The 61,053-nt window shown below is 46.6% G+C and overlaps 1 protein-coding gene across 10 annotated transcripts; it reads right to left on the reverse strand.

Moving 5' to 3' along the window:
- Positions 1 to 5,055: 5,055 nt before the first annotated feature.
- FAM156B (family with sequence similarity 156 member B) lies at positions 5,056 to 43,739 on the reverse strand. Of its 10 annotated transcripts, XR_009214292.1 has the most exons (6): positions 35,826 to 37,906; positions 35,003 to 35,095; positions 28,959 to 29,130; positions 26,525 to 28,639; positions 22,536 to 22,573; positions 5,056 to 7,043 (listed from the first exon to the last, which is right to left on the reverse strand). XR_009214292.1 is itself a non-coding variant. In XM_058441399.1 (5 exons), exons 4-5 carry the CDS (start codon positions 28,971 to 28,973, stop codon positions 27,881 to 27,883), a joined length of 774 nt encoding a protein of 257 aa, XP_058297382.1. In that variant the 5' UTR covers positions 28,974 to 29,130; positions 35,003 to 35,095; positions 35,826 to 35,899; positions 43,721 to 43,739; the 3' UTR covers positions 21,450 to 27,880. The 10 variants fall into 10 exon arrangements, 6 of the variants coding, with proteins under 6 accessions (XP_058297382.1, XP_032612864.1, XP_032612863.1 ...); XR_009214290.1 differs by having other exon boundaries at positions 22,536 to 28,639; XR_009214289.1 differs by lacking the exon at positions 5,056 to 7,043 and having other exon boundaries at positions 21,450 to 26,676; positions 26,910 to 28,639.
- Between the last annotated feature and the right edge of the window lie 17,314 nt (positions 43,740 to 61,053).

A 61,053-nucleotide genomic window follows, 5' to 3' on the forward strand; every position in this document is an offset into this window, starting at 1 on the left:
AGCTGGGCATGGTGGCGGGTGCCTGTAGTCCCAGCTATGCATGAGGCTGAGGCAAGAGAATCGCTTGAACCTGGGAGGCGGAGGTTGCAGTGAGCCGAGATCGCGCCACTGCACACCAGCCTGGGTGACAGAGCGAGACTCCGTCTCAAAGAAAAAAAAAGCCTGGCTTGGTAGAAGGAGAATGGCCTGGGGACTGACACGGGTCTCGAACGTGGAGCGGCCGGGGCAGTCGCGTCCCTCAGCCGTCAGCTCCCGACAGTAGGGAAGGAAACAGGAGCCGACCTCCCCGGGCGCCGAAGCGCAGGCCCAGAGCCCGTCAATCCTAGGCCAGCCCCGCCCTCCGGTCTGCGTTTTTCCGGCGGCGCAGGAACTTTCTGCGCGGATGCTGTGGTTGCGAGGGCGTGACAAGTGGGGATTACCGACGCCGCAAGGAGTTCCTGCTCGGCTGCTGTGGTTGCGGGGAGGGGACTAGCGCGGTTGCTGTGGTTGCGAGGGCGTGACTGGGAGGGGGTTCCGGCGCCGCAGGAACTTCGGGCGCGGTTGCTGTGATTGCGAGGGCGGGATTAGGAGAAGCTTTTGTGCAGGGGTGGGTCCCTTTTCCTCGTTCGCCGGAGCCATTGCAGCCTGTACCCTTCCCTTTCCGGGGTCGTAGTTCTCCTCCCGCTAGCCAGGCCCGAGGCCGAAAAGCAGAGAAGATGGAATTTCCTCTGCAGTTGGAGGCGTTCGGTTTTTGTGGCCGGCAGGTGGCAATGTTGCGCCATGGAGCTGCCCTGCTCGCCTCCCGCCCCGCCCTTCGCGAGCGAAAAAACGTCTCCAAACCTTTTCCGAGATTTTGTTTTCAATCGGCCTGTCTCCGGAGGTGCCCGTTCCTTTAGCAACCCTTGTGTGGTGAATGTCTCGTCCTTTTTTTTTTTTTTCGCCCAGGCTGGAGTGCAGTGGCGCGATCTCCGCTGACTGCAAGCTCCGCCTCCCCGGGTTCACGCCATTCTCCTGTCTCAGCCTCCCGAATAGCTGGGACTACAGGCGTCGGCGACCGCGTCCGGCTAATTTTTTGTGTTTTTAGTAGAGATGGGGTTTCGCTGTGTTAGCCAGGATGGTCTCGATCTCCTGACCTCGTAATCCCCCCGCCTCGGCCTCCCAAAGTGCTGGGATTACAGGCGTGAGCCACCGGGCCGGGCCTGGTATCATCCTTCTTTTCCCCCCACCGTCCTGGCGCCTGTGGATCTTCATCAATGTATTTTTTTTTTTTTGAGACAGAGTCTCGCTTTGTTGCCCAGGTTTGGGTGCAGTGTTGCGAGGTTCACTGCAACCTCCGCCTCCTGGGTTCAAGCGATTCTCCTGCCTCAGCCTCTTGAGTAGCTGAAATTACAGGCAGGCGCCACCACACCCGGCTAATTTTTGTATTTTTAAAAAGTACAGACGAGGTTTCACCATGTTGGCCAGGCCAGTCTCGAACTCCTGACCTCAGGTGATCCGCCCGCCTCAGCCTCCCAAAGTGCTGGGATTACAAGCGTGAGCCACCGCACCTGGCCCATCAATGTATTCTTTCATTAGGGACTGTGTTCAGCCTCACTGGAGAACACTGGGAGGCGAGATAACGCAGAATAAAGAAAACGAATCTTAGCCACCGTCCCATCACGCAGCGGTGACCATTCATTATGCTTTGTGATATTTCCTTAAGAAGGTTTTTCATCCATAAAGGTGCATTTTCCTCATACTGAGATTCCTAATTCCGTCACGACTTCAACATCCTTCTTTTTAAACTCGGTTTCACATTTTTGAAAAATTCTTTTTGTAACTTTCATGGTTTTGATTGAAATAATAATGCAAACGTTTTCTGGAACGTTGAAAGTTCCTGTAAAACTTGAGTGCACAATTCATTAACTCTATCCAAAGACAGCTGTCACTGTGTTATGAGGTCAGGAGCTGTGGTATGTGTGTTTTCCAGTCTTTTGTCCTCAGCACCTGGAAAACTACTTAGAATTTACTAGGTGCCTAATAAACATTGTGAATTAAACTGATATTTACATTTCCAGTCAATTTTCCTTATATATGTAGAGTTAATCTTTTCATAGCCCTGGATTATAATATAGCACCGGTTTTCTACATGATTTTTTCGTTTCACATTTTGTAGTGAGCATTTGCCTTTGTCGTTAACATTTCTTAAATGTTTGTCTTGCATTGGTCAGGTCAATTCACTTACAGAAGATAATTTTACTTGTTTATGATATTTAGGAAAGAATTCAGGGCTTTGCATGTAAAACACTCTCCTTAATTCCATACAAATCTCACTGAAGCCATCCAGCGCAGTGGCTCACGCCTGTAATCCCAGCACTTTGGGAGGCCAAGGCGGGCAGATCACCTGAGGTCGGGAGTTTGAGACCAGCCTAACTAACATGTTGAAACCCCGTCTCTACTAAAAATACAAAATTAGCTGGGCATGGAGGTGCACGACTGTAATCCCAGCTACTCGGGAGGCTGAGGCAGGAGAATCGCTTGAACCCAGGAGGTGGAGGTTGCAGTGAGCCAAGATCACACCACTGCACTCCTGCCTGGGCAAGAGTGAGACTCCGTCTCCAAAAATAATAATCTCACTGAAGCTTAATTAAGTTGTAGCCTAGAATTGCCTTGATAGAAACGGATCTTTTATTCTGTGTTTTAATCAGCTTTCAATATATTGGCTGTCTTCCACAGGACACTGCCCTAGATCAAGTCAATTCATAGAAGTGAGATTCTGGATGGCATGCTAAGGTTATCTGGCCCAGTGGTAAGAAGCAACAGTCAGTTTAGCTTGCTGCATTGATATAGTCATGTAATGACGTACTGGGGGCATAAAGAAAAATGCACTAAATATGAACTTAGGGGCCTAATTCCCAACATGTGATTGGAGTCAGGGCCACCATCACTTGACTGGAAGCACCATATGTGAGCCAAGGCTCATCTGACTGCAGTGGTCTTTCTCCATGTCTAGCTAATACTTGTGAAGCTGCTTTAGGCATGCCTCAAATAACTGAAAAAAATCACATACTTCTTTCCAAAAAGGGGGAGGGGGCTCACTGTAAACAGTACTGTACACAAATAATCGGAGTTAATTTATGCAGACAGCTTCTTTACCATAAAGCTGCGGTTTGATTTGGACAAGAAGTTCTTCACTAATATTCACTTCCTCTCACAGGGCCTCAGGCAGGGCCTTGGGCCAGGCCTCAAGAGAAGTTCCTTTCTATTAATAGTTCCTGCCCTGCCAGCCTTACCTACTTGACTGAGTCACTTTGCTTCTCTGGGCTTGCAGCAGCATCCAGGGAGGGGTGTGGTGAGAGTGCCCCTGTTCCCAGCACAACAGCTCCTCTTTTTTCTCTTATGCATTGGATTTTTTTTTCAAGAAACGTGCTTTTAACAAAAACTGAAATCCACTGGTCTACATGATTTCTAAGATTTCCTCTGTGCTTAGTCACCCACACATGAAAGGAAGGAAGATTGGACAGAAATGAAGTTATGAAAATGAGTAAGTACAGCCATCCATAGGAGTAGCAGCCACTACCAAGCAATCGCTCTGCTTAGGTCTCCAGCACTGTCAAGTTACTCTACTGGCCCTTGGCTTAATCAAAAGACTATTTGAAGATAAACTTTTATCTTTTGTTAAAGCTAATATATTTTTGCTGCCTCATTCAATAGATTAGCCTGTTTCCTAACTAAATAGTTATATAAGGGCTGGGCACGGTGGCTCACGCCTGTAATCCTGGCAATTTGGGAGGCCGAGGCAGGTGGATCACATGGTCAGGAGTTCAAGACCAGCCTGGCCAAGATGGTGAAACCCCGTCTCAACTAAAACTACAAATAATTAGCCAGGCGCCGTGGCAGGCACCTGTAATCCCAGCTACTTGGGAGGCTGAGGCAGGAGAATCGCTTGAACTCGGGCGGCAGAGGTTGCAGTGAACCAAGATCGCACCACTGCACTCCAGCCTGGGTGACAGACACTCTGTCTCAAAATAATAACAATAATAGGCATATAAGAGCATAGACTGTAGCATCACTGAAAACCAAACCCTATAGAAATTTGAGTCCTTTTTTTCAATTTAGTGAGTTTTTCTATATCTTTTCCAAATAGCAAAACACAGTTTTTCCTATATTTGTTTCCCAGTGGCATCTTAGGTTGTATTATTTTGGCACAGACACCCTTCGTTTGTATTTTAAAGATGTAGGGACCCCGTCTCTACAAAAAAGTTTTTTAAAATTAGCCAGATGTGGTTCCAGCTACTCAGGGGGCTGAAGTGGGAGGATTGCTTGAGCCCAGTAGTTTAAGGCTACAGTGAGCTGTGATCACACCATGGCACTCCAGCTTGGGCAACAGAGTGAGACCTTGTCTCGAAAAAAAAGATGTAAAGAAAGTCTTTACTCTCCCTAAAATTATGATTCCAGAGACTGTATTCTTATCTATTTCAAATCATGTGGATAAGATTTATTGAGCATATACTATGTGTTGGGTACTATACTGAGTCCTTTACATGTACTATTAGTCTCATTGATCATAGAAACCTTTGGAGTTTGTTATTGGTTACTATAATTATTCCTGTTTAACAGATGAGAAAACTGCTACTTAAAGAGACATCAGTGCTCAGGTGTGTGATGCTAAAGATGTTTGTATAATGTGAACCCTATGATGACTCAAGGGACAGATTTCCTCATTTTTTTTTTTTTTTTTTTTTTTGACGGAGTCTTACTCCGTCATCCAGGCTGGAGTGCAGTGGGGCGATCTCAGCTTACTGCAACCTCCGCCTCCTGGGTTCAAGCATTTCTCCTGCCTCAACCTCCCGAGTACTGGGTACAGGCGCACGCTACCACGCCCAGCTAATCTTTTGTATTTTAGTAGAGATGGGGGACATGAGCCACTGCACCTGGCCTTTTTTTTTTTTTTTTTTTTTTTTGGATACAGGGTCTCTATCACCCAGGCTGGAGTGCAGTGGTGCAGTAATGGTTCACTGCAGCCTCGACCTCCTGAGCTCAAGAGATCCTCCCACCTCAGCCTCCCAAGTAGCTGGAATCATACCTGGCTTTTTTTTTTTTTTTGAGATGGAGTCTCACTCTGTCAGCAGGCTGCAGTGCAGTGACACGATCTCGGCTCACTGCAATCTCCGCCTCCCGGGTTCAAGGGATTCTACTCCGTCAGCCTCCCGAGTAGCTAGGATTACAGGTGCGTGCCACCACACCCAGCTCATTTTTTCGTATTTTTAGTAGAGACAGGTTTTCACCATATTGGCCAGGATAGTCTCGATCTCCTAACCTTGTGATCCACCTGCCTCAGCCTCCCAAAGTGCTGGGATTACAGGCAAGAGCCACTGCGCCTGGCCATACCTGGCTAATTTTTAAAAATTAAAAACAAATCCCAGCACTTTGGGAGGCCAAGGTGGGAGGATCACTTGAGGTCAGGAGTTCGAGACCAGCTGGGCCAACATGGTGAAACCCCATATCTACTAAAAATACAAAAGTTGGCCAGGCATGGTGGCACGTGCCTGTAGTCCCAGCTACTCTGGAGGCTGAGGCACGAGAATTGCTTGAACCCAGGAGGCAGAGGTTGCAGTGAGCCGAGATTGCACCACTGCACTCCAGCCTGGGCAACAGAGTGAGACCCTATCTCAAAATAAATAATTTTTCCAGTCCCTCCTCTTAGACAAGATGAACTCCTTTCATTGCCAGCATATTCTTTTTTGGAGAGAAAACAAAATTATAAGGATATATCATATTCAGGAATTGAGCCAAGAAGGCCTCCATAATGGATCTGAGGAGCAGTTTGTTATTTGGTCTTCTGTTCCTTAGTCGTAGCATAGATCATCCATTTGATGGGAGAGTGCTGCTGGTCTTAACTAGATGTGATTGGATAGACTTCATGAGGAGTATTCCTATGAGAATAAAAAGACAAATTATCACTATATCTTGGAAAAGCAGTGCATCCCCAGGACTATATCCCTGTTGGGAATATTCAAGGGAAAAGGTCATATTCTCAGCCACCCAATGATAACCCAGAGGTCCCAGAGATCAGGACTAGGTGGCAATTCATCAAAAAGACATCAGAAAGGTGTTGGGGGATATATGTACAGCAGTCGTCATTGACAACTGCACAAACGCATCCATCTCCTAGATCTGCCCGGATGATGGCTAATGCCAGTTGATGATGGACAACAGCCTCTGGAGTTCTTGCATTTCTTGAGTGATTGTGTTAATATTTTTCGTGACATCACTGGTGACTTGGTTGGCTTCATGAATGAGAGCATGGAAAACTCGGGCATTGGGTTGAGCTTCTTCAGTAACCCACAGAGCTGGTTTGCCAGAAAAGCCCGCAACCTGAGACCTGTCTCTGTTGGGGGCGAACACATCTAAAACCATTCCAAGTCTTTTAGCTTCTTCAGACAGTTCCTGTTCATCTCCTGGAGAGAATGGCTGTTTTGCAGAGGGATGTTCTCACTCCTGACAATGGATTGTTCTGTCCAGGAGTGAGAGTTTTACTCTACTTCTAAAAAGGTGATAAGTTGTCAAAACTCTATCCAAATGTTAATTAGAAAGGGAGAAAGAGATGGGTAAGATAACACAACTATCCAATTGGCTGGTTAAAAAAAAAAAAGGCAGTGAACCCACAACAAAGTATGAATCGCTTGGGTATTCTCCGGGGGGGAAAAAAAACAATTGTCACAATTTATCATGTAACTTTCCTAGGTGCGGCTGGTGTTGGGGCTAAACCCAAGATACCCACTGCCTTCATTTGGGCTAATAACCTGGCCGGTTTCCTTTGCAGTAGCTTAGGCTCACAAATTTATGATTACAAACAAACACTTCCTTTGGATAAAAACAAGTTCATCTCCTTTGGTGCGTATCCTGGGTAGGGTGTGTTCATTTTGGAGAGTTGTCAGAGGTCCAGTTTGTATGGGAATGTGCCTCAAATGGCAGCCGTACTGGTGGAGAGATTTCTTCCAGGGTAGGAAATGGAGGAGTTGTAAAATACAATTGACAGGAAAAGGTGAGCAGAGCCAATAGGTGACATTAACTTCATAAGCCTGAGCAAGAAAATGAGAAAGATTTGAGGTATTGAGTAAGGGCAGAGGAGAAAGGGAGCAGGAAATGGGGAGAACAAGGAGAGGAAACAAATAGCAGAGTGAGGATACAAGTTGGTAGCGATAGTATAATTTTTGGCTAACAGGAAACACCTTCCAAAGTTTCTTAATTATAATTTCAGTAAAATGAGTAAGTAGAGATTCCCCAGATAGGAAGTACAAATTCTAATGTTCTTAAAAGTCATAGTAAGAGCTGTTGCCTTAGAGCAAGGGAATTAAGGAAATTAAATGTGTTGTGATGCAGGGAGTTGTATAAAGTCCATCTGTAAATCTTCAAAAGGTCCCTCGAGCTGTGGTTCCTGTCCATGTCCTACATTTACAGTTTGTCCAGGATTATAAAGTGTTGCAGGTGGAACATACCCTGGGGACATCATCTGCTACTCAAATAAAATTCCCCACCAGTGTTGGCCCAGAGTAGTTTTCAAGTTTGTTTACTGTGATGGATCATAGCCTACACATTTTTCATCAAGCTCCAATTCAGACTGGAGAGGCCAAACAGTCTTGGTATCTCCATTGCCCATCTGATAGGAGGGAACATTGGGTTTCTTCCAATATCTTATTTTACTGTGGTAAAATATACATAACATAAAATTTACTGTTTTAACCATTTTTAAGTATACAGTTCAGTTCCATTGAATACATTCATATTGTTCTGCAGGCACCACCACCATCCATCTCCAGAACTCTTTTCATCTTGCAAAACTGAAACTGTGTCCCCACTGAACCATAGCTCCATATTCCCCTCTCCTTCCAGCCCCTGGCAACTACCATTCTACTCCCTGTCTCTATGAATATGACTACTATAAATACCTCATATAAGTGAAATTATATAATGTTTGTCTTTATGACTGTCTTATTTCACTTAGTATGTCTTCAAGGTTTTTTAATGTTGTAGCATGTGTCAGAATGCCATTCCTTTTTTAAGGCTGAATAATACTCCACTGTATTTATATACCACATTTTGTGTATCTGTTCATCTGTTAATGGACACTTGGGTTGCTTCCACATTTTGGCTATTGAGAATAATGCTGCTATGAAAATGGGTGTACAAATATCTGGTCATGTCCCTGACTGCAGTTCTTTTGGGTATATACCAAGAAGTGGGATTGCTGGATTATATGGTAATTCTATGTTTAATTTTTTGAGGTACTGCCATTCTCCCTTATCTCTTTTATAGAATCAAATGCTTGTGACTGCAGTTTTCCCAAGGTTTCATAAAAGTGGTCTGGAGGCTCTTCAAGGAGAACTACAAACCACTGCTGAAGGAAATAAGAGAGGACACAAATGGAAAAACATTCCATGCTCATGGATAGGAAGAATCAATATCATGAAAATGGCCTTACGGCCCAAAGTAATTTATAGATTCAGTGCTATCCTCATCAAGCTACCACTGACTTTCTTCACAGAATTGGAAAAAAACTACTTTCAACTTCATATGGAATCAAAACAGAGCCCGCATAGCCAAGACAATCCTGGGCAAGAAGAACAAAGCTGGAGGCATCACGCTACCTGACTTGAAACTTTACTACAAGGCTACAGTAACCAAAACAGCATGGTACTGATACCAGAACAGAGATATAGACCAATGGAACAGAACGGAGGCCTCAGAAATAATACCACACATCTACCACCTCTGATCTTTGACAAACCTGACACGCACAAGCAATAGGGAAAACATTCCCTGTTTAATAAATGATGTTGGGAAAACTGGCTAGCCATATGCAGAAAACTGAAACTGGACCCCTTCCTTACACCTTATACAAAAATTAACACAAGATAGATCAAAGACTTGAACGTAAGACCTAGGACCATAAAAATCCTAGAAGAAAATCTGGGCAATACCATTTAGGATGTAGGCATGGGCAAAGACTTCATGTCTAAAACATCAAAAGCAATGGCAACAGAAGCCAAAATTGACAAATGGGATCTAATTAAACTAAAGAGCTTCTGCACAGCAAAAGAAACCACCATCAGAGTGAACAGGCAACCTACAGAATGGGACAAAATTTCTGCAATCTACCCATCTGACAAAGGGCTAATATCCAGAATCTACAAAGAACTTAAATTTACAAGAAAAAAATAACCCCATAAAAAAATGGGCAAAGGGTATGAGCTGATACTTCTCAAAAGAAGACATTTATGCAGCCAACAGACATGAAAAAATGCTCCTCATCACTGGTCATTAGAGAAATGCAAATCAAAACCACAATGAGGATACCATCTCACACCAGTTAGAATAGCGATCATTAAAAAGTCAGGAAACAACAGATGCTGGAGAGGATGTGGAGAAACAGGAACGCTTTTACACTGTTGGTGGGAGTGTAAATTAGTTCAACCATTGTGGAAGACAGTGTGGCGATTCTTCAAGGATCTAGAGCTAGAAATACCATTTGACCCAGCAATCCCATTACTGGGCATATACCTGAAGGATTATAAATCATTCTACTATAAAGACACGTGCACACATGTTTATTGCGGCACTATACACAATAGCAAAGACTTGGAACAACCCAAATGTCCATCAATGATAGTCTTGATTAAGAAAACGTGGCTCATATACACCATGGAATACTATGCAGCCATCAAAAGGATGAGTTTGTGTCCTTTGCAGGGACATGGATGAAGCTGGAAACCATCATTCTCAGCAAACTATCACAAGATCAGAAAACCAAACACCGCATATTCTCACTCATAAGTGGGAGCTGAAGAATGAGAACACATGGACACAGGGAGGGGAACATCACACACCAGGGCCTGTGGGGGGTGGGGGGATAGAGGAGGGATAACTTTAGGAGAAATACCTAATGTAGGTGATGAGTTCATGGGTGCAGCAAACCACCATGGCATGTGTATACCAATGTAACAAACCTGCACGTTCTGCACATATAACCCAGAACTTAAATTATAATAAATAAATAAGTGGTCTGGAGGAACCAAACCGTCATTAGTTTGCTGAATATGAATGAGAGCGAATTGTTTAGCATACCAGTCAAGCACCTTCCTTTTGTTTCACAGGTTTATTTCCTAGTAGGAGCTTTGACTACACTTACAGCCAATTCCTGGAGCAAGGTTTCTAGTAAAGCTCGACCTTGCTCACCATGTTTAATATAAGTACCAGCAGCAGGTAGGAAACCCTGTTGTTTCCGTAGAATACCAAAATTATAAACCACAATATCGGCACACATGCTTGTCTAGCTGTGTTGTATTTGTAGAGGCCCTTGTGTTTCCCTTAGGTGAAGTTGAGGGCCATAAGACTGTGCGTGCAGTTTTCTCCTCATTTATCATACTTTCTTCAAAATACTGAGCTAAGTGTTGTAACTCGTGGATGGGTATGACCTGCCCACCTATTTTCTGCTTCTGAACAGCGGCTGATATTTCAGGCTTAGGGCCATTAACAAAAAAGGTGAACTCCCTTGTATCAGCATTAATGCCCAACCTCTAGCATTCCTGATGGTAGTATCTAATTGGTCTCTATAGTTAGAGACAGATTCATCCTACCTTTGTCAACAGGATTGGATTGTTCTCTAGTAATTGTAAGGGGGTTAACTTCAGGGATAGCCTTTAAAAGACACTGTCCTATTTCTGGGGCTTTTGCATATGCAGAGCAGGTGTTATTTCTAGGAGCATTACCTAAATCCTCATTTATGGTGGCCTTGTCAAACCAGGCTCAGGGATCTGGTCTTACTAAAAGGTGTGCTAAATGATGTAGGTCAAGGAACTCAGGGTGGCCAGGTGCAGTGGCTCACGCCTGTAATCCCAGCATTTTGGGAGGCCGAGGCAGGTGGATCACCTGAGGTCAGGAATTCGAGACCAGCCTGGCCAACATAGTAAAATCCTGTCTCTACTAAAAATACAAAAATTAGCTGGGCGTGATGGTGGGCGCCTGTAATCCCAGGTACTCGGGAGGCTGAGGCAGGAGAATTGCTTGAACCCAGGAGGCAGAGGTTGTGGTGAGCCAAGATTGCGCCATTGCACTCCAGCCTGGGCAACAAGAGCAAAACTCCATAAATAATAATAATCAGAGATAGTGAAAAATATATATGTACAAAAATATTCTTTACATTTTATGGAGGGAATATCTTTGAGGAATGTATCAATATGCTTTCCTCCTACACATTTCCTTGCATGAATTTCCCTAGTGATTAGTAGAGTGCATTTTCTACCAGAAGGCAAAAATGGGAAATGAAAGAACACATAGCAGCTATAACTAAATTTCAAGACTAGATTTTACTACATGCGCTCTAAAAAAAATCTGACTTAAAAATCTGGTTGGGCGCCGTGGCTCATGCCTGTAATCCTAACACTTCAGGAGGTTGAGGCAGGTGGATCGTTTGATGCCAGGAGTTCAAGACCAGCCTGGCCAACGTTGTGAAACCCTGTCTCTACTAAAAAGACAAAAATCAGCCAGGCGTGGTGGCCCACGCCTGTAATCCCAGCTACTCAGGAGGGTAAGGCACAAGAATCGCTTGAACCTGGGAGGCAGAGGTGCAGTGAGCCGAGATCGTGCCACTGCACTCCAGCCTGGGAGACAGAGTGAGACTCCGTCTCGAAAAAAAAAGAAAAAAAAAATCTGTACCTACTACACACGTAATAGAAAATATTGGACACAACAACAGTAGTATGACATCTACAACTGCCAGGACCCAAACCAAGAACCTGTTGGGCTGTTTATGATGACCACCACACCCTGAAGCAGATGCTGTTACCACCCTTAATCTACACTTGTGGAAACAGGCACACAGAGGTGGAGTCAGTTGTCCCCGGTCTGTCAGACTCTATATTACACACTGGCTTGCAGAATGCTTTCCTGCCCCCAGTATAAGAATAAAAGACACACTGGGGAAGTGTGTAAAAGAGCCAGCAAAACATTTTTTAAAAATCATGGCAGTCACTGCTCACAGAAATAGTGCAAAATGGAAAGAAAAAACCATGTAGGAAATTGTTCAAAGAGTAGGATCTAAGTATTCTGAAATGATACTTTTTTTTTTTTTGAGACAAGGTCACTGTTCTGTCGCCCAGGTTGGAGTACAGTGGTGCAATCAAGGCTCACTGCAGCCTTGACCTCCTGGGCTCAGGGGACCCTCCCACTTCAGCTCCCTGTAGCTCCCAAAAGCTGGGACTATAGGTACACACCACCACAGCCTGCCAATTTTATTGTTTATGTTTTGTAGAGATAGGATCTCACTATGTTGCCCAGGCTGGCCTCCAACTTGATCCTGGGATCAAGCAATCCTCCTGCCTTGGCCTCCCAAAGTGCTGGGATTACAGGCCTGAGCCACGACGCCTGGCCTATTTTTTTTTAAAAAATCACCTGGAAGAAATTAGGCACTTGTATTTGTATTCAACAAATGTCTATATTGACAAGACAAAGCTAGGCACTGTTCTGGTAATGTGCTGAAAATACATTGGTGAGCAAAAACAAAGCAAAACAAATATAGTTCCTGTCCTTATAATGATCACTTTCCGATATTAACCTTTGAAATAGGGATTCAGGGGTTATTTCTGTTGTCCAGCTTAATTGTTAAAATTTTTTTTTGCTCTTCTATACTACATATTGTATTAGCAAAAGACATGAATAAAAAATTTTCAAGTCTTTTTGAAATAATTTGTGGGACACCTTAATGCTAAATAGAATAGTTTAAAAATTTTTGAAATAAATGATGCAAACATCAATCTCAGTATGTTTAAAATGTACCTTTATAGATGAAAACCCGCTAAGGAAATAAAAAAATATGATTAGTGATGATGGCATGTTGATGGAACTGTGGATAGTTTTCTTCACTATATTTTATCTCTCAGTGCTATGAAAAGATTGTTTCTACACGTATAAAGAAAAATGACGGGAAATATAAGTATTTTATTTCACAATGTTTATTAGGCACCCAGTAAATTCTAAGTGCCCTTGCAGGTACTGAGGACAAAAGACTGAAACACACACACACAGACCACAGCTCCTGCCCTCATAAAAGAACATGGTGACAGCTGTCTTTGGATCACGAGTTAATGAATTGTGCACTGGAGTTTTACAGGAACACTGAACATTCCAGAAAACGTTTGCATTATTTCAATCAAAACGACGAAAATCACAAAAACCATTTTTCAAAAATGTGAAACCGAGTTTTAAAATAAGGATGTTGAAGTCGTGACGCAAGTAGGAATGTCAGTATGTGGAAAATGCACCTTTATGGATGAAAAACCCTCTAAGGAAGAAATTTCACAAAGCATAATGGATGGCCACCGCTGAGTGATAGGACAGTGGCTAAGATTTGTTTTCTTTATTCTGCGTTATCTCGCCTCGCATGTTCTCCAGCAAGGCTGAACGCCCTACCTAATGAAAGAATACAATGATGAAGGCCCACGGATTCCAGGACGACGTGGGGGAAAGACCATTCAGAGCAGCAGAATAAGAGTTACGAAGGGACGCCCGCAGGTCCGCGGGAGACAGGCCGATTTGAAAAGCAAAAAGGCTTTGTCCACCAGTGCTGAGTTTCAGCGAGGGAACCCCCAGAAGGCGGCAACTCAGGCTCCAGGACCAGCCGGTTCACACGCCAGGGAAGGAGAAAAAAAAAAAAGAAAAAGCCTCTTCCCTCGGAAAAGGATGGGCAGCGTTTTTTCACTCGCGAAGGGCGGGGGGGAAGGCGAACAGGGCAGCTCCATGGCGCAACATTGCCACCTGCCGGCCACAGAAACCGAACGCCACCAACCGCAAAGGAAATTCCATTTTCTCCGCTGCTTCTCGGCACCAAGCCCGGAGAGCTCCACTGGGGTAGGAAAGGAGAACGACTAACAGAGAACGGACTGGAACGGGCCGCAATGACTCCGGCGAACAAGGAAGAGGGACTCACCCCTGCACAAAACCCTCCCCTAGTCCCGCCCTCGCAACCATAGCAACTGTGCAGCAAGTTCCTGCGGCGCCAGACACACCCACGAGTCCCGCCCTCGGAACCACAGCATCCGCGCAGAAAGTTCCTGCGCCGCCGGAAAAACGCAACCGGAGGGCGGGGCTGGCCTAGGATTGACGGGCTCTGGGCCTGCGCTTCGGCGCCCGGGGAGGTCGGCTCCTGTTTCCTTCCCTACTGTCGGGAGCTGACGGCTGAGGGACGCGACTGCCCCGGCCGCTCCACGTTCGAGACCCGTGTCAGTCCCCAGGCCATTCTCCTTCTACCAAGCCAGGCTTTTTTTTTCTTTGAGACGGAGTCTCGCTCTGTCACCCAGGCTGGTGTGCAGTGGCGCGATCTCGGCTCACTGCAACCTCCGCCTCCCAGGTTCAAGCGATTCTCTTGCCTCAGCCTCATGCATAGCTGGGACTACAGGCACCCGCCACCATGCCCAGCTAATTTTTGTATCTTTAGTAGAGGCGGGGTTTCACCATATTGGCCAGGCTGGTGTCGAACTCCTAACCTTGTGACCCCACGCATCGGCCTCCCAAAGTGCCCAGGCCAGCCTTTGCACACACTTCTCACGTGACACACCCCCTATACCCCCGCATTCCTTACTCTATAAATCCTCTCTGGCGACCCCCGCCCCCCCCCCCCCCCCCCCCGCCGGGGCTGACCAGGCCACCGCCAGAACCCCTATGTCCTCAGGGGTCTCCTCCTGCCCACCTAAGTCTCTTCTGCCAGCGGTCATGCCCTGGGCCTCAAGAAAGACCGCACCCCTCTACGATGTGTAGGAATGCACGGGCCCCATGCCTGTCTGAGCAACTGAGCGCTGCTGAGAAAAACCTTAGCAAGTCTTTCTCCATGACCAAGAGAGATTGCTTCTCACTTTCACTGTCATCCTATATCCATTGCTAACATACTCCCCAAGTATGCTAGGAACCCTCTTCCATTTCAGTGGCCTACCCTAAGGATTCATCGAGAAGACAGTAGCAATCCACTGGGAACTCTTAGAGCTTCCCAAGCCCGGTCTACCCGTGCCTGCCCTGGCATTCTCTGCCGCCCTTCTGCATACAGTGCTCCTAACTGAAGCCAGCTCCTCACCTCAGCTCAGGATCCCATACCTCCCACCTTCTCAGGGGCTTTGCTCCTGCAATGATCCCTCCTCTCTTCAAAGTCATCAACTGCCCCCTCTACGTTGGAGCATTCCACAAGCAAAGGAGGAAAAACCCACCCTCTCCCCACATGTCCTTCAGCAGCTGCTGGCACAGAATGTGCTGCCCTTCAACAAAAACTGCCTGGAGTTCTGAGGCCACGGCCTCCTCAACTCGCTTCAATAGGGCTTTTGTCCCTAATCTGTATTTTGGGGTGGCTGAGGTGGGAGGATCTCTTGAAACCAGGATTTTGAGGCTGCAATGAGCTACGATCGTGCCACTATAGTCCAGCCTTGGTGACGGAATGAAAGGGTGTCTCAAAAAAAAAAAAAAAAAAAAAGAGAGAGAGAGAGAGAAACAAGAGGGAAAAATCTCCCCTTCTTCTTAAAAGTAAGAAGCAGTAAACCTTTGGCTTACTGCTTTTTCCCTAGGCGTCCTTTCCTGGCTCTGGACACATTTTTCTGAATCCAAGCTCCATGGCTCAGGCCCTTGGAAACATATTCTGCTGTTGTTCTGAACCAAGTACAAATTCCCAACTGTGACCTTCTTGACCTGGATATAATAGGGCAAGTCTGAGGTGAACATGAAAGACAAGCCAAAGAAAGTGTCCTGTTCTGGTCACAGGGGGTAGGAGGTCCCCAGAGGCAGCGACAGAGTCAGACATCTCAGAGGAGGAAGGTGTGACAAGGGAGTGGAGAGACGCTTCGAGTAAAAGAGGGTTTTACCTCATGCAAATTTGGAGCTCGTTTTGCAGAATGGCCCAGAAGTCTCTTTGGGCAGAGGGATGTCTGGAGTTGAGGAATTTCACTTTGTAGAGCTGATCTTGGTTCCTGCTGTTTTGGGAGACCTCAGCGCTCTACATTCTCTGAGAGGGGAATGTGGAAGTGGCTGATTCAAAACCCAGCGGTGCTACCATGAAGCAAGCATAAGCCAGATAGGAGCTAGGGCTGAGGCTGTGGAGGCTGTGGAGTGGACAGCACTGGTCAGGGGTCGGGGAGAGCATGAGGCCCAGACTCACAAAGGTCTGCAGATGCCAGCACAGGTGGGCTGAGGTCCTGATCAAGATGGGAGAGACAAGAATGCAAGTTACGCCAGCCTCACACATGGGTGAGCAGGGCAGCATCGCCAGCAGGACCTGGGGACAAGAGTGAGCCTTCCCTCAGAAACCACCGAGGACACTGCAGTCAACATACAATGTCATAGGCCCCCTTCCCACATCACCATGGGGACTCAAAAGCCATATATGCCCCTTCCCCATCTTAGACAAGAGTAGGGAGGTGGGGTGGCAATCCAAGAGACTCATCATTTTCGCCAAGACAGATTGAGCATTTATACAAATGGACCGGTTACATAACGGCATCAGATGACACCAGATTAGACGAAAATCCAGTGCGTTTGTTTCCCCTTACTATCCAGTCCAGAGGGTGGACAAGCAAGACAAACGTCAGATCAGTCAGAGAGAATAAATAAGCCAGCGTGCTTGTGGGGTGTGAGGGGCTTGAGTGAGTTTGTGCTCTCTGCATACCATTCCCTGCGACTCCTCCTCTGCACACCGTCTTATCAGTCCACAGTAGCAAGGGAATGGGACGTACTTGTCTTCCCTACTGTAACCCAGGACAATTTTAACCCCTCATAAGCAGACTCCCAAAACAGGACACAGAAAGAGCAGAGAATCTGACAGACACACAGAATAGAGAAGCTGTCGTTCCCCTCCCCATGCAAGGCCAGGCTCTACTGTCCTTTATTAAGACAGACCCCATTTCCCAGGGCCTGAGCCATGGAGCTTGGAGTCAAACAATGTGTCCAGAGCCAGGAAAGGACGCCTAGAGAAAAAGCAGTAAGCCAAAGATTCTTATAAAAAGAAGGGTTTTTTTTTCCCTTCTTTCCTTTCTCTTTTTTTCTGTCACCCAGGATGGAGTATAGTAGCATGATTGTAGCTCACTGCAGCCTCAAACTCCTGGGCTCAAGAGATCCTCCCACCTCAACCACCCCAGTAGCTGGGAGTACAATCTTGCACGACCACAGCCAGCTGACGTTCTTATTCTTTGTAGAGACGAGGTCTCATTATGTTGCCCAGGCTGGTCTCAAACTCCTGGGCTCAAGCATCCTCCGGCCTCAGCCTCCCAAATGATTGGGATTACAGGTGTGTACCAGTGTGCATGGCTGCCACCTCTTCTTTAATCATCTGAGGTGATATTAACTCCCCATAAATAGACCCTCCCCAAACAGAGCACAGAAAGAGGAGAAAACCAGACACACACAGAGAGTGGAGCAGCCAATGAGAGTGTCACTGAGGTGAGCAGGGCCTCCTTGAGGGCCGTCATTGACATCTCCAGCCATGCCGGGCTCCAGTGTTCTTTATTAAGACAGACCCCACTTCCCAGGGCCTGAGCCCTGGAGGGTGGGGTGAAAAAATGCTTCTACAGCCAGAGAATGACGCCTGGAGGAAATGCAGCAAGCCAAAATTTCTTATTAAAAGAAGGAGGGCTTTTTTCCTTCTTATTTCTTTCAAATGTACATAATGCCAGTTTCCTCCCAAGAGTTGACAGGTACAGGGGAGAACTTCAGTGGCTCCTGACAGACCCAAGAATTGTCTCCCATCGTTGTATCCTGGCAGAAACTCATTCTCCAAGGCAGAACCTCCTCATTTCTCACAAGACGCCACGCGCTCTAGTGCACTGGCATGGCCCTTTGGGCAGGTCTTGCTTCTCCACCCCGGGGCGAGTCAGCTGTCTTGGGCCCCTTTGAGTGTTTTCATTTAATAATAGAACTCGGTTACTAATAGAAGCAGCCGCCACAGTTAGGCAGCAAAAACAAAATTGGTAATAGCACTCTTACTTCACATGGAGCTGTAAGATTTAGAAAACATTTATATACGCATTGCCTGATTCGGTTTTGTTTTTTTGATATAAGATCTTGCTCTGTCACCCAGGCTGGAGTGCAGTGGTGCAAACATAGATCACTACAGCCTTGAACTCGGCTCAAGCCATCCTCCCACCTCAGCCTCTCGAGTACCTGGAACTCCGAGGCCACGCCACCACTTCCAGATCCCGATTGGGCTCTTGACGCTGAGAAAATCATGACTTCTACAGCACTTCTTCACGCCCCAGCAGCGCTCTGAGGCCGAAGAGTCTGGCAAATGCACACCAGGAACCAGACCCAGAGAGGCTCCCGGGGCCCTTGTGTCTCATCCTGGGATCTCTAAAGGGGTCAATTTGGAGGAAGGGCGTGCTTCTCCTCTTGTCACATTCATGCCCCATGTGGTCCCCTTTTCTTATAGGGGGTACCACCCAGGTAGACAACCCCCCCACCGCCCAAAGAGAGTTTAAGGAGCTTTGCAATGACGGGTTTCCTTGACAAAGACCTTCAGTTCCCGATGGCACCTGGGCTGTGGCCAGGTAGTGATGGCCGGAATCTTTCTTGCATTGCAGCCTGCTCCTTCACTGGGGAACATACCTCACCATTATTTATGGCGGCCTGGTACAGGTGGCTCGCTGCAAGATATCTGAACCTCCAGACTCGGGGCTCTCCTTGCATTTGCAAAGAATACCGGAACACGGGGCCCCTCGCAGTTCCCATGGAGAACTCCCAGGGGAGTTCTGTTGTGTCACCCTGTGGCTAAGTCTCTCTGATCCTCCCTTGAAGGGCCCAAAAGCACAGCCTCCTCACCACGAGGGATAACACTTTGAGGCCACTCTCACGATACGGCTTAGGTTTACAGAGGCTGGAAATCCATCCTGGCCAGGGCCACAGACACGAACAACCTCTTCTGGCTTCTGATGGCTCCTCGTGCTTCTATGGTCCCAAGCAAAGAAACCTCCTCACACCAGGCATTCGGTGTGAATCTCCAGACCAAGTGCCCCCATGTACCCAGCCCCTTCCATCACGCCAACTCCAAGCCCCGTAGGTCCACCACTCTCATCACAAGACTGCTCTGTGCTCCCCCAGCGGGACTCCCCCTCCCTCTGATGCCACTTTTCACATATTCCCAACTCCTGCCCGCCCAACTGCACACTCTACCGACTTAAGTACTCTTGCAATCTCTGTGGACACCATCCACTTAGGCCGTTTTCATGGAAGATGAGGTATCTCACGGGCCACATCACCACGGGTAATGGCGATAAGAGGAAGGAGAGTGGTGGTAGAAGCCTTCCTGCAACCCCACCGCTGCTTTGAAACCACTGCTCCTCTATCCTCAACTTCAGAGAAACACCACGAGGCTCATATCCCTCTGTCTGCCTGGGCCATCTATTACCGGGCCTCGAGATTGTCACGGATTTCTGGCACCTGCACCTCACAATTTTCCTCTCATGTGTTTGAGGAGGAGAAGATAACACACCCTGACAAGTCCTCAGCCCTCTGCTTCTCCTAGCCCGGGTCTCTGAACCCTTTCAAGCCAAGCTTCTTGAACCCATAGACTACGGCAGCAGAGTTACCAGTTACCTCTTCTCGCTTCCTCCTCAGTGAGCCCCACAGCCACGCAACGTTCCCCAGCTGAAATCTCCAACTAGTTCTGCAATGCCAAATCAAAGTACCCAATGCTGTCCTGGCCACAGTTCACGTTCCTTTTTCCAATACACTCTGTTCCTCAGCATCTGTGAAGCCACCCCTGGCTTTCCTCCTACCCCGAGGCCATTACTTCTGAGTCTCCTCGTTGGTCTTTTTACTTTGATCATCTCAGAAATGTTATTTCCTGGCTTGCGACCTTTTCCCTGGACAATCCTCATTCTGTAGGTGACCCTGGGTGCCCACATGGCCACCCAGACTTGGTTCCGTCCTTCTCCGCTTGTGTGCTGATGGATTCCTGCATCACGAACTCCACCAGGAAAATCCCAGCTGAGCCCCAGAGCCCCCACAGGGCATGGTTTAAGGAGCATGTCCACTCAGATATCCCACAAGCCCAACAAATCAGCAGGTGACCCCCAACTGTGTCCCTTGTCTCATGGGTTGGCACCGCCATCCACTCAGTTCCTGAACCCCAGAACCTAGGAATACTGCCAGGTTGGCTGCAGATCACCCCGTGACTCTGCTGCCAGGCTCTGGAAAAAGCCAACCATGACCTCCACATTGCCACAGATGAGCAAAGAGTCTCCCGTGAAGGCTTTGTATTGGCAGAGACTCTCTACAGGCATCCGAGTGGAGGCCCAGACCCTGGCTTGGGTGGTCCCCACAGGGAAGGCCAAAGAGCAGACCTGGGCCCTGTAATGTATCTCAGAGACCGAAATGCTCATCTCCTCCGAGAACTCAACAGATAACCTCCAAATCCCTAAATCGGGACATAGCCGTAGGAGCCCATCATTTAGAGACACAGAGGTTAATATTCAGAAGAAACAGCTGAAGAAAAAAAAGAGAAGTATGCGGAGGTGGGTCTCCACAGGTGCACATGAAACAAGGGACTGCTGAATTGTATTTTTCATCGTACATTTCCTAGTCCTATATGGCCCTTTAAGCAGAAGGATTCATCTGATATCACTAATTATAATAACATGTGAAAAATGCATCTCAACACAATAAGTAAGCCTGGGAGCTGATTCATCCACATCAGCTAATACAAATCTGAGCCATCTCTAGATTCAAGGAATGACTGTGCAATGTCTCATGAACGTATCTATGCAGTGTTTTACTCACCTTGAAAATAAGTACCATATGATCCAGTAACCTCACTTCTGGGTATTTATAGTCCAGATACTCCCCATGTTCTTTGCAGCACTATTCATAATAACCAAGATATAAAAACAACCTAAGTGTTCACTGATGGATGAATAAAGAAAATGTGGTATATAAATACAATGGAATATTATTCAGCCTTAAAAAGAAGGAAATTCTGACATTTGTGACAACATGGATGGACCTTGAGAACATTATGCTAAGTGAATATGCCAGACACATACTGTGCGACCTCACTTATATGTGGAATCTAAAATAGTTAAACTTATATAAACAGAGAGTAGAATGGCGGTTGCCAGGGTCTGGTTGGGGCAGGGAGTGGAGGGTTGATGGTCAAAGTTGCAAAGTTTCAGTTATGCAAGATAAAGAAGTTCTAGAGATCTACTATATAGCATAATGCCTATAGCTAAAAACACTGTATTGTATACTTCAAATTTACTAAAAGAGTAGATCTTTGGCTAAGTGTTCTTATCACACACACACACACACACACACACACTAATAATAATAATAATAATAGTAGTAGTAGTAGTAGTAGTAGTAGTAGTAGTAGTAGTAGTAGTATAGTAGTAGTAGTAGTAGTAGTAGTAGTAGTAGTAGTAGTAGTAGTAATAGTAATAAAAAAAGAGGGTGTGTGGAAAGTTAAAAAAAAAAAAAAGAAGAAAATAACTCGAGCATAGGAGACCCTCACCAGAAACAACAATAAATTTCACTGGCAAATGCGGCATGTTAACGTGAACATTTTGATTTCAGGAATATAGAGGAAGGCGAGCACAGTGTCAGCTGTAAAACACACACTCACATTACTTTGAATGTTTTTGACCTTTCCTTAGCCCAGGAAATCTATTAGCCCTAGAAACTGCCAGCATAGCAGGGAGCAAAGACATCCTGCTTTCCCTTTGGCGAGGGACCTTGTGTTTCAGATATGCTTTACTTCCTATGAGGATGGTTCCGTTTCTGCAGCTGCCACCTCGTCTTTCGTAAGAGGAGTTATAAAATGATACTCATGCTGGGGCCACATTCCAGACCTGCTAAGTCAGACTCTCTGGGGATGGGGTCCGGCATCTGCTCTTGGACAAATGCTCCACGAGAGACCTGATGCACAGCTGACATTGAGAGACATAAGCACACACTCCCTTTCACCTGCCCTGATTTTTAAATATAACCTTGGACTTTATAGCCTTGTTTGTAGTTAATGAATTGGAAAAAAAAAAGTAGGGGTTGCCTTCTCTTTCAAGAGCATCTTTTGACATATTTATTCTACAGCCACGTCTAGAGCAATTTCAAGGACTTAGGAGGGTGGTTATGCCACAGCTTTCCCTTTCCGACCTGATGCTCGGCAGGCCCAGGAGAGGGAGAAGAGCCTTGCAGGTGGAAAGGGGTCGAGAGTTCTGTTGTCTTGGTAACCGTGCTGCCACTCATCCCATTGGGGTGCTCAGCTCCGGCAGGGGCCCTGTGGGTGAGACACTCCCCCCGCCCCGCCCCGCCACTCTGGCTGTCTTCCTGTGCTCAGAGGTTGAAGCTAAGGGCTGAGGTTGGTTACCAGGGAAACTGAAGCCAGGTCCTTGAGACTGGTGAACAGAAAAACCGGCAGTGGAATTCAGGATGTAGCATGGATTACGGCAGCCAGCCCACAGACAGAGGATTGACAGTCACTAGTGCATGCACCCACAGGGTGCCTGCGCAGGAACGCGCGCACACCGCACACAGACACACACGTAGACATGTGCACTCACCAGCACTCCCTCTGCCCAGGTGTGCACAGTCTATCTGGCTGGAGCATCAAGTGCACGTGGAGGAGCCAGGCGACCAGGCAGGACATGTAGGCAGGATGTGGAACAGGGAAAGAGAGGGGATGTTGCTTACTGTTGTAGAAAAAATGACTGCATACCCTTTCCTCCATGACTTACGGTCACATTTGCACTACATTTTTTAAATGGCTTTACTAAGGCATAATTTGCTTGCCACAAACTTCACGTACCTAAAGGGAATAACACAGTGAGTTTTAGTAAATTTACACAGTTTTGCAGCCCTCACCACTATCCAGTTTCAGAATACTTCCATCACCCCAGAAAGATCGCTGGTACCCACTAGCAGCAGTCAATCCCCATTACTTTACCTCCAGGCCCGCCCAGGCAACTAGTAAGCTCCTTTCTCTCTCTTTAGAGCTGCCTCTCTGGGCATTTCCTATAAACTGACTTGTGCAATAAGTGGTCTTCTGTGTCTGACATCTGTCAATTAGCATAATGTCTTGGAGGCTCAAACGTGCATCAGTAGTGTGTTCTTTGTCATGGCTTAGTAACATTCGGCTGTACGGATATACCACTTCTTTATCCCTTTACTGATCGGTAGACATGTGGCTTGTTTCCACCCTGGGGCCTTCCTGCAAAATGCTGCAGTGAACATCTGAGCACATGTCTTTGTGTAGACATGATTTTATCACTAATGGGTGTCAGATATTGTCAAATACTTTTCTCTGTCTATGAGGATGATGATATAGTTCCTGTCCTCTATTATATTAACGGGGTGGATTACCTTAAGCGAAATTTGAATGTTAAGCCAATCTTGCATTCCTAGAATAAATGTCACTTGGTCATGTTGCATAACCCACTGTATGTGTCGCTGGATTGGGGTTTGTTAATATTTTGTTGGGGATTTTTGCACGCATATTCATGATGGATATTGGTTTATGGTATTCTTCTGCTGTCTCTGGCACTGTTACTATTATTTTATTATTGTTTTTGACACAAGTCTTGCTCTGTCACCCAGGCTGGAGTGCAGTGGTGCGATCTGGGCTCACTGCAACCTCTGCCTCCCAGGTTCATGCAATTCTCCTGCCTCCACCTCCCGAGTAGCTGGGAATACAGGTGCCCACCAGTATACTCGGCTAATTTTTGTATTTTTAGTAGAGTTGGGGTTTCACCATGTTGGCCAGGCTGGTCACAAACTCCTGACCTCAGGTGGTCCGCCCACCTCAGACTCCCAACGTGTTGGGATTACAGGCGTGAGCCACCACGCCCAGCCTCTATCTGCCTTTGGTAGCAGGGTAACACAATTTTCAAAGGATAAGTTGGGAAATGTTCCCTCCTCTATAGTCTGAAAGAATCTGTGAAGGGTTGGCATTATGTATTTTGTAAATGTTGGATAGACTTCACCAGTGAGGCAGTGGAGCCTAGACTGTCCCTAGTGGGAAGATTTTTAATGTAGTCTTTCTATTTCCTTACATTCTCCGGGTCTACTCAGATGTCCCATGTGATCACTGCATTTGTACCTTTCTCTGTCCCAATCCTCTCTTGCCTGCTGGTGCCTTTGGTTTGGTCTCTACTCTAAAATGTCACATGCTGGACACCTGTGGACATCACAGGACTGCAGATCCTAGTCTGTAACTTGGGATAGTATGGTGTCTCAGACACGACCCCCAAGTCCCATCCACCCCCCATACACAGGTACGGAGACAAAGACCTGGAGGTGAGGATGTGGAGGGTGTGCCGAGTGCCTCAGTTACCTCCACCCACCCATTTTCCATGCCTGTTCCTGGAGACCCTGTGGCATTGTGCATCTGTGACCTCCCTGAGCAAGCCCCTGATGTCTGCTGTTTCCAGCTCAGATCCTTCTCACTCCTTTCATCTCCTGAGACTGGGACCACATGGGATCAACCACCTGTTCTCTGACACAACGATGCGTATCTGCTAGCGTTTCAATATTTGTGTTCCCTCCAAAACTCACAGTGAAATTAATCCCCACTGCAACAGTGTTGGGAGGTGTGGAATAACAGCAGGTGTTTAGGCCATCACGGCAGAGCCCCCGTGAGTGAATGAATGCTGCTATGAAAAGAGCTTGCAGAAGTGGGTTTGCTCTCTCTTTTCCTCTTCTGCTGTGTGAGGACATAACATTCTCCCCGGCTTGTCCTTCCACCTTTTGCCACGTGAGGAAATACCAAGAAGACTCTCGCCAGATACCAGATACTGGTACCTTCGTTTTGGACTTCCCAGCATCCAGGGTCACGAGAAATAAATTTGTTTCCATTACAAATTGCCAGCTGTCTTGGTCCATTTTGCTTTGCTATAACGGAATACCTGAGACTCAGTAATTTCTAAAGAAAATTGGAGGCCAGGTACGGTGGCTCATGCCTGTTAATCCCAGCATTCTGGGAGGCCAAGGTAGGAGGATCACCTTCAGGCCTGAAGTTTGAGATCTGCCTGGGCAACACGGCCAGACACTATCTCTACAAAACATTTAAAAATTAGCCTGGCATGGCAGTACATCCTTGAGCTACTTGGGAGGCTCAGGTGGGAGGATCCCACCTGAGTTCAAGGCTGTAGTGAGCCATGATCGTGTCACTCCACTCTCGTCGGCAACAGAGCATCACCCTGTCTCTTAAAAAAAAATTAAAATAAATAAATCTTTTAAAAAGAAAAAGTTGGTTTATCTGGCTCACGATTCTGGTGGCTGAAACATTCATTTTTGGGCAATTGCATCTGGTGAGGGCCTCGGGCTGCTTCAACTCATGGTGCAAAGAGGAAGGGGAGCCGGCATGTGCAACGACATCACATGGAAAGAAGGAAGGGAGAGAGAATCCAGGGAGGCCAGAATCCTGTGAACAATCCACTCTCCTGCGAACTAATCCATACCTGTGAGAGTAAGAACTCAGCCCAGCAGGATGGCATCACAGGACACTGACTCATTCATGAGGGATCCCCACCACGACCCAAACACCTCCCACTAGGACCCACCTCCCAACACTGCAGCACTGAGGATTCAACTTCAACCTGACTCTTGGTGGGAATAAACACACCGTATCCAATCCAGAGCACCCAGCCTGTTGTATTTCACGATATAGTGGAAGGACACAGACTAAGATGGGGTCGGATCTCTCTCCCTGATGAATCGCTCAATCCCCCGGAGCAGGGCTACCTCTGCAACTCCTCTTCACCTCCCCACCACGACAGTCGACGTAGCCCAGGAGGGAGAGAGGCAAGGTGAGAAAATGGAAACCCAGATGATTGCTGAAATGATGACTGTCACTGGCAGCACGGACCTGGTGTGCTTGCTGGCCTGACCGAGAAGGTCCGCAGAGAGCATTTGAGTGGTTGGGGAGTGAGACAAAGGCATGCATCTCTGGCCACCACTTTAGGACCTGCACAAACTCTCCGCAAGGTGGGGATGATTGTACCTGGCCCATGGCACTGTGTGGAGGATTCAGCAATGGATCTCACCAAGACTTGGTGCTACCAGCTATGAAATGAGCACCAAAGCCCGGCTCTAGGCACTTCACCCACAGCCTTCACAGAGGTGAACTGCTGAAGGGGGGCCAGCTCCGATCCCAGCCTGCCTAGGTTCGGGTGCTAGTTCTACCTCTTACTGCCCGTGCCACCGTGGGCTAGTTCCCTAACTTCTCTGGTGTTCTGCTTTCGAAATTCATAAAGCGGAACTGAAAATGTTGCTAGAGGATGGGTGTGTGGGAGTGGAGGAAGGCAGCTGACATATGGAAATGGGGAAAATACCATCAGAAGAACCCTAGGAAACAGCAGCCAAAGGGCAACGCCTCGAACCCCTTTGAAACCCGAACCCCTGTGAAACCCTCCCGGATTCACTGGTCTCCATTTAGGCCTTTGTGTTTCAAGAAGGAATAGCCCTCCTTTTTTTTCCCTTCTCCCCTGGAGCTAGGTCAGTTCAACTGTCGACTCTCTCATGAGATCTCAGCATCAGAATCTAAGACACTTACCTGTTTTCAAGCCACTTCTGTCGGCAGGAGATGCGTAGACTTTTGCAGCAAGACAGCTCTGGGGACTACCTAAAACAGACTGACACAAAGCAGAATTTGTTTTCGGTTCAGAGGAGTCACACGGGTACTGGCTGGGTTCACATCTCAGGATTCTGCAGAGGTTTAAAAAAAAAAAAGGTAGATTTAGTCATTTGTGCCTCCTGAAATTAAAAGACACACGTGTCTAAATCCCAATAAAATGTTGGAAGAACCCAAGGATGCTCTGGTTCTCACAAAGCAGGTGCAAACTGCTGCTCAGGTTCACCCACCCGGGCCCACCACACAACAAGCAATGGCGCCGCAGCCCCTAAGCCAGGGCACCAGCACCAACACGCAGGGCTCTCACCGTGGGCGGCAGACTCTGCTTCCACGTCTCCTGTGCACAGGAAGCCTCTCTTCGAAGCCACGGCCCTGCCTCGCTGATCTGGATGCTGGTCCCGCTGCAGGGCTCAAACAGTGACTGGGCTGTGTTCTCTGGTGCCCTCCCTCCCCCGTTCCCAGTCTCCACAGCGTAGAGCTTCCCTCAATAAACCCGGATCCCCTGCTGGGAGAGTTCAAGGTAGCCAGCTCAGATCTATTGAGAAACAAACCAATACTGAGGAACAAACCTGAATTCTACACCCATTTTCCATTCCTACATCTATTTATTTGGTATTGATGATAAGGAACCCCGTCAAAAATTCCTGTAAGGGAGAATACTACTCGACTGTTAGGGGTATTGCAACATTTACATACATGTAGCTTATCACATACATAAACATTTACGCAAATAGTACAGCGGTGAACCACCAAGTTCTCATTCCACATTCCTTTCCCACACTGTGTTTAGCTGCCCATTCTTGAAACTGGATCTCAGGGCAGCACATTGCATTTCAACAGGCCTAGTGCTGCTTCTCAGAGGCAGTCAACCCAATGGTGCAAAAGCACGGGACAGCGACAAGGCATTCACACTACACAGACATGTGATCTCTTACTGACAGCAGGAAGGGAAGAGAGATGGAGATCCCGGGTGGGAAAGCGACAACATGCATCACAGGAGCCATGTGAGATGCGGCAAGGACCGCTGGTACGCAGCGTCCCTTGCCAAGGAATGTCTCACAGCCATCTGAGAATGACAGGCACGAAAGATGAGGACCTTCCTCGGGTCGGTCAAGCATCATGCTGGGAGGATTCCCACGTGTCCCGGTACACAGGTCCTGGCACTCATCCGACCACAGCTTGCTGTTTGGTCCCCAAAATGGGCCCACACCCAGGCGCTGCCAACACGGCGGCTCCGTCTGAGTCCCTTTGGGTCTCCATCCCATGTGGGTGCACGTCTCAGTTTTCCTCTAACCACTGCTTGAGCAGCCTCTGAAACATTATTTTGCTCTCCTGCTGCCTCTCTCGCTGGCGCTTCTCCTCTGTCTCCTGTGGTTGGAGTGCCGCTTCAGGCAGAGGCCCGGGCTGGTTGGTGCCTAGGCTGAGAGTCAAGCCACTGAGGCCCTGCACCAGTGTCTCCCAGGAGGAGGGATGTGGGGCCCTGTTACTCTCCCCAGGGATCCCAGAAAGATTCGGCCTGTGGCTCTGGCAGTATCGACATTCACATCGGAATCGATTCTGACTTCTGTCACCTAACGGGGAGATTCTGGCTTCCCTCCCAACAGCATAGGGGGCCATGTGATCGCGGTGTCTCCTCCTCACATGTCGCAGGAATGCTTTCTTCCTCTGAAGGAACTCCAGCCTCTCCCACCGCCGCTCTTCCAGAGTCTTCTCCTCTCTGTACCGCTGGCGGAGCAGCCCCTCTGGGAGAGGCACGGCCTGGCTGGGGCCAGGACCGGGGCTCAGGTTACTGAGGCCCATCATCGGCTGTTCTGAGTACGAAGGCTGAGAGGGCGCTGGACCTTCCTGGGAAGTCTCTGCAGCTGTCATCAGGGAAGATTTGGAAGGCGATGCTGGATTCCGTTTCTGGAGTGGATCCATGGAGGTCTGGTCCCAGCTGGAAGCTCCGCCAGGCCCTCGGGTCCAGAAAAGGAGATGAAGCTGGAGGTTCTCAGACACCAAGAAGGTAGCGAGGAATGTGTGCGGGCAGAACCCAGACTGCAACGCAAGGTGATAAGAAAACACAGGATTATTCATCTTACTCGACCTCTCTGTCCCTCCACTTCCTGTGTGTAGAACGGGCATTACAGAGAGACCCTGTCCTAGGCTTCTTCTGAGGATGACGTGAGATCATACATCTCGCCAGCTTAGAATATTAATGCCATCTAATAAAGGATTTAGAAATGATACCAATTAATGCATCCACGTGACACGGGGTGCAAAAGGATGTGATGCAGTTCGACGATGTCAATTCCCTGCTGACATTTTCCAACCCCTTCCCAAGCATCATTTGTAGAATAATCAATGTGTGACTCACAGGTGCTCTGCCCATGAGCGTTCATTTTCATCCATTCACAAGGGAGACTTTTACTCGACTGTAAGCGCTTGCATCATGGGGACACACCCTTTTGTATGTTCGCCTTCCCGACCACTGGGTTTGCATCTAGTCGAAAAGGCTGCTCATGCCTATGGAAATCGTTTCCAAATTCCTAGTGTGGATAAGAATTTATTTTGCTAAACAACAGAATTATGCATAAACCCCCAGGAGACTTCAAACAGAAAAACACATAGATGAATTCAATTAATCCAGAAAAAAAAAAAAAAAAAAGCTGGTTCTTTGAAGTGATCAATGAAATTGATACACCCGTGGCAGGACTGGCTGGGAAAAAAGAGGGCAAAGAAACAAGTTACCGATATCAGGAATGCAAGAAGAGATTTCACTCCAGACCCAGAAAACATAAAAGGGTCAATATGGTAAGAATACATGCAACTCTACAGATTCACATTCCACAGGTCAGAGGAAATGTAGCACATACTTGAAAACCACAAGCTACGGAAACTCCCACAGGATGGGTTTCAAACACTGAACTGTGTGCACAGTCCTATATGTTTTAAAGAAGTTGAATTCACAGGCAAACACATTTGCAAAAAGATCTCTGGGCCAAGACAGTTTCACTGGCCAAGTCTACCAAACATTTAATGAAGAAATATCACCAACTTACACAACTTCTTCTAAGAAACAAAGCAGAGGGAATGCGCCCCACTGATTTTATGAGGCCAGCACCGCAGGGATACCAAGAAAAGGACAGACCAGTATTCTTCCCTAATACAGGCACCAAAGTATTCAACAAAACCTAGCAGTTTGAATTGAGCAATATGTGAGAAGAATAATAAGCCACGATCAAGTGGGTTTTATAGCGGGAATGCAAGGGTTGTTCTTCCCACACCTGAAAATCAATCAGTGTAACCCACAGATTGAGAGATCAGATGAAGAACAAAAATGACAGGATCACATCAAACTATGCAGAAAAACCATTTGGTAAGATTCAAAGTCCACTGGTGATATAAAAGCTCTAGCACACTAGGAACACAAGACAACTTCCTCAACCTGAAAAAGGGCGTGCACAGTCAAACCTACAACTAACAAGCTACTTAATGGTCAACGACTGGATGCTTTCTGCCTAAGGACGCGAAACAGGCAAGGACGTCCACTCTCACCACAGCTATTCAACATCGCGCTGAGGCCTAGTCAGTGCTATAATGCCTGAAGAGTCATGGCACACACCGGAGAAAGCAAGAAACCAAAGTACTCCTTTTCATAGGTCCTGTGATCGTCTACATGAAACAACCAATGTATCTCCCCCAGACTCTCAGAGCTAATAATAACTTAGTGCTCATTAATGAGAGCTTAGCAGCGATACAGGAGAGAAACTCAACACAGGGAAAACAATCCTATGAGTAACTGGAAACCTAAATTTAAGAAATAATACTGTTTTACAAAAGCTGCAAACACAATGAAATGCTTGTGTATAAAGCTAAAATACGTGGACGGGGTCTGTATGCCCAAAACTATTAAACGGTAATGAAAAAAATCAAAGAAGATTTAGGTAAATGGAGAGAAACAATGTGTTCCCATATTTAAAGACCCAAAAATGTTAAAAGTCCATTGTCCCCAACTTGATCTGTAGAATGAATGCAGTGCCTGCCAATGAGAATCCTTGAGGGACATTTGCATGCATCAACAAGCAGATTCTACAATTCACGTGGAATATCTGATGTTTCAAAAAAAGCAGAAGGGATTTTAGAGAGATGATATTATCAGATTTTCAGATTTGCTCTAAAGCTGTAATAATCGAGATTGCTGGCTTACAGGGGTAGACGAGTAGATCCATGGAATAAAATAGAGACCATGAATCCATCCATAGGAATGTGTCCAATGAGTTTTGACATGGGTGTGAGAGGGAATCCAATGGAGAAGGGATAAGCTTTTCAGTACATGAGGTGGCCTATCCTTATGCAAAAAGATGCACCTCAACCTCAACCTTTACACACAATTAAGGAAAAAGGGTTCAGAGACCTACACGCCAAAGTTCAATACTAAGACTTTTGGTAGAAACCGTAGGAGGACATCTTTGTGAGGGGAGGCTAGGACATGACCTGAGATGCATGATCCGTGGAAAGGAAAGACGGATGAATAGGAATTTGGCAAAATTTAAAACTCTGGCTCTGGTCGGGCGTGGTGGCTCCTGCCTGTAATCCCAACACTTCGGGAGGCCAAGGCGGGCAGATCACTAGAGTTCAGTTGTTCAAGACCAGCCTGGCCAACATGGTGAAACCCTGTCTCTACCAAAAAATACAAAAATTAGCTGGCATGGTGGCACATGCCTGTAGTCCCCAGCTACTGGGGAGGCTGAGGCAGGAGAATTGCTCGACTCAGGAGGCAGAGGCTGCAGTGAGCTGGGATCGAGCCACTGCCCTCCAGCGACATAGCGAGCCCCTGTCTCTAAATAAATAAACACAACAGAACAGAATACAATACAATACAACACAACAAACACAACACAACACAACTTTGGCTGTGTAAGAGCCAGTGTGTTCAGAGAATGAAAATCAAAGCTGCACCACTAGGAGGAAATGTTTGAGAATCACCGACCTGACAGATCTTATATCCAAAATACATGGCGCATTTTCAAAACTCCACAATAAGAAAATCAACACCCCAAATAGAAAATGGGGGAAGGACTTGAATGGGAGCGCAAGAAACCATATTTAACACCATTCAGCATTAGGGGAATGCAAATTAACACCATGGAGACTGGCAAGGCCAAGGGAGGAGAACATGTTGGGCGACTGGAACTCTCACACTTTGCAGCTGGGAGGGCGAAATAGCACAGCAACTTTGAGAAGCAGTTTGGCAGTTTCTTGTAAGTCAAACAGATGTTTACCATAGGACCCAGCCATCCCACTCCTGGGTATCTACCCTAGAGAAATGAAAACTTAGGTTCACAAAAAAGCCCGCACTGAATTGTAAAAGCAGCTCGATGCGAAACTGCCCCACACTGGACAGAGGAAAATGAACACCTGTGGTCTTCCACACAGTGAAACTGCCTTCGTGAAAAAACAACAGCCTATGACAGAGGCATCTGACACTCATCCGAGATGTTCATCGGGCCAAAAGAAGGAAGCCCGCCTCACAAGGCCACAAACTGTATGGTGTCATTGACATAACACTCTCCCCAAGACAAAACTAGAGGGAAGGAAACAGATCACTTTACACCAGGGATGATGGATGAAGAAGGGGTAACCGCAATGGGGCAGTTCCAGGGAGTGTCCTGGGGTGATGGGACTGTTCTGGATCCCAACTGTGGTGGTGGTGACAAGAATGTATGCCCGTGTCAAAGCTCACAGAACTGTACTCCTGAGGGAAAAAAAGTCAATCTTGCTGTAGGTTAAGTGAAAAAACCCAATGGCATATTTTGCAATAAGAATATCTCTCTGTATTGTTTTGACAAATACATCTTGGATGAATGCAACCAAAAATTGACATTAAATGCTAAATGGAAACTTTAGATCAGCCTCCCAGGCTCTATTCTTTTGACAAACGTGGAAACCAAGAATTCACTAGTTTTCTTCAGAGGATACTGGTCCTTTGAATGTTTATTCACCAAATCGTGGCTATCAGCACACACTGGGGCAAGAAAGACAGAACCGTATCAGGAACAGTTTGAATATGTACTGAACACAAACATATATAAACACACACACACATCCCAGAAAGAGTTCTTAACTTTTCAGAAATTGCAATCTATCTTTCCTACGAGTTAGTTCCCTGACATCCTTTGGGCCACCACTATCTGACACAAACAGTTATGTGTGAAACGTTTGGAAAATGATCTTAACCCAATTATCTCCCAGCCAATTCTCATGTGTCACAAGGACTCTCTCAGGATCTATTTCTACATGTAGAAAGCCAATTCTCAGAGAGAGAAAAGACCTTACAACCCCCACCCCCCCACGTTTCTTTTGTTGTTTTGTTTGTTTGTTGTTTGAGGCAGGGACTCGCTCTGTTACCCAGTCTGGTGTGCAGTGGCAAAATCTTGGCTCACTGAAACCTCTGCTTCCTGGGCTCAAGGGATCCTCCAGCCTCGGACGCCTGAGCAGCTTGCACTACAGGCGTGAGCCACCATGCCCGGCTAAGTTTTGTATTTTTTGTAGAGACGGGATTTCGCCATGTTGCCTAGGCTGGTCTGGAACTCCTGAGCTCCACATGATCTGCATGCCTCAGCCTCCCAGAGTGCTGGGATTATAGGCGTGAGCCACTGTTCCCAGCCACAAACGCTTTTATGAGAAGAAATGTGAGCCGGGTGTGGTGGCTCATGCCTGCAATCCCAGCACTTTGGGACGCCGAGGCAGGCAGATCACCTGAGGTCAGGGGTTTGAGACCAGCCTGGCCAACATGTCAAAACGCCATCTCTACTGAAAATACAAAAAAATTAGCTGGGTGTGGTGGCGGGCACCTGTAATCCCAGGTAATAGAGAGGTTGAGGCAGGAGAATCACTTGAACCCAGGAGGCGGAGGTTGCAGTAAGCCGAGATTGCACCACTGCACTCCAGTCTGCGCAACGGAGCAAGACTCTGTCAAAAAAAAAAAAAAAAAAGAAAAAGAAAAAGAAAAAGAAAAAGAAAAAGAAAAAAAAGAAATAGTAAGATTCTGGAGACATCAACTGACAACCGGCCCAACCGGCCCGCATAGTCATCGCTGTCTTTTCTCTCTTTTTCCCTCCAGCAATTTTGTGAAATGAAACATTTTACCATCCTGTGTGTAGGTTCATCCAGAGATTCTCAAACCACACCCATGGAGTTGCTCATGATCCCTGACAGAGGCATTAAGGACAGTGAGGCCTAGAGAAGTCCGTTGTGTGTGCGGAGGGGAGAAGCTGCAGCAATACATGGGACTTCCCTTCCTTCATCATCTCACCAATGTCATTTCTTCAACAGGCACTTGCCCCCAGGTAAAAGACCTTGTATCAAAAATCTCTGCATGAAACACCACAGCCTCAAGTTTCCTGCATCATGTCATGCAGCTACTGAAGAGAGAGAAGGACTACTGGAGACAGGGAACCCAGACAGTTTACCGGTCAGACCTTCAGCATGAGAGGTGATGTCTCTGGGCACCAATACCTCACTGTGATGGTTTTATCGGTCAACTCGGCCAGGCTTGGTGCCTGGTCCCTTTTGGTCAAATGCTACTCTAGTTGTTGCTGGGAAGGTATCTGTGGACATGATTAACATTTACAGTCACGCTGGGCACAGTGACTCACGCCTGTAATCCCTGCTTCGGGAGGCTGAGGCGGGTGGATCACTTGAGGTCAGCAGTTCCAGACCAGCCTGGCCACCGGGGTGAAACCCCATCTCTACTAAAAATAAAAATTAGCCGGGTATAGTGATGGGTGCCTGTAGTTTGGAACTGCCATGGCCCTTGGCAAGACTTTCACCTCTCATTCACCCTGCGTGACTCAGCTGAGATAGCACTTCTCCCAGGAAGCCTTCTCCAAGCTCCTAAAACGCCCTGTATTTCCCCTGTCCCAGCCCCAATCCCACTCGGCTGTCAACAGATGGTTATTTCTCTGTCAACCCACTAGCCCAGGAGCTGACAGAGGCCAGGGACTTTGTCTTGTTCACCCATCACAGAGCCTTGAGTGAGCCCAGTGGACATTCACAAGTATCTATCAAATGAAACAAGAAGGATGTGGGGCCCGTGATAAACATCTCACTGAGTATGTCAAGTCAACCCTGCAGAATCCATATTTTCCCATGTTGCAAAGGCAGAAATTCCTGCATGGAGAGGTCAAGTAACTTCCCTCAGATCACACAACCACTCAGGGACAGAATTCCCTCCCAGGTCTCCCTGACTGCAGATGAACACACCCTTGGTGGCATTGCCTCTCTGGGTGTTCAGCCTCCCCTGACACCTAAGCGAGAAAGTAATCCTGAAGGAAGAGTTCAGACAGCAGAGTCCTAGGGGCTGGCCCACATGTCCACAGCTGCCCCGGGATCGGGTGCAATGCTGCGAATCCTTACCGTCACTTCCTCTTGGCCAGTTCTGTTCCCATGCCAGAAATGCTGCACCGAACACACCTCTCACACTCCCCACTCTCATTCGCTTCAATTCTCCTGTGCGGAAGGAGAAAGAGAACAGCTAAGCAAGTGAATCCAGACTACGCCCTGGAGATGAGCGCCAGGAAGAGCTTTGTGTTTCTTTTGAAAATTAAGCCAGTCCCATGCGATGCTTTTTTCAATCTTCCACAAAGATATGAGATACCCTTATAAAGTGCATTTATTTCAGTTTAAAGACACAGATTTCATTTAATAATCCCAATTAAATATGGACTTTTTTCTAGAAATGGCAAAATCCTACAGCGAAATGACTAAGATCCGTGCAAGGTTGCTGGGTGCTGAAAACTGTGCTCCTAGTCTCATGCCGTGTCATGGCAAAGGAATCTAACTCCTAGCCACGCAGCGCCACACAGATTGAGGAAAGAGTCTGTCCTACACACGGCTTGGAGACGTTCTATATTTTTGATATCTACACAGATCATCTCTATCCTACTGGGTCTGGAGTGGAGGAAATACAATTTTTAGCAGCTTTGTAACAAAAGAACAGGTAGTCAGTAAAGCCAGCAATGCCCACTTCTAAGAAAGAAAGAAGAAAATGAAGACAGCAGTGAAGCGTGGTGCTGGCATCAGGGGTCTCCCAGCAGGTGAGTACACAGAAAAGCAGCGGGAGTACAATTGGGAGTCCAGGGAGGGGAACAGGGGCGGGACCAAGAAGAGTGGCCAGAGCAGCAAGAGGAAGACAAGGAGCAAGTCCGCTCTGGCGAGAATGGAGCTTGCCTAGACTCACCCAAGGCAGTCAGGTCGCTGGATTCACGAGGTCGATGCTGTGGGTGTAGGCCGAGTGACTGCTACACCTTTCACCTACAAAAGAAAATAACCTCACTGGCCAGGTCACATTCCTCCAGGTATTTACTGAGGGCCCACTCCATTCAGCGGTGCCTTCAGTGAATTATCCAATGCAGCCCCATCCCAAGGAGACATCTCAGTCTGAGGAATAAAATATTGTCCAAGGAGCCAGGAATGGTGGCTCACGCCTCTAATCCAAGCACTTTTGGAGGCTGAGGCGGGAGGACTGTTTCAGCCCAGGAGTTGGAGACCAGCCTGAACAACAGGGCGAGATCACCGTCTCCACAAAAAATTGTTAAAATTTAGCCAGGCATGATGCTGCATACCTGGGGTGCCAGCTACTAGGGAGGCTGAGGTAGGACGATCACTTGAACTCAGGAGGTTGAGGCCAGTGCAATCCGGCCTGGGTGACAGGTGAGACCATCCCCCAAAACAAAACAAAACAAAACAAAACAAAAAGACAACTATGGCAGGCATGAGACGGGGGTACTTCTGACACAGAAGAAGTCAAAACCACCATAGCCCAGGTGGCCAGGAACAGCTTCTCCCAGGGCTTGCTATGATATATATTCTCATCCCCAGTTGCAGATGAGGTAACAGGATCAGAGAGGTTAAGCAACTCACTCAACGTCACACACCTAGGGAGTGGTGGTGACCAATTCTCACTGAGGTCTGCTGAAATACAAAAGCCACTTCACTATTTGTGACACCAATCTCTCTTTATATTGTCACCCGTTTTAATTCGCATTCACAGACATATACTTACCTGTGGCTCTCCTTACCTTCATATTCTCATAAGCGGCTAAATATGGTTTAGATTTCATTTTAGCACATCAGGCCTTTCCCTTAAAGAACCTAAATTTCCCGTGCCCGGCACGATTGCCCAGCCCAGAACTGAACACTTATCTCAAATTAATCTTCCAACCACACACTAAGGAAAGGAAATGAATTACTGCCATGTAGAGATTTAATTTGGGTACTTCACGAATTCTGAACTACGATTTGAAATATAACCACTGTCCAACCAGAAAGAGTAAAAACAGTGCTTCCCTATGAAAAGTATTCACAGGACATTTTATTAAATGCCAAAGCATTCTAGGTCAAGACACACTGCCCGTTTTACAGGGAGGTGTTGAGATTCTGCTCCTAAGAATACAGTAGTCCTTTCTCTCACCACTGCTAGCGCCCTGATAAGCTCAGCCAAGGAAGGCCATTCACTTTTCCTTTTGCGAGCAAACATACCAAACTACCCTCACACCCACGCACAAATCCAACGCACCCAACAGGGATATGTTAGTAGAGGGAAATGGTACTGGAGATGCAAATGGAAATCTGTGCCTGCTCAGAGCACCACATTTCTGATGGCGCAGAGGGCTACCGCCCAGGGTCGCCTGTACTCCAGCAAGGTGGACGGCGGAGAGGCCCTCCTTCTCTAAACAGGAGACCCTGTAGCTTGTGCGGCTACTGGACACAAATGGCCTGGACCATTCATTGAGCACGAATGCAGGAATCACAGCGCCCATTAAACGCACGTCTACTCATATGTCACATCATGACCGTCTCTCTGTCACACGTCCAAGAAAGGGTTTGTCGGACGGTTTGTTTCAATAGAGGCAATGCAGTCCTCCTTGAAAACCCTCCAGTCACTGTGTCTCCTGCTGTGCGGTGGGAGAGGAGGTGGGGAGGGAGGTGATGCCAAGGACACGGTGATTTCTGAACCCGTTGAACATGATCCTAGCCCAAGTGCAGCCCGGCCGGCTACGAATGCCCGCGGCGTCTCGGGATCCTCTTTCTCCGCTGAAAAAGAGCCACCCCCAAGCAGAGAAAGAGAACAACGCCACCCCCAGAGTGCACGACCGCCATTCTCATACTGGCGAGATATGGACGACGAAGAAAACCACCCGCTTCCTCCCAAAGCCCCGCTCCCAGCCGGCCCAACCCAGGGATTCGAGTCCCAAGACACCCCAGCCTGTGCTAGGGACAGCCTCGGTCTCGGCCTCTCTGAAAGTCTCTCCCACCCACCCCTCCTCCCCCCCCGCTCTCAGTCTCTCCCGCGCGCTCGCTCGCTCGCTCTCCGTCTCTCTCGGGCTCTCTCACGCGCGTTCTCGCTCCGGAGCCGGTTCCAGCCGTCCAGGCGCCAGCGCGGCGCCTCGTTTCCTCTGCCCTGGAAACGCAGCGCGGCCAGCTCTGAATTGAAGGGTTAAGACAACCGGGAGGAGCCGCCCACCGACAGGCTAGAAGGGCCGCAGCGCGGAAGCTGGCGTCGGCGGGGTTGAGCCGGCGTCACAGGGATGCGACGCAGGTCAGAAACTGGATCTTCCATTGGCTGCCGCGAGCCGCCGGAGCTGGGAGAGGGAGCGAGTGGGCGTCTATGTGAGAGCGGCTGGGTGTTTTGTCGCGAACCACGCCGCCCAGCTCGGCTGAGACAGAGAAGGTGTGGAGGCCGCACTTTCCGGAAGTGCGCCGCGGCGTTCCTGGAGCGGCCCTTTCGGGAGCGTGTCTCATGAACTGGACGAATGCTTCCGGAGGCTATGGGAGAGACTCCAGGAAGCGGATGTGACTTCATGGGCGAGGGACGAGGGAACTGGGCTGGAGACACGGGAGGATGCCGATTTCTCCTATGATTGGCTGGGAGATTTGCCCTAGGTTGCGCGTCTGAGAACCGATACCTGGCGTTTCATTTTCGTTATTTACTGTTTGCATGAGCGGTACAGGCACCCTTTAAAGACAAAAACCAAACAATTCAAGACATTGAAATTATTCAGGCTACTGCCGTAGGGAGAGCGCCTCAGAAGGGGAAACCACACTGTCGGGGTAAGCGTGGAGCCGGGGGGTGTCTTTCACTTTCACAGGAAGGAGTAGACCGGTTTTAGTGGGGAGATTTATGGGGCAGGGGTTGTTTTTGTAATGAGCGGAAGTCTCAGCCAGCTGAACAGGGAATGTTTCTGTCTGTGCCTAGCTGCTTTCAGGAGGACAGACCTCTCGTCTAGGTGAATCATTTCTGAGACAAAAGAACAGGGAGTGGTTGGGTCGGCCATCTGGGAGCCATGGCACAGAGTGGACAGGCAGCATCCCTTATATAAGTCCCATGGATAATATTGGTCGTTTGTGGTCAACGATTTCCCAGAACACGAAAGTGTGCAGAGATTTCTTTACCGTGGCGTATGTCAGGAGTCAAGCGACATGCAACGTTTGTCCTAGCAGATACATGAATAATAGATTCCTTTTTAACCCTGGAAGAAGACACCCCGTGAACAGAGTTTATAGTTCTCAAAAAGTAATATTTTTGTGGTTTAAGTGAAGGAAGGAAACATGAACTGTTATCCCAGAATATTATCATCATTTCATTATACAAATGAAGTAACTGAGCCACAGAGAGGTTAAGTAACCTTCCTAAAGTCACAGAAGATATTTAAAAAATGGTGGAGTCTCAATTTAAATCCAGGTGTCTGTGACTTCATCCCCTTCGTGCTGTGCAGCCATACACTGTCATTTCCAAATCCATACATGTGGCTTGATCCTCTCCCTGAATCTACAGATTTCCTGCGCCAACTGACAAACCCACAGGCTCGTTGCACTCACCTCCTCCCATCCAGCATCCTAGGCAGTTGGAGATGACTTCCCAGAAAAGAGTGTGTTAGAGAACTTGGGTCCCAAAGGCCCTACCCCATCCCCTGGAAGGAGAGGTGGGCTTCAAGAGGAAGATTAGAGGATTTGAAGGGAGAGTATGTTTGTCTGAGAGACAGGCTGATAGGCCATTATGGCACACACGTGATAATAAACACCAGTTACTTCGAGTTTATGTTTTTTTTGTTTGTTCGTTTTGTTTTTTAGTATTGGCAATACATGCTGAATGGTGGTGATACCAAAAGCAGATAGGTAAAATCAAGCCACTGTATGGGCAAGTTGAGACATTCCCATTTTACCTGGGAGGACCTGACAAGAAAATACCACTCTGCGGTATAAAAGGAGAACTGTCTCCTAGACTCAACAAATGAAACAAATCAGTAACTTTTTCTAATTATTCTTATTCTCCTATTACAGATGAGGCACGGTAGGCACAGGGAGTTTAGATCAGCTCTGCGAAGTCATTCAAGTCATAAGTCGTTGAGTCCCATAGCAAGTACTACTCAGCATGTCCCAAAGTGAACCCACCCATCCCCACTCTCGGCATGCCTGCCCCTCCTCCTGTGCTGCCTGACTCAGTGACAGGCACCACCCTCTACCTAGCAGCTTGGGCCAAAGATCTTGAAAGCCATCCTTGATTGCTGCCTCTCTGTCACCACCCCCACAGTGACTAAACCTGGCCAGTTCGACCTCCCAATTCTTTCTAAGTGAGCTCTTTTATTTTTTTTTGAAACTTTTAAAAAAAAATTTATTTATTATACTTAAAGTTCTGGGATGCACTTGCGGAACGTGCAGGTTTGTTATGTAGGTATACATGTGCCATGGTAGTTTGCTGCACCCATCAACCTGTCATGTAGGTTTTAAGCCCCACTTGCATTAGGTATTTGTCATAATGCTCTCCCTCCTCTTTCTCCCCACCCCCCGACAGGCCCTGCTGTGTGATGTTCCCCTCCCTGTGTCCGTGTGTTCTCATTGTTCAACTCCCACTTATGAGTGAGAACATGTGGTGTTTGGTTTTCTGTTCCTGTGTTAGTTTGCTGAGAATGAACATGAACTCATTCTTTTTTTATGGCTGCATAGTATTCCATGGTGTGTATGTGCCACATTTTCTTTATCCAGTCTATCATTGATGGGCATTTGGGTTGGTTCCCAGTCTTTGCTATTGTAAATAGTGCTGCAGTAAACATATGTGTGCATGTGTCCTTATAGTAGAATGATTTATAATCCTTTGGGTGTATGCCACCAACAAGTCATAGCTCATCCTCTTGCCACCAGTCTTGACCCCGTCCTATGCATTCTCAGTGCCAGTGTGTGAGGCAACTTTCTTAACTCCTTATCTGGTCATGTCAAACCTTTTCAAATTCTACTAGGGCTACCTGCTGCCCTTAGGATAAAGTCCAGCCTCCCGGACTAGGGACATCAGACCCTGGCTACCCCCAAATGCATCCTCCATAGCAGATGCCTCCTCCTGCTGCACCCACCCTCAGTATTCCACATTCTAGACCTCTTTCTGTTCATCAGTCGACCAATGCTTGTGGACTCTCTAGCACGCGCACTCACTCTCTTGCTCTCTCTCTCATGTCCACCGCCTCACACCTGCCCTTCCCTCTGTCTGGCCTGCACTTGCTCCCTCCCACTCTGCATGATTCCTCCTTACCTTCAGCTCTCAAGTGAAGGAGAGCAAATTATACTTTACCTAAGGAGCACGTAATCAAAAGGCACGCTTAGTGGGTTTGATATTTTTACTCCATAGCACATGATGGGGATTCATGAAAATTCCTGCAATGGGCCACCCAGTTGGAATGTCACCTGAGAGTAGGGTTTTTGGGAAAAGTTTACTTGCAAAGAATAGGATGGAGGAAGGTAACTGAGGAAGGTGACAGGTTCATTTGCCTGACTATAGCAATTATTTCACTGTGTGTGTATGTATAACAACATGTTTTATACCTTAAATATATACAATAAAAACATAAATAATAAAGATACGCAACATAGATCTCTCCTTCATTCCTATAGACTCATCATGTGTGAACACGGAGTTTGGAATTGTGGCCCCAGGTTCAGTACCATGAAGTGATGTGGGCTGAGGACCTGCCTCACAGCTGGTTCTTCCTGCCATAGAGTGAACTGTGAGGCTTAGCTTCATTCACTACAGCCTGTTATTTCAGCTCCTAGCATTGCACACCTGAATATGAACGGAAGTGTATGGACAATAAAAGAGAAAAGATGGAAATGGCCCTGGTCCTGCCACCATCAGCCAAAGCCCAAACCCTGGCGGGAGGGTAGACTGGACTCCCACTGTCCTGGCACGCTGGCCTGCACACTCATGTGCCTCTAACATGGCACAGTGTGAATGGCTCTCCCTGGAGCCTGGTTGTTGATGACCTACTGTGTGCTACTCATGTACAGTGTTGATTTCCCAAAGACCCAGAGAGGTAGGTATCAAACTCCCATCTACAGATAAGGAACCAAGCTGAAAGAGGTCAGGGCACTGAGGCAGAAAAGGCTGGATCTGGGACTCACACGCGGGTTCTGTCAGACTCCAAAGCCAGGCCTCTTTAAACTCACGACAACATACTTTGCTTATGCTCCCCATGCTGAGCTGCAGATATTATTCCGTGATGGGACAGTCAGCTTGGTCCTAACACGACGTGCCCCTGTGAGATCCGGGCCCCTGGCAGGGCAAAGCCACCCTGAAAAGTTCTAACACAGTCCACAGGAGCTGCCCTGGCGTCCCATGCCTCACAGCTACCAGTCGAGTTTAGCTTCTGCGCCTCCACTGGGAGGCGCTTTGCCCTATCACAGAGACACTTGAAATCCACCCCCGCCCTAAATTACATCTCCATCAGCCTCACTTTATTTAACAGATAAGAAGAATCTAGAGGCAAACAGAGCAGAGGCAGCATTAGTGGCTGCAACACAGCTGTGGAGTTGATCAGACTCCAAATGTCGTGTGGAAATCAACAGACTGAGAATGGGAATCTGGTTCCTCCTGTGCTTCGGCTCTCTGGACTGTAAGCTGTGCAGAATCAAAGTGTCTGCCGCACAAACCTCCCCTCTTCTGAAGAGTCTGCCCTGACCCAACCCTTGCGTACACACATCCCTCAGGTGAGGGTAGGGTGGTCTCCTGTGTGCTCCTAGGGGACCATGGGTTGAATTCTGCCATGGCTCTCCTTACCCCCAATGTGGGGGTCATCTGCCAGCAAGCATACAGCCAAAAGCATCCCCCCATCCCCAGAGTGTCCAGTCAGCACTCAGAACAAGTTTATTCGGTTAATAAAGAAGGAATTTCACTCAGAGTACTTGGTCAGTAATGGCTATGATGGTAGCAGCTCTGTGTGCATTAGAACTGCTCCAGGAGAATCGAGTGAACAGAGGACATCTGTGCAATGAGATTCTCTTCCCCTGGAGTTGGGGAGGAGGGTTGTAACTTTCCCCTCTTCCCTAATTCCAGAAATCCTAGTAAAAGAGGCTACAAAATGACTTATTTATTTTAGATGGAGACTAGCTCTGTCACCCAGGCTGGAGTGCAGTGGCACAGTCTCAGCTCACTGCATCCTCCACCTCCTGGGATCAAGTGATTCTCCTGCCTCAGCCACCCAATTAGCTGGGATTACAGGTGTGCGTCACTGCACCCGGGATTTTTTTTTTTTTTTGTATTTTTAGTAGAAATGGGGCTTCACCATATTGGCCAGGCTGTTCTTGAACTCCTGACCTCAAGTGATCTGCCCGCCTTGCCCTCCCAAAGTCCTGGGATTACAGGCGTGAACCACCGCACCCTGCCAGAATTTTTAAATATGTCTTGGCCAGTATGTTATTCCATGTGGCCTCCCAGTGGGACTGCAGTGATGGGTTCACCAAAATGTCAGAGTACCCTAGGGCAAGTGCATGTGGGCCTCCCCCAGGGTCTGTAGGGAAAAATGACTATTGATTGGGTTCAAGCGTCCTAATCGAGTATGTGGTTCTGTGGCTGCAACACAGATGTCCACAGCGACAAAGACATGAACACCTGGATGAACGCGTCTGTCAAGTCCCGGTGGGCTGCATCAGCGCCTTGCCTGTCCTATCTCTTGCCTAAGCCCTCCTGGTTCTGACTGCTCCTGCCTGGGTCCCTCCTTCGCCTGAACTCTGCAGGCTGCACAGACATGCTTTCTGCATATGTGGCCCTTCATTGTCCCTTTCCGTGTCACTGGCAGAGCAGAAGCTTACCTGGCCTGACAGGATCCCATCCTTGTCACCGTGGCACCTCCAGCCTTCTGTTCAGCTTCCTGCTGGTGTGCTGGTGTCCTTGTGGCGTCTGGGCCGTGTCAGACCGACTCAGCCTCTGACTTTTTTCCAACTGTTCCCTCTGTCTGGAAGGCCTTCACCACAGATATCTACTTGACTGACTCCTCCCCCTTCACATCTTTGTCAAATTGTCACCTTCTCAACCCAGCCTACCCTGGTCACTCTGTCATAATTTACCTGCAGCTAACCCAGTTCCTCCCCCAATTCCCAATCCCTGTACCATGATCTGTATATTTTTTCTTTTTAACACAGCTCCCATCATCTTTGTAAACTAAAAATAAAATTCTAAGCCCCACTCCCCAACCATCTGAATAGACCCTTCCTCTCAGCCAAGGCTATTCCAAAGTTAGCCTGAAAAAGTAGTTCAGGCCATGATGGGAAGGGTGGGTCGGACATTCGTCATTACACCCTTCTCCCTATGGAATTCAGGCACAATTGACCAGCATTTATGTTAAGGCAGAGATCTTAAGACTGTGGCAATAAGACACCAAGTTCCAGCCTGACTACTATAGCATCACATGACAAATAGGCCCTGAAAGAAGTCAAAGTGTTTCACCCAACAATATATTTCTTTGACACATTTTGAAATAGGCCTACAAAGCCATCTCTTGTGAGGAAGTCTACATTCTGTAGAGAATCCCTTTCCCTTTCTAGATCTTTTTCATGATCTAGGAGAGAATTAGCTAAGAGTCCAGCAACTTTTAAGGTCTGATAAGAAATATTTACAGTCTATTCTCTCTGAAGCCTGCTACCTCGGGACTTCATTGGCATAATAAGAACCTCGATCTCCACAACCCCTTATCTTAACCCAGACACTCCCTCCTATGGATTGGAGGTCTTTCGATAAACCCAAGCAATTGCCAATCAGAAAATCTTTGAATCCACTTATGACCTGTAAGACCCCACCGCCCCCCAACCATCCGCAAACTTGTAGTTGTCCCGCCTTTTCAGAACGAACCGATGTATGTTTTACATGCATAGATTGATGTCTTATGTCTCCCTAAAGTGTATAAAGTGAAGCTGTACCCTGACCATCTTGGGGATGTTTCGTCAGGACCTCCTGAGGTTGTATCAGGGGCACGTTCTTAACCTTGACAAAATAAACTTCTAAATTGATTGAGACCTGTCTCGGGTACGTTTTGGTTCATAACTTCTAACGTTTCCTAGATTTCCTCGTGGAGGGTTTGCTGTCTGCCACCTACCACGTCCTCTTCGGGGAATGTCAGATCCAGGGCAGGGATTTCTGTTGATTTGGTTCCCTGAGGTATCCCCAGACCTCAAGCAGTGCCTGGCACATAGAAGACTTTCATACATATTTGTCGCCTGAAGGAACACATATGCCTCCCCCACTAGACTGAGACCATTCAGGGTCTCGTTCTCCCCCATGTGACGGAGCCCTCTATGCATGCTTGTGTCATGGTGCAAAGAGCCTCACAAAATAACAGAGTTAAACCCTGCATGTCTTAGAGATGGAGGAGATACTCTGGAGGTAGTTTCTACTTTCTTCAGCCCAACACACATTTCTCTTGAATGGTCTGTGCCCATTACTCCTACATTTCACTGAGACGGTCTCGGGCCCACACCTCCCCCTGACCACAGATGGCATCTACCTGTGTCCCCTCCCTTCCCTAGCCCCAAATTCTGCATTCAGAAGCACTGTGTGTTTGCAGGAAAGGGCTGAGATGCCGCTCTATAGATCTTCATCATGTAAAGGTGAAGTTAAGGTTTGGGAAGATGATCCAAACAGCTAGAGACTCCTGCCATCCCACCAGGGCACGGGGGATCCCGGGTTTGATGCATGTGTTCTGGAGAGCTGCAAGAGGGATGTTGTGTCCAGGTTATTTTCTGGGTGTCAGTGACGTCTAGCAGGAGACAGACCACACGACCCAGGAGCACATGGGCTGGTCCTGTTCATCGCTGAGAGAGAGGGTCCCTACCCTGTGTCTTTTGTCAGAGACACAGAAGAAACTCCTCCCCACAGTGCGATCTCCACAAGTGGTGCTGAGGGGGACCCGTGACTCTCAAAGCAGTCGCATGACTCCAACCCCAGGGGCAGCTGTGAAGGAAGCTGGCCGCGTAACCTCAGGGGTCTAGATAAGTAAGCCCGGCTGTGGCAGGCTGGAGTGGACGAGTCTGGGAAAGTCAACTCGAGACAACCTCTCACTGACTGTACAGGGTGAGACCCAAATATCAGGAGAAGGTCACAAACAACTCATGTCTGAACTTTGCTTTGTGACAGTGTCTCTCATGCTTGAGATGATCTCCCAAACAGCTCAGACGTTTCAATCCCTGGAACAAGGAACCAGACAGTATAGGCCTCCCTCCAAAACAAACATCTCCTACCAGCTCTGAAACGTCCTATCCTGGACACACACACTCTCAGATACCTCAGGGACCTCACAGGCTGGGTCACAAAGCCCAAGAGACCCCAATGACATAGAAAACCCAGCAACAAGCAGCTCAGAGACCTCAACCCTGGACACACAACACTGAATGGTTCGCAGAACTCAGACCCCTCCAAGAACTCAGTGAAGGAGGACACAGACACTAAACCTGCTCAGAGACGTCAGATTCTAAAATTCAGACCCACGTGCATGTGAGCAACTTTAGAACCTGTGATGTAGAAACAGGATTACCTCACAGACCTCACACCCCGGACCCAGAAGCCCACAAAACCATAGTGCGCACACCCTGAGATGTGGACACAGAAACAGTTGAGGGGACCGGGACAGGGAACACAGAGGCCTTGGGCACAATGTTCCCTGCAACAAACACCTAGGAGACCTCAGAGTGTGGGACACACCATTCCCACACAGCACAGAGTTTACAACCTGAGACACAGCAACTCCTCAACATAGCAGCCTCAACCCCTGCGGTGCAGACCCATAACCGGGTAGGGAGGACACACTCAGGCAGGACGCAGGACCCCAAAAGGATGAGACATCTTTCGTGAGTTTGGAATAACCTCAGTGTTCTCACAACCTAGGATATGGAGCCCCAAGGGGCGCTATTGTGTCCTATCATTGACACAGACACTCGGGAGAGCTCAAACCCTACTTCCTGAAATCAGAACTGCTCCCACGCCTTGCATTCTAGACACACTACAAACCACTGCTCAACAAAATAAAAGAGGACACAAACAAATGGAAGAACATTCCATGCTCATGGATAGGAAGAGTCAATATCGTGAAAATGGCCATACTGCCCAAGGTAATTTATAGATTCAATGCCATCCCCATCAAGCTACCAACGACTTTCTTCACAGAATTGGAAAAAACTACTTTAAAGTTCATATGGAACCAAAAAAGGGCCTGCATTGCCAAGACAATCCTAAGCCAAAAGAACAAAGCTGGAGGCATCATGCTACCTGACTTCAAACTATACCACAAGGCTATAGTAACCAAAACAGCATGGTACTGGTACCAAAACAGAGATATTGGCCAATGGAACAGAACAGAGCCCTCAGAAATAATACCACACATCTACAACCATCTGATCTGTGACAAACCTGACAAAAACAAGAAATGGGGAAAGGATTCCCTATTTAATAAATGGTGCTGGGAAAACTGGCTAGACATATGTAGAAAGCTGAAACTGGATCCCTTCCTTATACCTTATACAAAAATTAATTCAAGATGGATTAAAGACTTAAATGTTAGACCTAAAACTATAAAAACCCTAGAAGAAAACCTGGGCAATACCATTCAGGACACAGGCATGGGCAAGGACTTCATGTCTAAAACACCAAAAGCAATGGCAACAAAAGCCAAAATTGACAAATGGGATCTAATTAAACTAAAGAGCTTCTGCACAGCAAAAGAAACTACCATCAGAGTGAATAGGCAACCTACAGAATGGGAGAAAATTTTTGCAATCTACTCATGTGACAAAGGGCTAATATCCAGAATCTACAAAGAACTCAAACAAATTTACAAGAAAAAAACAAACAACCCCATCAAAAAGTGGGCAAAGGATATGAACAGACACTTCTCAAAAGAAGACATTTATGCAGCCAACAGACACATGAAAAAATTCTGGCCATCAGAGAAATGCAAATCAAAACCACAATGAGATACCATCTCACACCAGTTAGAATGGCCATCATTAAAAAGTCAGGAAACAACAGGTGCTGGAGAGGATGTGGAGAAATAGCAACACTTTTAAATTGTTGGTGGGACTGTAAACTAGTTCAACCATTGTGGAAGTCAGTGTGGCGATTCCTCAGGGATCTAGAACCAGAAATACCATTTGACCCAGCCATCCCATTACTAGGTATATACCCAAAGGATTATAAATCCTGCTGCTATAAAGACACATGCACACGTATGTTTATTGTGGCACTATTCACAATAGCAAAGTCTTGGAACCAACCCAAATGTCCAACAATGATAGACTGGATTAAGAAAATGTGGCACATATACACCATGGAATACTATGCAGCCATAAAAAATGATGAGTTCATGTCCTTTGTAGGGACATGGATGAAGCTGGAAACCATCATTCTCAGCAAACTATCGGGAGGACAAAAAACCAAACACCGCATGTTCTCACTCAGAGGTGGGAATTGAACAATGAGAACACATGGACACAGGAAGGGGAACATCACACACCGGGGCCTGTCATGGGGTGGCAGGGAGTGGGGAGGGATAGCATTAGGAGATATGCCTAATGTTAAATGACGAGTTAATGGGTGCAGCACATCAACATGGCACATGTTTACATATGTAACAAACCTGCATGTTGTGCACGTGTACCCTAGAACTTAAAGTATAATAAATAAATAAATAAAAATTAAAAAATTAAAAAAATAAATTCACATTTATAGCTGCTGCAAAAAAAAGAAAGAAAGAAAATAACTACAGCAACAACACAACTGAAGTCCAGTTCAGCTACTGAAAAGATTGATTCAAATCCCAACACCAACGCCCTGCCAGAAAAAGAAAGGAAGACACACTACATACAGAGGAACAAATTTAAAGTCATCCATCAGACTTCTCATCAGAATCTGTGCAACCTAGAACTTTCTAATCAGCACAATTTTTTTAATGAATGTGACATAAACATGTTTACACAAACAGGTAAACAAACATGGGGAGAAAAGTCACTGTCAACAGATTTGTCCTACGAAACATGTTAAAGGAAGTTCTTGGGTCAGAAGGAAAATAGAAGGAAATTTGGATTCACACACAGAACTTCACAGTGCAGGACATGGAACAATTGTGGGAAAGTACAAGATGTTTTTTTTTTCTCCCTATGTTGCCCAGGCTTCTCTCAAACCTCTGGGCTCGAGCAAGCCTACTGCCTCAGCCTCCCAAAGTGCCAGGATTACAGGTGTGAGCCACCATGCTCAGTCAAGACTTTTTTCTTGTAGCTAATCTCTTTAAAAGAAAATTGACTGTCAAATAGTAACAATGTATTGTGGGGTTCTGACACAGGTAGAAATATAATGTAAGACGACAATAGCAGAAAGCTGGGGAGAAAGGAAATGGAAGTATACAGCTGTAAGAGTTTCACAGTGTACATGAAGTGGTACGATATTACTTGAAGTCTGGCAGGAATTTTTGCATTTTATGTGTGGGATCAGTAGATTGAACATTATCTTACAATTTGACATAAACTCCATGAGGGCGGGGATGTGTCTTTTTTTATCGTATGCCCCAGACACTCAGCACAGTACCTAGAACATAGTTGGGGCTTGGTAAATGACTGTTCAACAAATGAAGTCTTTTTTTTTTTTTTGAGACAGGGTCTCTCTATATTGCCCAGGCTGGAGTGTAGTGCCCTGATCATGGCTCACTGCAACCTCCACCTCCTGGACAGAGAAAAGTGACTTTATTTCAGAGAGCCAGCAGGCCGAGACGATGATGGACTTATGTCCTGTGGAGCCATCTTAAGGGGCATGAATCTCAAGCTTCTTTTTACAGGCAAGGGAGAATCAGGAAAGGGTGAGGTCAGGAGGAGAATGGTGACCACAGACATCTAGGTGTCAACAGGAGCCCGGGGAGGTTGCAAAACATCTTTGTCCTTGGTCAGGTCACAGTGCTCCCGTAAACCTTTCGCACAACATTGCCGCTTGTGTGTACATCCTTCTCATCTCCTCGGGGCTGGGTTCCAAAAGGGACTATTATCATCCTTGCTTTGAAGTTAAACCCTACACTAAATTCCTCCCATAGTTAGCTTGGCCTACGTGTGGGAATGAGCAAAGGCAGTTAGCTCCTCAGGTCAGAAGCAATACAGAGCAAGCCCTGGTCGATTTCTTTCACTATTTCTCTCACTGCGCCCTCCCTCTCTGTTAAACACATACATACATACACACACACACACACACACACACACACACACACACATTCCCTTGGCACTGATTCAGATCAGTGGGCAGCTTCTGGGCAGCCACGCTGACCTGCATTAGGAGGCTGAAAGGCACCAAAACTTTAGCTCGAGGGTGGCCTCAAAGCTTCCCGAAGGTGCAACGGCATGATGCACAGCCAGGCTGAAGAGCTTTCTGGGTCTGTGGGTGCTAAGAGCCAGAGGCCTTCATAGCTGTATGCGGGCAGTTCCCCCTTGTCACAGCTTTTGGCGAATCTTCAGAATGCTCACCAGTAGGTGCAGTCATTCCCGCACACACCTCAGGCCAGGACGGCTTCTCACCACAGTAATGGAGCACGCCATTGTCTCAGCAGAAAAACAAACTTAGGAAACAGAAGCGTAGCCGCTTGTGCACTAGTAATGTAATAGATCACACTGGCATTCACTTCCCCAATTCTTCTTTCAGGGAATGACCCAACCCAGCCCTGCTCATCCCAAACTAATGATCATAACAACCTATATGTGCCTCTCGCTTTGCACTGATGGCGTCACTGGGGGAGCGTTGAGTCTAACTATTGCACTATGTGTTTTCTCCGTTACCCTGATCTGAAACTGTAGGCTTCCAAATACCAAGACAGGTGCCCCAGGCCACTCTCTGAAGTGATAATGCGGCAGGTGGGCCAGGCCTTGACCTCAGTACAGCTCACCAGCAGCAGCGCCTTGCCAGGGCCATGTGCTGCCAAATTGCGCCACTGGAGCCGAAGGAGAGGAAAGGTCTAAGGAGACGTCATAAAGATCTCCACCTCGATAGCACAGCAGCCTCCTCTTATGGACATGCGGGTGTTTTGGTTTCTTTCAACATGTACCAACTGTGGCATTTTTCAGGATGCCTGGAGTCTTCAGCTAACCTTCCATCCACACCACCCTGCCTCCCCCGCTGCCCCTCTCTACCCTACCCCAAACCTTCCTTCTGTTTTAAATGCTGCCCCCGAGGGTCACTGACTGGTTTTCCTTCTGATAAGGATATCGAAACACCTTTTACCCCTAATCCTCAAGATACCTAAAATAATGAGTCTTCAGAACATCTATTTTAAAAATTATTGGCCAGGCGCAGTGGCTCACGCCTGTAATCCCAGCACTTTGGGAGGCCGAGTCGGGTGGATCATGAGGTCAGGAGTTCGAGACCAACCTGGCCAACATGGCGAAACCTGGTCTTTACTAAAAATACAAAAATTAGCCAGGCATAGTGGCGCATACCTGTAATGCCAGCTACTCGGGAGGCTAAGGCAGGAAAACTGCTTGAACCTGGGAAGCAGAGGTTACAGTGAGTCAAGATCATGCCACTGCACTCCAGCCCGGGCAACAGATCAAGACTCCATCTCAAAAAAAAAAAAAATTATTAGAGAAACAGTGGCTGAGTAATAATAAGGAAGAAAACGCAAGTAAAACAGTGAAAGGAATGTTATTTCAAAATGATCGAGTTTCCCACTTAGAGAAATGTGGTGCATTCCCTTACAGGCTTTTTTCTATGAATGTTTTTTAAAATTATGAGATTGGAGAACAAGTAGTGTGTTTATAATACTGCATCTGTTGTTTTGTTTAATATTATACCAAAGCTATTTCCCATAATGACAGTGACAAGGATGTTGCTGCTAACATCCATGGTAGCAAACACATACAGAAAGCTTGATATGGAACAGAGGCCATCTTTGTGCTTTCCTGGTATTGACTCATCACCCTGTATTATCGAAATATGACTATTTTTACATTATACAAATATGTATATATAATAACAGTCACTTAGTGTGTTGTTAATGTTATCGTCCCTTATTACAGAATAACAAACTGAGACACATAGGTTAAGAGACTAAGGAACTTGCCAAAAGTCACATTGCCTGCAAGGGCAGGGACAGTAGAGTTTTCATGATGCCTGTGGCACTATATATCTATATCTTGATATGTATATATATAAATGAAGAGAGAGAGTGCACTAAAAACATCTGCCCCAGAGTAAGTATCCAGAAGTATGAGTTTTTATTCTCACATCTCTGAACTTCTGCTTTCTGCTCTTCCCCATTATTCCTCACCCCTGTCTGCCCCAGACCTCTCTCCCTGCCCCGCACACCTTCACCTCCCCTCCACATTCCACTCTCTTTCCCCATTGCCCATTTCCTCTGACTCCGGATCTGAATAAATTGATACCATCTTCTCATGATTTAGCTCAGAAAATACTAGTACCATCAGTCTTTCATTAGATCAAAAATGAATTTACTTTTTTGAGACAGGGTCTCACTCCCATTGCCCAGGCCAGAGTGTGGTGGTGTGATCATGGTTCACTGCAGCCTTAACTTCCTGGGCTCAAGTAATCCTCCCACCTCAGACCCCTGAGTAGCTGGGAATACAGGCATGAACCACCATGCCCAGCTTATTTTTTTTTTTTTGTAGAGACAAGGTCTCATCATATTGCCCAGGATGATGTCGAACTCCTGGGCCCAAGCAATCCTCCTGCCTTGGCCTCCCAAGATTCTGGGATTATAGGTGTCAGCCATCATGCCTAGGCAACAATAAACATTAATGGTAGAAGTAATCAACACGGCTGGGCGCAGTGGCTCATGCCTGTAATCCCAGCACTTTGGGAGGCCGAGGTGGGCGGATCATGAGGTCAGCAGATCGAGACCATCCTGGTTAACACGGTGAAACCCTGTCTCCACCAAAAATACAAAAAATTAGCCGAGCGTGGTGGCGGGCAGCTGTAGGCCCAGCTACTCGGGAGGCTGAGGCAGGAGAATGGCGTGAACCTGGGAGGCGGAGCTTGCAGTGAGCCGAGATCACGCCACTGCACTCCAGCCTGGGCCACAGAGCGAGACTCCGTCTAAATAAAAAAAAAAAAAAAAAAAAAAAAAAAAAAGAAGTAATCAACACAAGATACAACAGACGAGGTGAATACTATACAAAAAATAAAATGCCACTAATGAAAATTCAACTGCTAACAGCTTCATATCTCCAGCAGATTCAGATCTTCACAATTCGATGGAGGAGAGTTGGACTTAATAGAACTAATAGCAATACAATAATCCATATAATTTTTGGCCTTTAAATTTCACTCTTTATTTCTAAAAATTTATATGCTTTTGTGCTATCATTACCCAGTGACCACTTGCTTGTCCAAGCATTATACAAGTTACATGAAGAGGTCACTAGAGTTCTAATTTCCTAGAGAAATTTCCATTCAAATTTTCCATACAAGCTCATGATGATGAAACTCCAGCATTGCATTTAGGCTCCACGATACCCTGCAAGGAGAGCTGAATATTCATTATGCTAATAAAATATGCCCTCCTCCTGCCCCACAGACTCAGACCTTCAGTCCCAGAAGAGCTGAAGAGATAATCTAAACATCATCCAAGGGGTCAAAGGTAGACTTGACATCTGTCTCTCCAGAACATGCCCCAGGGAAATGCGGGAACAGCAACAATAACAGCTTAGAATTTATTGGAAACTGACCATATGCCAGGGACTGTCCAGACAACTGTACATGTCCTCACACAGTCAGTGCTCTAAACTGCCCCAAGAAGTAGATGACGTTACTAGTAGTATTTCCATGGTACTAATGGAGAAAGGAAGCACAGAGATGTTAAGGAACTTTCTCGGTGTCACCTAGCAGTGAGTGCTGGAGCCAAGAGCCAAAGGCATCGCGAAAACTCTACTGTGCTGCATATTAGTGCAATCAAGAGTAAGATCCAAAGGCTACTGCAAAATATTTAGAATTTTATAGCATGGGACTGCACAGGCAATAGACATTTGATTTCTTCAGAAATCTTTAAGAGATGGAGACTTGAAAGGACTGGTCTGGGTATCATTTGGAAACGGTGCCCTGAGTGCGTTATTACCATACCAGGCAGCATGTCAGTGTCAGTCTCCTCACCTGAAGGTCTTGGGTTTGTACATCAGAGAACACACCAAACCTATCCCTTCTATACCTTCACAAAGGAGAAAGAAGCTGTGTCACTGGGAAAGGAGACTATTCTCCTGCTCTAGTATTGCTCAGACACGTTTCCATGAAAGTTAGAACCTAGGATCTTTTAAAAGTACAGATTCCAGAACTCACACCCAGTGAGTCTCATGTAGTCCAAGGATCTGGAGATTTGCTGGCCAGCCTAGGGAACTTTCAGAAACCTTATTAAATCCCTTTGGTAGCAAGACTGTCTGCAATATACCCAGAAAAATATTCCCAGGACAGACATGAGGTGGAGAAGAGCAACCTCAGAGCAAAGTAACACAGGACAAGATGAGCACAGTGTGAGACTCACCATAAGGGTAGGGCAGAGGGACTTTTGAGAAGGCCTCACAACTCCTACTGGACTTTCTCCTTGAAGGCCTCAGTTTATCTCAAATCCCTTCTCTTCATGGGCAGTGAATGAAGGTGTGCCAGGAAATGACCTTTTAGATCCCAAAATGGCATGGGCTTCCCTCAGGGACCACTGAACACATAGGATGGGAGGAGATGCAAGCTATTGTCCCCCTCCCACCAGCCTTGGTTTCCTTCTTGCACTGTCATTTTCTTCAACGGGAGCCTAGAGCAATGTCAGGACTTAGGACCAATGTCTTCCCTTCACCAACAGACACCTGCCCCTCACCTAAGGAGTTCATCTCCCCTCTCCTCCCTTCAGCTATCCTTCTCCTTCTCCCACAGCACACACCTGTCCCTGGCAGCCTGACGACCTAGCCTGGCCTGTTCCTCCTATGTCGCAGCCTGGAGAGGGCTGTCCTCGCTGAGAAGGACACCAGTCCCAGGATCCCAGAGCCATGACTACCACAGAACCATCCTGAGCATCAATGTCCCATGGCAGTGGTTGACCTTTGAAATGAAGCTTCACCACACACCCCAGCTGGCACTGAAACACTTTCTTATCACAAGAAAGCAACACAGAGGAACAAGGTTCCCGCAACCCCTCCTGGGGAACATTGTGTCCTTCTCCATGTTACTGTGCTGTTTCCTCTGTACTGACTGCAACATTTCTATACTTTTGATGTTATTAAGAAGTTCTAGGATTCTTCTTTTAAATCCTAAACTTGTGGTTTATAGTCAGAATATCATTGCCCATTTTGGGGCATTTTGGAAATTTCCAAGGGCAGCTTTGGGTGTTCAAATGATTGGAAGTGGCTACTGGCATTTGTGGAGTGAAGGTTACAGGGAGGCAAACAACTTTTTCCAGAGTCTTAAATAAACTGGATTTTTTTTCCATATATATCACTTCCCTGTAAACTGGGTGGCGGGGTGCGGGGCTTGTATGTTGCTTCACCTGGAAACTTACAAAGATTTATTGACTGCTTTAGAAATCACATCACTGCAGGGCATTCCATTCTTGGATTCCACTGACACAACATACCAATATCAATTTGCTTTGTAGTACTGCATGCCTGGGGGAAACAATGAGGGGAATCCAACTTACCTACCAAAGGGATCACTTCCACGATAAGCTGTTAGTTGATGGGGAAAATCAAGCAGGAGATGTTGGCAGTGTGAGCTCTCATTAGTTGGTGAACACACCGGCTATGCCCATTGCTGTTACTGCACTGAACTTCTCTTTGCAGGTATATTTCCCTCACCAGGCTCTGTGGTCTCTCCTGGAAGGTTAGAAACATACCCAGTAGATCCCTGTGTCCTCAAGATGGGATAGAGGACCTCACAGACAGAAAGAGGGCAGAGAACACTTGTGGAATTTTAGTGATCTCTACATGGTTGGATGACCAAACGCTGAGTCACAGTGATGAGCCCCATAGCTGGCAGTCTGCACAGGGTGGGAGGAGAATGTCATAGGCCTCTGCCTTAGGAGCCATGCAACAGAGTGAAACCAAAGTACTGATCTCAGTTATGCCCTTTAAGGGTCCCAGACGTAAGCAGCCTTTTGGTTAGGGTTCCTCTCTGTGTGTGTGTGTGTGTGTGTGTGTAGAGGTGGGGGGAGGGAGAGAGAGAGAGAGAGAGAGAGAGAGGCTGTGGGGGCTGGCAAGTCTAAATTGTGCAGAGCAGAATGTCAGGCTGGAGACCCAGCTCGAATCCAAGGGCAGTCTCGAGGCAGAATTTTTTCTTCATGGGGGTATCCCAGTCTTTTTTTTTTTCTTTAAGACTTTCAAGTGATTGAATGAGACCCAGCCACATCATGGAGTATAATTTGCATTACTCAAAGTCTACTGATTTTAATGTTAGTCTCATCTTAAAAAAACACCTTCACAGAGACACCTAGTCTGGTGTTTGAACAAATACCTGTGTACTGTGGCCAAGCCAAGTTGACACATCAAGTTTACCATCACAGCCAACTAATACAAATCCCAGTAACCATGAAGGTCTATCTTAGAAAGGCAGGTGACTTCCTAACTAAGATTGTGTATGAACCTTTTTTTGTCCAGCCCAAGTCTCCTTTTCAGGCTCAGCACCAATCTGGCCAGGAAGCTGAAGCTGACATGAATGCCTTCCAGGGATGAGGCAGTGATACAATAGTCAGGGCGCACCTCCAAGTACAATCCCAGAAGGCACACGTGGTACCCCTGGACACCAAGACTTTACCCTTGTTAGGGCACCCCCAGCAGGACGTACATTAGTCAGACAGGAGCTGGCCAAGGCCCCCAGTGTGGCTTCCCACTGTGGGACCTTTCCCTCTAGGGTTCCTCGTCCAGTCCAAACAACTCATTTGTGTCCTTGCTTTCTGAGAGACTGACAGAAGGCAGTCAGTCCAGGTTCTGTTAACCATTGACACCAGTTCCTCCTCTTCACAAGCATGGATGACATCTGTAGATGTTCTGCATGGCTCAGGAGCTGGGTTGCCCCTACTGTCCCCTAGTTGCAGCTCTGTCAGGTGCAATTGTGCACTCAGCAGTCACAATTGATTTGTGATTTCAACATACTCACAGCAATTTGGGAAGGCTGAATGAGGAGCATTTTTTTTTTTTTTTTCAGGAAAAGGGGAAGGTTTTCATGAACCATTTGAAAACCAGAGATCACTAATGTCCCCTCTCTCTGGCTTGACTCTTTCCACGTGTCAGGTTTTGTGTTTTCTTCATTGTTAGAAAACCAGTGTGTACTAATCTGAAATCAAAACTTTCCACTTCTTGCAAATCAAAACTACAATGAGATATCATCTCAGTGGATCGTGCCTGTAATCCTAGCACTTTGGGAGGCCTAGGCAGGAGGACTGCTTGAGGCCAAGGGTTCAAGACCAACCTGGCCAACACAGCAAGAACCCATCTCAAAAAATAAATAAAATTTTTAAAAACTTATAAGTATATTTTTTAAAAGGCTGGGTGTGGTGGTTCATGCCTGTAATCTCAGCACTTTGGAAGGCCGAGGTGGGTGGATCACTTGATGTCAGGAGTTCGAGACCAGCCTGGCCAACATGGTGAAACCCATGTCTACTAAAAATACAAAAATTAGCTGGGCATGGTGGTGGGCACCTGTAATCCCAGCTACTTGAGAGGCTGAGGTGGGAGAATTGCTTGAGCCTGGAAGGCGAAGGTTATAGCGAACCAAGATCAAGCCACTGCACTCCAGCCTGGGTGATGGAGTGAGACTCCATCTCAAAAATAAATAAATAAATAATTTAAAAAAAGAAAGTCAATTAATGTAAGTGACGATATATTAATCAGTTAAAGGAAAAAATAATAATCTCAATAGATACTATAAAGACACTCAATGTAATTCAATATATACTTTAAATAAAACCAAATATCTCTTTAAAAAAAAGACCTTTCCATTTCTTTAATTATCATCTACCGTCCTCTAGATCTTTTCTCTGAAATGGTCATATGCAAGAGGGAAAAAAGAATTTTCAGAGAAAAAAATTTTAATAAATCAACCAATAATACACATCATGTTCAGAAACTGATCAGGATGAAATTCCAGATTTAAAAACAAATTTATATAGGTTTGCATAACTTCTTATCCCTTTTGTCTCTATCATTTATTTCACGAGCAGGCTGGAAAAGTTCAAAGCTTTGCTGGTGATAGCTCTGCATTGAATGGTCAAAGTGCCTTACCAAGGTGTGTGCACCAGGGGAAAAGTTAGGGAAGCAAAGCCAGGCTATTAGTCCTTTGTTGTATAGGAGCCGAGGGCTTTGGCCCTTTACAGGTTCACTGGAAATGACTAACATAAGGCAGATTGAGACCAGGAATTAAAGAACAGCCTAGACAGCACAGGGAAACTCCATCTCTACAAAAAGATAAGAAAATTAGCCTGGCATCCTGGCACATGCCTGTGACCTCAGGTACTCATGAGACTGAGATGGGAGGATTGCTTGAGCCCAGAAGGTCGAGGCTGCAGTGAGCCATGATCGCACCACTGCACTGCAGACTAGGCAACAGAGTGAGACCCTGTCTCAAAAGAAAAAAGAAAAAATATTTCCCCTCCAGCCTTCCCTGAAGGGGGTGGTCCCTCTAGCATTTATAACATTATAAGTATATAGCATTTCACATCAATTTTATCATACATCCAGATGCAGCAGCCATAAAACAAAAAAGCCATTTTTAATTCTTTTTTTGGCTTTCATTGCAATTATAGGGTTAACATCATAGCTGCCAGGGGAGATTCTGTCTGGAAGGCTGGGAGGGGCTGCAGTAGCAGCAGCAAAGCTGAAGAAAAGGCTGGAGAAATTTTTCTTTTTGTTCCCTTTGGTTTATCTAAGCTTTGCTCCAGCCCAGGGAACTGATTTAATTTTTTCCCTCCCGCTTGGAGGAGACAGAAACCCAAATTTTTAACATTTTTCATCCACCCCAACATTACTTTTGTGAATTGCCAGGCCCTTTCTTCTGTTTGGAAGAGAGGACAAAAACCAAAATCTTGACCTGGCTGTGCTCCCACCCCCCCAATCTCCGGCATGGCAAAAGACGCCAAGGAATGCAGTGATCCAAGTCTCCCAGAGTTGGATGTGTTCTTTTTAAATTCTGTAACTAACATTTACCCCTCACAAGAGACAACAGCTAGCTGCTGTTTTACAGCGTGTGTGAGGCCATAATCACCTGAGCACAAAAGGTTCATCACCCATTACTCCTTCATCCTTTCTTTACTCAAACAAGGCTTTCACCATATTTTAGTGAGTCAGGCTCATTCTGGCAAATCCCACCACTGTCACAACTGTGTCAGGGGTCCCCAAGACCACTCCCATTTTCGATTATTTGCTGGGAGGACTCACAGGACTCACAGTCAGCATATAGCTGGACTCATGTTGGTGAAGATTCATTACAATGAAAGTATACAGCAATATCAGCACACAAAAAAAAAAGTGTATGGGGCAATGTCCTGAGGAAACCAGCCCAAGTTTCCAGGAGTCCTTTTTTAGGAAAGTCACAGAATTCATTCCTCCAGAAATCAACTGTGACATGTGTGATGTGACATATTTTCTACCAGAGCAGCTCACTAGAGATTCAGTGTCGAAGACTTTTACTGGGGGCTGGTCACACAGGCACCCTCTGCCTAGCATGTGCCAAGATTCCAGACTTCCAGAATGAAAGTACCTATGCAGCATAAACTATATTTTGTACAAACAGTTTTGGCAGAGTAAGGGAATCATGGGAATCCTTCCCAAATCCAAGTTCCCTGATGCCTGGCAAGGGCCAACATGGTAAGCAGGCCCTTCTAAGGGAAGTCTCAGGCTTCCTATATTATTAACCCTTTTCTGCCAGCACCCAACAACAGACCTTCGAAACACAAAAGCAGGCTGGGCACAGTGGTTCACGCCTGTAATCCCAGAACTTTGGGAGGCCGAGGCAGGCGGATCACCTGAGGTCAGGAGTTTGAGACCAGCCTGGCCAACATGATGAAACCCTGTCTGTACTAAAAAATTAGCCAGGTGTGGTGGCACACACCTGTAATCCCAGCTACTCAGGAGGCTGAGGCAGGAGAATCGCTTGAACCTGGGAGGCGGAGGTTGCAGTGAGCTGAGATCGCACCACTGCACTCCAGCCTGGGTGACAGAGTGAGACTCTGTCTCAAAAAACAAAAAACAAAACAAAAAAAAAAACACACACAAAAGCAAAATCACACATAGAGGAAAAGATGAACAAATTTATAATTATAGTTGGAGACTTCAATACTCTCTCAGTAATATACAAAAATAGTTGAAAGAAAATTAGCAAGGATATAGAAGAACTGAATGACACCATTTACCCACTGAATCGTATTTACATTTACAGAACCATCTACATAACAACATCAGGACATATATTCTTTTCTAGTACATATGGACACTTCACCAAAATAGCTCATATCTTGGGTCACAAAATAAATCTTACCAAATGTAAAATAACTGAAATCATACAGAGCATGCTCTCTGATCAAAATAGGAAAAAAAAAAACAAGGAATAAGAGAAAGTAAACAGGAAAATCTCCAAACTTAGAAATTAAACAATCCATATACTTCTAAATAATCCATGGGTCAAGGAGCAATACAAGGGAAATTAGAAAATATTTTAAATTGAATGAAGATGAAAACACAACATATTAAAATTTGCAGGATGCAGGTAAATCAGTGTAGGGAGTAAATTTATACCATTACATGTTCATATTGGAAAAAATAAAGGACCCAAACCCATTATGAAACTTTCTACCTTAAGAAACTAGAAAAAGAAAATAAAAATAACCCAAAGTAAGCAGAATGAGGGAAATAAAGATTGGAGCTGAAATCGATAAGACTGAAAACAAAAAAAAAGAACAGACAAAATCAATGGCCCAAAAGCTTGTTCTTTGAAAACTTTAATACAAGTTAGAGACCCCACAAAAATGAAACGGATACTATGAATAACTAATGAATACTAATTCATAAGTATATGAATGCATATACATTCAGTAACTTAGATGAAAATAGAACAATTGTTTGAAAGACACAAACCACCAAAACTTACTCAAAAATAGATCGTTGCCCAGCTATGGTGGCTCATGCCTGTAATCCCAGCACCTTGG

The sequence above is a fragment of the Hylobates moloch genome, unplaced genomic scaffold (assembly GCF_009828535.3).
Source record: "Hylobates moloch isolate HMO894 unplaced genomic scaffold, HMol_V3 SCAFFOLD_7, whole genome shotgun sequence".
In the NCBI taxonomy this organism is placed as follows: Eukaryota; Metazoa; Chordata; class Mammalia; order Primates; family Hylobatidae; genus Hylobates; species Hylobates moloch.